Below are 72,089 nucleotides of genomic sequence, written 5' to 3'. Positions count from 1 at the left end.
TGTTGGTGACCTTAAAAACAATAGCAAGGACCCAGTGATGTGGAATCCCCTTCGAAGAAAGATCCCTGAATGATATGCATCTGCTGAGCCCCCTGAAGACATGGCCCTGCTGGCTGGGCCTCTGCAGTGATTTGTTAACATTAACAGCAGATCAGAAATCACAGTGGTATAAAACGATGGACTGAGAAAAACCCAGTAGATGATAAAAGGCTGAGGTAGGGTAAAACCAGTTTTATTTATTTTACTGTGTTTGGCAGGTAAAGGAAGTCTTTGTTTTTAAATTGAGCTATAATCTTTCAGCTATTCCTGCTAATAAAAGTTCTAGCCTCTTACCTCATGCCTTTGTCCTACTCCATAAAATGGATCATGCGCAAGGCAGTATCTTTAGCAATGCACATGGATCTCGTTTGAGACAAGAATGGCAGCAGGTTCATGTAACTACTGTACACTTCTGAAAAGACCCAAATCCTTGACATTGCAATGCATGAATTAGTTTACTGTTGTCATCAAGAACAAAAGAAATACAAATCTGTGTTTGCATGAAATCCCACAAACGCTACAGTTGTTTGTTGTTTCTGTGTTTTTCCAAGGGTTGTAGATTTTGCATTAAATTAAATATCAGTATTTTTCAATGTACTTTAAAAAAAAGCAAGACATAACAGCCAATGACAAGGAAAGCAGCAATGAGTCCCGGCATTAGGGCTACTGACACTACACTCATGTTTTTGCTGTGCGATGCTCTACACCTCTCAGAAACACTCAGCTCTGCACAAGGACAGCAAAGCAAAGAATTAAAATTCAGGCACTAGAGGCAGACTCCTTTCATGCTGAATAAGTGAAGGACAACAGGCAAGGAAAAATACATAAAACAAAGCAGTGGATAATTCTGTCAGGATTCACACCAAGTATTGGTGTGTGTTGTCAGATTTAACTAATATTTTCCAGTTTAGAAGTCATAGTGACTGAAAATATTTGGTAAATGTTCTAGTGCAGACTGGTGAGTACTAATGGCTGCACTGGGATTGTACAGAGCATTGGTCTAAGCAGAAGGGGCCTAGGCTCCCCACATTGGTCACACAAATGCATTTGGGGAGCTTGTTACATAATGGGTCTGCCCTGCCTATATGTACTTAAGATTAACATAAGATTATATTAAGATTTTGCCTTTGCAAAACAAATGATTTGCTTAAGAAATTTCTGAAAAGAGAGAGGGAGGAGAAATGGTCTCTCTGCCATAAATGCATAGAAGAAGGACATTTCAGTTGTACTAAGTCTGTACAATTAAAGCAGAGCACATAAACCATTAGGTACATTATTCTTCAAGGAAAGCAGTGTCAGCTGAAAAGTGGTGTTACATGAGGGCTAAATCACAGCTCCCCATCCCACTCTCCCCAAGGATACCAGAGAGCAGGGAGAACCCCAAGGTTGGGGGAGCAGAGGGAAGGGAAAAGGGCATAAGGGGCAGGATAGTGAGGGCTGGCAATGGGCAGCAGAGGCAGAAGCAGCTGCTTGCCCCCAGCACCCAGCAGCCTCCCTCTGAACCTCTACTGGGCCTCAGCTGACCAGAGGCAGTAGGGTTTTTTCCTTGAAAAACACATCTCTATTGCTTTACAAATTCATTATAACAAGGGACTCATGTTCAGACTGAAGGACACACTTATTATCATCCTGTGGTTTTCAATTAATAAGTTCACAGCTAACAGTTTTTAAGTACAGTGAATCATGCAAATTTCCATATCACAGCAGCTAATTTATTTGTTTATTGGGGAATAGCAGGCGCCACATGAATCTGTTTTTGAAATGAATTCCAAGTGAGGCAAACGATTTTGGTCAGAGCTGCAGAAGGGGGGCAGGAGGAGTAATGTAAGCCTTTACATGGCACTGGGTGTCCGGCACGGGGTGTGAGTGTGAGATGAGCAGCAGCACACAGCTCATATCCAGGGGATCAGTCCTGAAGCCCTCACTAACCAGTGAATTTCTGGCCATAACCAACACGAGTGTATCTCCAGGTCAGAATGATAGAATCCAGGTGCTTTCTGTATACCATTGCTGATGACTTCATTCTGTCTTCCATGTACAGTTCCAGCTTTTGTTCCTCAGGCAGTTTTCAATGCTGGTTTCAAACACAAGGATCATTAAGTTACAAGCTGGATTTATTTACTGTTCGCAGCTAGATCTGAGAGTAGTTGTCTGTTATACCAGATTTTAATTTCAAGCCTGTCTGATGTGTATATAAAATGTGTTCTTACCTGTTCTTGCAACTTCACACAATTATGCTTTGGATTCAGTTCTGCCTTTAAAAGCCCAAAGAGAGCTCAGAAGAAGACTCAGGCAAGAAATACGTTGCAGAGTCACATGCCAGAAGTTCTCAGGGCATGGGAATGTTGTGCCTTCAGGTGTTGCTCCTGCAGAGCCCAAGCATGGGCATGACACCTGCAAATAGCTCTGCAGAAGGTGCATTAATTAGTGGCTATTGCCAGAGGTTTGCTGGATTCCAGTGTTGCAAAGGTTCTTTTCTGCATGGATGGCTTTCACTCATTGTTCATACAAACAATATTCTGCAGCCCATGTGGATACTCTCAGAATGAATCTGCCTTTGAATTTTTGGCCTGCTTTTTGTGGGGAGGAAACCTGGTGGTTATTATAGTGAGCTCTTCCAAGGAAGCAATGCTTTAGGCACGGGATCCAAATTAATCTAACAAAATTTTAGTCATGTAAGCTATACCATTGGGGAGGGGAACTTCAGAAGTCATCTGGTTTTGTTGTAGAGGCAGTCCAGGACTAGGCTTCAGATGGTGACAATGTGGTGAGCTGTCATAATCAATGAAGTGGTTCTGTATCAATAGTGCCCTTCCCACAGGTGGCAGGTCATGGGATCACCATTCTGAGCCCTCTTCCTAGTCCTCTTTCTTTCTTTGATTTTTTTAATCAAGCTGAGATATGGACTAAACAGGTCTACAACCTGTGCACTTCGACTGCTGTATAAAACAGAACTAATCTCTTTCATTGTGGTCAGTTGCACAGATTATATCCCTTAAGTGCTTACATGATGAGGCTATAAATTAAACTATAATTTAAATGTAAAAGCGATGAGGGCCGAGCCAGGCTATCTAAGGGAGAGGCTGACTTATGTACGTGGTGTTTGAAAGGAGATGAAAGAGTCACTGATATGGAGAATTCCATTCCAGATAATGGCAGCGGAAGAGGAAATGGGTTCTACAACATGAGAGATGAAAGTGGAAGAGGGAAACACTTCTGTAGCTGTGAGAAGGAATTTGACTGCTTGTGACTGAAAAAGTAAAGATGCTGAGAGGAAATAACATCATTAAAAGGGATAAAAAATGCTGAACAGTTCTGAACAGATAAAGAGACCATTGGTCAGGACTGCAACAACTTCAACAGGGTATGATAGCACTCAAAAATTTCCTGATGCAGGATGGATATTCACATCAATTGCTGAGATTTAATTAAAAATATTTTAAACTGAAGAACTTCTCTCTCCTATACATGTATTTTTGCATGTCTTTCGTTTTGCTTGGTCATCCAGAATGGAGAAAATGCATAGTTCCTGCAGTTCAAGGAACCTGACTTGAATTTGATGGTTCCTTTTATAACACATAAAGCTTATAGGGCTAATAAAGAACATTTTTGACCTTTCACATTAAGATCACTCTGACTGCTTCCCACATATTCAGCCCATCTGTCTTCCTCTGGATCTGTACTTCTTCTCAGCAGGATAAAAAGCAGGACTGAAATAGGCAACAAAAAATGCAACTACTTAAACTGCATAAGACAAAAAAAAAAGCTTAAATAGTGTCCTTACTACTATGTCTTCCTATATGTCCTTACTAAGTGGTTTGTATTTTTCTGTTTGTTGGAAAAAAACTCAGATGTCCTGTGTTTTCACTCAGTGGAGATGAAGGCCGAGCAGCGTAGCAAGTAGAATCTAGAATATCCCAAATTCTAAAATCAAAATATTTATTTTCCACATTGAGAGCAACTACTAATTCACAACTACGGAGTTGCTGTAGCACCATTTGTGCTAGGAACATCAGTTTCTTTAAAACAGAAAGGAGCTCTTAACCACTTCTCAGCTCAGACCATGTTTCTTCAACACAATTTCACATGCTTTTAATAGGAAATAAACAGGTAGCAGGAGAAAAAAAAGCTTTTTTCTTGTGAATTAAGTAAGCTTAATGCAGTACACTGAGTGTGAATTGTGGTCATGAATTTGCTTTAATGTGTAAATAGTTCTGTTTGTAATCAAAGCCTTCAGAAACTCAGTTTCTGGATGAAAAACTGTCATACAAGTTTCAACCCTTAGGCTGACCTATTGAAGTCAGAGGAGATATCTTCTTCGACACGTTGGACTTGGAATCTTCAATTCACAACTATCATAAACTATACATTGAAGAGCTGCTTAATTAACAACAGTTCACAGGTGAGAAAATGAACAAGAAGATTAAGAGAGAAGAGGAACGAAGCAATCAGAAAGGAGGAAGAAGAAAAAAAGAAAGGCTGGAAATTATCTAAAAAATAAACAAAAATAAAGGGCATTCTTAAAACGTGGGTGTAGAAAATGACAGACAATAGAGACAGGGAATAATGACAGGGAGAGATTGTAGAAAAAAGAAAAAAAAAAGAAAAAGCCTTAAAATAAAAGTGAGTGCTAGGAACACTGAAAAAAAAAAACACCAAGGTGTAATCATAGAATCATAGAATCACCAAGATAGGAAAAGACCTCCAAGATCATCCAGTCCAACTGTTCACCTACCACCAATATTTTCGCACAAATCCATGTCCCTTAGTATGACATCTAGGTGTTTCTTGAAGACCTCCAGGGTCAGAGACTCCCCCACCTCTCTGGGCAGCCTGTTCTAGCACCTGAACACTCTTTTGGAGTAAACCTGACCCTTCCCTGGAGCAACTTGAGACCATTCCCTCAAGTCTTATTGCTAGTTACATGGGAGAAGAGACTGACCCCCACTTTGCCACAACCTCCTTTCAGGCAGTTGTAGAGAGCAATAAACTCTCCCCTAAGTCTCCTCCACACTGAACAATCTCTCTCCTTGTACTGCCATCATCTACCCTTGTAAAGAGTTGCTCCTGTTTGTAGGCTCCCTTTAGGTACCTGAAAGCTGCAATGAGGTCACCCCACAGCCTTCTCTTCTTCAGGCTGAACAAATCCAGCTCTCTCAGCCTGTCTTTTTAGGGCAGGTGCTCCAACCCTCTGATCTTCTTTGTATACATTTTGAGTATATTTGTTAAAAAGTTTTTTGTTCCCTTTTGCTACAGTGGTCAGGTTGAGCTCATGCTGGGCTATCTCATTTTCCCCCTGCAAATCCTAGCAGATCCCTCATGCCCTCCTCAAGTTGCTTGTCTCTTCTTTTTCTCCTGGAGTTTCAGAAATTTCTTGTTCACCAGTCTTCTTCTCCTCCGGCTCATCTTACTCCACAAGGGAACAGCATGCTCCTCACCTTTAAGACTATCTTCTTGAGGAGTGTACTGCCTCCCTGGACCCTGTTAGTCTTCAGAACTGAATCCTAAGGGACCCTTCCTAAGAGTGTCTTGAATAGTTGAAAGTCTGCCCTCTGGAAGTCCAAGGCAGCAGTTTTGCTGACTTGCCTCCTGACTTCATCAAGAAAAGAGAAGTATGCTATTTTGTGGTCACTCTGCCCCAGACAGCTTCTGTTCACATCTCCCACCAGTCCTCTGCTTGTGAACAGCAGGTCTAGTGAGGCACCTCTGCTGTTAGGCCATGTTACGAGGAAATTATCTTTCACACACTCTAGAAATCTAGAAACCTCCTGGACTGCTTCTTCTATGCTGTATTATATTTCCAGCATATTAGGGAAGTTGAAGTCCCCCATGAGAGCAAGGGCCATCGATCATGCAACTTCTGCCAGCTGCTTGTAGAACACCTCGTCTGTCTTTTCATCTTTGTTTGGCAGTCTGTAGCAGAGTCCCACCAGGACGTCAGCCCTGTTGGCCCTCGCCCTGATCCTTACCCACAGCGACACAAACTTATCATTCCCAGCCCTGAGCTTAGCAATATCAGAACACTCTAAAGTAGGGAGCCACACCATTGCCTGCCCTTCCTTGCCTACCCCTTCTGAAGAGCCATCAATTTCAGCACTCCAGTTGTGGGAGCAATCCCTCTACATTTCAGTAATGGCAAATAAGTCATAGTTTGCCTACAACACGATAGCTTCCAGCCCCTTCTTTTTGTTGCCCATACTGCATGTGCTGGTATAGATGCTCTTCAGCTGAATCGTTTGCCTCACACCCAACCCCATAATTGTTCCCCCAGGATTATCTCTAGTGAGCCTTGTTTTAACCCCTTTCCCCTAGCACTAAGAGGAGAAGAGGAGGAAGACTGGCACGAGGCCTCGGTGACACTGTGATCAGAGAGGCTGGAAAGAAGACTCAATGCAATAGAGGGATGACAGACAAAGGCATGACAGGGCAGAAAAGATTAAATGAGAACCAAATATAACTATAAAAAAGGCTCTGAGATATAGGCAGTGAGAACATCTTAATGGGGAGATGTTTTGTGTGTGTGTGCCTACATGCTGGTATTCCTTCTCTTCTCCACCTAAAAATACCCCCACCAGCCCAGAACAGCTCAGTCTCAAAAACAAAGGCCAGAAATGTCCAATGTCACTCCGTACTTCAATTCTTATTTATTTTCTTCTGTCTTCCTTTACTCCATTTTCAAACCAGCTCCTCTGTGGGGGCTGCCCCTCCTTCAAATCCATTTTTAAAATACTCTCTCGCTGTGATGGCTGCAAAAGATGTGACAATTGGCAGGCTACTGCTGTGCTGAAACTAGTGTTTGTTGTGCTGACCAGTTTTCTAGCTGTTTCCTTGTAATTCCTAGATAGCTTTCTGTACCAATTTATTATCTTTTCTCTCAGAGTGGAGGCACTTTAGGATGTAGCTGTCTCTCTGTACGTGTAGCAGCTGCTGAAGGCGAATATTAGCAAAGATTCTCCCATGATTTTTGTATGTTACTTTTGAAAATTTCTGCGTGTCCGTAAGGGATTCAGAATTGGCCTTCTTCTTGATTGAAAGGAGGTATTTAGCTGCAGCACTGCTCGCACACACCATGGCTCACATAAAAGCTTCCACAGCTGAAGAGAGGGCACAGCAGCACCTCCACAGACTGCTGCTGGTGCAGTGGGTGGCAGGCTGTGCTGCACTGGCTGTCATGCCCACACTGCAAGCTCCCCTCCTGTTCTCCCATGACTTCCTGTGGCAAGTGAGTGTCCTTGTTTGGGCTCGGGTTGGCCTCGTTGCCCACAGCAAGACACCGTAGAACATGGAGAAAAGAAGCAAAAAGTGCTCAGGTTTGTTGTGTGCTTGGGGAAATGGGAATCCTGCTTCCTTTGTGACATTGTGAAGGGTGCAGGAGGACTCCCTCGGGCACTGACCTGCACTGGAGAGGGGTGGATTTAACACTGTGATGCCCCTTCAGACCTGAGCGGCTGTCGTCTGTCACACAGCTCCAATCTTCTCTGCCCTGACCACCGCCTCATTCCTGGAGCCTAAGGCAGCAGAGATATCATGACTAATGCATCTGTCATCTCATGTCATCTGATGGGGAAGGTGGCTGGCTGTTGGTCCCACTGGGGAATAAGTCCACAGAGGAACCTGTGAGCCACAGCCTGTTGCTGCTCAGCCCATCCTTCCCACGGCTCTGTGAACCACGTGCAGTGCAGTGCAAAACAGCACAGTAACACAAAAACACTTCTGCTTCTTCTCAGACAGGTGGTACAAGAGCACCTAAATATGCACGCAGCAGTAAGGGGATATTTCAAAGATGTACCTTAACTACTGATTGTGCATTTTGTGTAGATTTTTTTTCAAAAGAGAGCTGCTACCAGACTCACTCAGATCACTTGGTACAAGATGGGGAACATGGGAGAAGAATGAAATGCAATTATTTACAGTGTAACTGAGCAGTTTTTGCACACAGGGTGATGGAAGCAACAGAAGTGAGGAACAGTTGCTAACTTGACAGAAGAGCAGCTTCATACAACTTCCTGGCTTTTCCATAGGTTTTGGAGCAAAGTGGGGAGCTGCTGTGAGTGCTGTGCTTCAATGAGCCAATTCTCCTAAGGCATGCACAGGTCGAAATAGGTTTAGGTTGTGAAGTTTGGATAAAATGCAGACAATTCCAAGTTTCTCTAAATCATTTTGTGGATATGTTACTGGGAGGTTACAGGAATGAAGTTCTGCAAGAGAGTCTGAATTTCCCAAAGGTCTGTGCTATACTTTCATGCCAAGAAATTCACATCATAGAGTTTTTAAACAAATGATCATTAACGATGATCTTAATGATCACTGACACTGTTCTTGTAGAGGAGCCAGGGAAACATCACCCAGTGCAATCCTTGCTGCAGAAGGGTCAAACACTTTCTTGGCTGAGGCAGCTTGCTGACCTAGCTGAGAGAGAGAAATGCTATAGGTCAGCGAGTGAGATTGCCCTTCCTTTAGAAGAACTGCCCAGACAGCCCAGGAAGATTACAGTAAGTGTGTAGAGACCAAGCTAGGAATTAGAGACTGGGGAGTGCTGATTTCATTTCTTTTATGCGCAGGCTTTGGGCTGAAATCCAGGGAGTTACATTAGCATAAACTTCTCCAGTAATCCAGAGGATACATTGCTAAGCCCTACCTAGCCAGAGGGCCTGATCCCCACCATACCCAGAACTGCTGACACTTGGACATGAGATAGAAGAAAGGATAGATTGGCATGATTGAATAACTGGAGGTATGACTAAATGATTACGCAGGGCAAAAGGGGACCAAGGAAAGAAGCCATTATTAATAATCTTTAGATTTTTCTTATTATTCTAACAATTAGGCTTTCTCTTTTTCCCCAGTTCTGAAATAAAAGCAGGTGGTGAAGGCAATGCTGAATACAATCAGCACATTCAGCTGAGCGCAACACACAGAAATGGTGTTACATTTCCATCAGTGCACAGGTTTTACCAAATAAATTAAATCTGGGTAGGAGAAGAGGCAAGTGTCTAAAGTCACAGATGAAGATGTGTAAGGTTGAGGCCTGGAAGTGTCCATAAGAAACTGGTTGGGAAACCTGTAAGTAATTCTTTAAAGTTCTGCAAGATGAAGAAGACAGAGTGCAAAGCACCAAGTAAAAGTCTGGTTGGAAATCTTTCTGGTGAAAACCACATTCAGGCAGATTGATTTCAAATGTGGCCTTGAAAATCACTCTCAAACCAAGGGATGCAGCCATAGCCATAGTGCATTACTTTTAATGTGTGGAGACAAGGATCATGTCCCCTCTGCACTGACCTGTGCTCCTATGCAATTACCTCTCCAGCAGATTGTATAAGCCTCCTCACAAGTGGAAGATATTTCCATAGACCTCATTGTTTTGGACAGTTTTAGAAATGATGGTCTATTTCTAATGTAAGAGAGCCCTAACAGTGGCATCCCTGCTAATGGACTGTAATTACAGGATTGATCCCACATCCCTGCCAATATGAACCCTTCTGTGCTTTCTAAGGCAACAACAGCGTAAATCAATGTTCTGCCACAAGTTTCTGTGGGATCAGGGTGAATAGATCTTCATATACATATAGAGTAAGGTTTTCTAAATGAAGACAATGCACACCTGATTAGCATAGCATCATTAACTTATCTCCATGGATATGTGAAGGATTGTCCTTGTACTGTACTTCATTTAACAGCTGGCAAGAAACTGCACATTTTCAAATAGGTCTTTACACTTGAGAGTGGCCTTATCTGTGTTACAGGCAGCAGGAGCTGCAGAAAACATAGAACAGGTGTTGAATAAGACTCTCCCCTTGGGAGAGAATGATCCCTTTCTTCCGTGAAGACATGGCACAGGCATGTTATTGGATATGAGCAGCAAAGCTATAACAGCATGGACACTGACTTCACAGTCTCTCATGAATAAAATGTCTGCAAAGTCATGTTTATAAAGAGCAACACTTGTCTGTGGAGCAGTTAAGATGCTTTTTGATATGTTCATCAAAGAATAGCTACTTTATACTTTTATATCGGAAAGGAAGACATCTATTATGTCACATTACCAAAACTAATGAAGGATAACAGATCTGATTAACCTTATGTATTCTGGCAGGAATCATCACACCTATCACTCGGTCCTGATCTGAGCAAAGTTTCAGTTGTGCCAGTGTGAACACAGTCTATCCATACATCCTAGTGATGTGGATTCTGATCCTGAAAGACAGACTTGTCCTCTTGATTTGACTTAGACCTGTCTCATCACTACAGACTTGTCTGGTAATCCTGACTCTTAGCTGAAACCAGCTTCTGTCCCTGGACCTGCTTTGCCCACACTGCTGGGATGCTATGGGGCTGGACTGGCCAGAGTCTTGTTCTGTTTGCTCTGCTGCCATGCTCACCAGCTCACCTGCCTTACCTTACCAAACAGTCTGCTCCCTGACATCTAGAACTTCATTCTCAATGGTCATTTGCCTGTAGACAACAAAGACACCTAGATCCACTAATTCTCATTTCACTGACAGAAGTGTCCTTGACATGGTGGAGATGATAGACACAATGGGGTCCGTGCAGCAAGCTTATGCACAATGCAAATATGTTTCTCTTACAGTCAAACCCGCTGCTCTGTAACTTAGTTGGATCCAGTAGCACCCAATGTTTTTGTCAGATTCAAGTGTTCCAAATGTTCTAGAGGATGATCTCTAAATGATTGACAAAACATTATTTTCTTCTTATGAATCAAGAATTTGTGTATGCTGTCACATAAATCAAAGTGACGAGTTAGTGCAGTGGTTCAGTTAAACTCTGAGGAAAATGATCACTTGATTTATCTAAACCAACCACTGCAAGCAGAAGATGTAGCTTCTTATTAACAATAATAGTAAACTCACTGAGGTTTCCTCTTTTGGGTGTCCTGTGTGGTCCACAGTAACAGTACCACAGTAACAAAACTTTGCCTGAGGAGACAGAAAATCAATGCCTCACTGTTGTGAAGCATATTTAGAAACTCAAATGTTGGATAAGGACTTCATGAGACTTTGCACAACATCTTGTCCACTGGGTCCTGACAAGAGGAAGAACAAACAGATCAAAAATGGGCCAGATGAAGAAAATGTGAGTCTGGAACTGAACCTTGGTGTCAGTGTCCAGCTGGCCTCATTATTAGCCAGATGGCAGATTCAATATCAAGCCCTTGGAAGGGTCAGCCCAGAATATTACAAGAACTGCCAACTGGATATGGGGAAAGAAGTAAACAGATGAAAGACAGATCTATGATGTCCATCTGCCCGGCAGATGGACAGCCAGAGAACAGGTTCTTACAGTCCCATGTAAGTATTCTGTGGAAATGCTAAGTCATGGCCTGAAACAGTGATTGAGCACCTGGTGGGAAGGCAGGGACAATCCAGGGGAGCTCAGGTGCATGCAATGCCCCTGTGTGACCGGAAGGAGTGCAGCAAGGATCCGCCCCTTCACAGACTTTATTTAAGGGTTGGCAGTGGCAGTGAAGGCATCTCTTGCTGGAGATCCTTGCCTATGTGAGGCTTTCCAAGGATAAGATGCTCTTTTCATTATTTCCCGCTACTGTGACTGCTGCGTTTGGGCTTGTTCTCATTTGCTGCAGCCAAAGTCTTTGCTACCCTGCTATTATTGCAGTACTTTCCATCCTGTTATAGCTTTACAAGGTATGTTCCAGGTCTAGAGCTTAGTGTTATTTTTCATAGAGTACAGATTATACAGAAGATATGTACACATCTTTGCACAACACAAAATACCTTGTCTAGTAGATGTGTTCAATGTAATCATTTTCTAGATCTGCTGGATGAAATCTCTCATCTTCTAGCACTTGTTTCCATACTGTTTTTTGAGTGCCTGATTTCCTCTGTGAGGGCACATGAAATCTGGCAACAGAAGAACTATGATGTGGAAGATGGGCACCGTTTGTTACAAAGCATTTGGTACAATGTCATTGATGTTAATGTCAGTCCAGACCACCCTGGAAAGCTCTGAAGTGGCATCCCCAGGATATGCCTTTGAACTAATTTTTTTTCCCCGTGCTGGGCATAGGGAAAGCATGATACTCGTCCCTGAATTTAACCTATCAAAGCTCTTTTTTACTTACCAAAATAACCTGTGGTCTGTTGCTATACAAAATGCAGCAGCAGTATTTCAAAGAATAATTATTACAATCTCACATAAATAATGTGGGTTTACAGATAATTGTGGAAATTTGAAATACTATCTAGAGAGATCTCATTACAATATTCCTTGGATATTCTGTTCTAAGCAGTGGTTCCTTCAAACACATGTCTAGAAGAAAAGCAGCTATAATACCAGCAATACTTAGTAAGTCCATAACATCATTGGAAACTAGCCATTCAAAGTTGCCTAATCTTAGTGTCCAAGTGAGAATTAATGAACAGCTGTTACATGCTTCGTTATGTTGAACTTACTGTACCTTTTGCATATCTATTCTAATCTGTCTGCTTGTGGAGTGTCAGCGCATTTTGGGCACAAAAGCTTAGACCACTGAGCCTTGATTCTTTTGATGGCAGCTTTACAAACTAGTTTGTTTAATCAAGGACAACACTTAGAGGAGCACGAGGAAAAAAATATTCAATGTTGTATTCAAGCCTCAGGTTTCAACGAAGGTACATCAAGACTTTGTACAGCTACTTCTGTACAAAGTAGCTTGGGAATTGTAACAATAGCTTCCTTGTCATGATTTTATTTCATGACGAAGTACTGCTTTGGATGACGGAGGACGTTTGCACCATGTATTTCCTTCAGAATCAGATTGTGAGGAACAGGGAACCAAGAAATTAGTTTCTAATACACACTTCATATCTGACTAACTTTATAACTAAAGCCCTCATGTGGCTGCAGCTGTAGACAATTGTTCATTAACCTTCCTCTCTATCTCACAGGTAGTGTAAACTGCAAGTTGGACACAAGCTCTGGGTTATGCTGACCCCTGAGCCGTGCTTACTACTTGTCTGGGATACTGTTGGATTGCCTGGTCCAAGAAATGCTACATGCTGTGTTAGCAGTTTTACAGTATGGACAGTGGTGTAGCAGAGCCGCACCTTACTCAGATTACCGACATAGATGTCAGTGTGGCATTCCAAGAGGTAGGGGGCTGGGGATAAAGGGAGGCAAAACAGTTTCTAATCCCACTTCTAGTAAATGTGCTGTCAAAACCTACATAGAAGAGTGGTTTATATATTTCATAGTATTAGAAATCTTTAACTCTGTAAGAGATTATGGTCATCCTAGATTTGGCACCAAGGAATAGAAGGAATGATCTTGGTAGAGATCTAGAATAGGAATAGTAACTGGAAATTTAAGTAGGAAAGTAACAGAGCCCATGACAAACTTCTTACTTTGCTCTGTTTTTCCTGGGCTCCAGGAGGGGAAAAGCTAATGAATGTACACTCTGTATGAAAGATTCTTGGTACTCACTTAAAAGCCCTTTATCATCTGCACTATACATTGCTGCACCTGTACTGCACAAAGCATTTTACATGCACATTGCCAGAATACATTTGCAAGGGACTAAGAAAACTTGGGGTGAACATGGTTTGTGAAGGAAACAATGATGAACTGAAGATTTTTAATCAGTAAATATATAGTTTTTATAAAGCTTATGCAGGCATCGCAGATATTTTGTCTCAGCTTTCTACATTTTCTCCTTCGCTATGACTTCTTGACATTTCTGAGAATTTGGGGGCTTTTAAGAAGTCAGTGAAAGTCATTAGAATGAAAGTGCTCCAAAGTTGGCATGTCACATAATATGCAGCAGTTTCCTGGTGAGGACAAAGAAATGCGTGGGTTGATTTGTGAATATCACAGCAAGCTGAGATAGACACCAACCAAATTAGGAGATGCAGAGAACTGGAGCTGCTCCTCCTGAGCAGGGGAGCAGTTGCAGACTTGGACAAAGGAATGTTTCTATGCCAATCACAAAGGATTCCCCCACTGCTTGAGTCAGCAAGAGCAATGCTAACTTGTCTCGTCCAGAAGAAATTACCATCATTCTTGACTCAGTGCAATTCTTCAGGAGGCAGTATTTATTCAGGCAGCATCTTGCTGTCAGTAGGCAGAGCAGTAACACAGCAGCGCCCATGTAATTGAAGCCACAGTGTGCCACTGCTCATAATGAAAGCAGCTCCTTATTAGGTTACCAAATCTGTGGCAGTGAGACCCATATGAGATGCTGTAGCCATTAACTTTCTTTGTCTTGATCATTTTCATCATGTTTGAGAGCTTGGTTGCAAGTTAGCAGCCTGTGGCAGCCAGAAGAAAGTTTCGCCATGATGCAACTGCCAGAAAATGTGTGACAAAATTGTACTCAGTAGGCAAAGTCCTGTTTGTAGTGTGTTTGGAAATGGTCTTATCCATGTTTGTTTATACACATAGTGATTAAAGAATCGTTTTCATTTCCTTTTGTACCTTCCTGTTATCATACAGATAATTTTCAGTGGCCTTAATCAACATTTGCAGGAGTAAACAATGTAATGTTAGTAACAATCCTGTAAAATAAACATTTCCAAAGTCCTACCACATGACCACAAGGAAGGTAAATGTCAGACTGTCCCACATTTACAGAGAAATAGACGAGACTGTAAAGTGACTGGTCTATGATTATAACAGTGTGTGTCAGACTGGGGATTCCCAGATGTACTGTATTTAAAAACCGGAGTGTTCTGCATCTCAGGTTTTGTGCCTCTGCATAAAAAAATCTCCTATGTAAATTAGCTAAAAGCTTTCAACATGAAATAAAACAAACCACAAAATAACGATCCCTAAAAAACAAATCATCCAACTTTCCAACGTAAGGGGAGATTTACTCCTTAACTGAAGGAACTGAAGGACAACTGTTTCTGTAACGGCAATAGATGACTAGAGACGATACACAAGTTACTGCTCATTACCTGTTCCACAAGGAAAAAGCAAAGATGATGAATAGGCTTGTTAAAAGATATGATGCTCCAAGCAACCATGAAGCACTTGCTGAAACAGTCGGGATTTTAGTGCCAAACATCTTGATCTTATCACTATCACATTACATGACTAAATAATACGGAAGTGAATGCGATGTGTTCTCTCTAGTGACAATGTTATCCCATAAATGGAGAAGTGTGAAAGAAGGAATGTGCTATATAAGCATAAAACATAGGCCCTAATTTCCACTAAAATCAATGAGCCTGGCCTGCTCTTTGCACTTGCATAGCACGTCACATTTCCTGCGTTATTGCCTCACCAATTAGAAAGATTAAAAAGCAAAGATAGGGCAAGAAGCTGCAACATCCAACAAACAGCACAGAGTCCAGCACATGAGGAAAATCATGTATATTTCTCATTAAATGATAAATTATAGCAAAAAAAATGCCTAAAATAGGTGACCAGTCCAACATCTCCTACTCTTCGAGTTTGCTTACTGCTCAAGTGCATGGAACTTCTGTCCAAACCTCTGTGTTTAGATACTCTAGATAGAAGTTTAGTCTGACTGGGTGTCTTATCTGAAGAAGATGGGGAAGTTGTCTATTTTTGACCTTCTGCATTGCTATGATTTAGCTTTCTAAATTACATTCTGCTTTTGCTTGAATTGCTGAACAAATGGCATTTTTTCCTTCTGTGTGTATGTGTTTTGTTTTGAATGCCACTATGACTCAGCTTGCCTGTAATCACTAAACAATGGAAACATGACAGTTTCTGGCAAAGCACATGAGACATTTTATCAGTATAACAGACACACAGAATGGTATGATTGCAACAGGGAAAATAAGTCTGGTCAAATTAAAATACGGACAGACAAGAAAAATTAGCATCAAATTTATATTTCAGGCACCACGCAATAAAGTTTCATTACATGTGTGTACAAAAACAGCGACAGCAGTAGTAGGAGTCACCTCGAGTCACAGGAGCAGGATTCAAAGCAGAGAGTGCTCTTTTCTTCCACAAAGCCAGATACACTTCTGGAGCCTGGGGGAAAGGTGTCCTGGCTGTTGCAGCATCCAAGCAGCACCATGGTGGCATTTGCTGTAAGCAGAGGGGGAAGGCATAGGCCAGGTCTTCATCCAGTTCTCAGCAGCTGTTAATTGTGCAGCACACTCATATGTCCACACAGTCATGTGAATGTCCATCCCAGCCTCTCTCTGTTCGGGCTGTCCTGCTCTACCTAAGCCCAGGCAGGTTTGGTGGTTGGCAGCTTTCTTGTTCATCTTCTTGCGTTGGATGCATGCAATACAGGCAGGGCTGGGCATGTGCTGTGCAGATCAACAGAAGGATTCTGATCTGTCACTACGTGGTCTTACAGGTTGGTTGGTAGCTCTGTGAGGAAAAGATCACAGTCATGGTGCTACTGTATAGTTCATGGCCAACAGATAGTTCACAGTCTGGGGTCTGGGCTTATGGACCAAACGGAGAGGCAGAAAAAGTTCTATGTTCATTTGAACTTCTTTTTGAAGAACTTCCCATGTGTTTTCCCCAACTTCTAGAGATGCTTGGGATAGATGAGATGAAGATGAGATAAAGACTACAAACCAAATGTTTTTCATGTGAATGCTTCTGAAAAAAATATGGTTTAAATTTGTATGAAAATGAAAATGATCTCTATACATCCTGATTCTTGTCAGAATTAAAACGTAGGCAGTTGGGAGTTTTTAGATGTTATTTTGGCCTCATAACCCATAAGGGTGGTCAGAAAGCCCCCTCTCAAAAGAAAGAAAAATCACCAAAATATTACAGATAACCAAATAGAGGAGGCTTCATTGAGAAAACAGCATCTGATTCAAAGCCCTGTTAAAACAAAATTCTCCTTGGCCTCCATGAACTTTGAATAAACTCAAAAGCAGATTATGGATTCATTACTTCAGATACTTTATTTTGTGCATAAATCCAGCCTACAATATCAATAAAGGAAGGAGACCAAATCATTATCTGAAAAATGGCTGCCTGATCCACTGGGGAGAAATTCCACACATTCCCCCTGTACGTTCCTACTTTGATTCTTGGGAGACAAAATATTTGGTTTCATTTTCTTTCAGTAGATAATACGCCAACGTTAGCTGATATGAGGCTGTCACCCGCTCACTCTTTATAAGTAAATTACTACAAGCTCATTGTTTAATCTTGCTGATTGGCAAGTCTAAGAAATATATATCTGTAAAGGGACCTGAGCTGTTAATCAGTGCACCAGCATCAAATTAAAATACATTCTCTGCCGTGCAGATGATAGGCTGACTAAAGCAAATAAGACAGAAGTCCAAGAAGCTGCCGTGCCTTTTTCTGTGAAGTGAGCAAACTCTTTCATGTCAAGCATTTCTGTGGAACACAATCTAAGCAGAACACCCGGGGAAACCACACAAGAAAGGCAGATGTTTGGACCAATTTCTACTTGCTGCTATTTGATTGACAGGTTGGTTAGCTTTGTGTAGCTGCTGAGGAGACCTGTATGGGAAGTGGGACTTTTCCCAAGAATTGTGAAGCCACCTGTGACTTTAACCCTTCCTTCCTCCTACAAGTTAAACAGTACCATGGAGATTCCTGTACTAGGAATGCTGGTATGTCTGGTCCCTCTGCTTGAGTTCAGGGAAATGGTTTTAAATGGGTTAGAGAGCTCATGCAGTAAATCACATGCAAGATATTGTTCAATTATTTCATACAAATAGTTACAAATTAATTACCCATGTTCCTCCTTGAGTTCTGTAGCTGGTCAGTCACTTGCCAATTTGGGTTGCTATTGCTGGCACAGGAACCTGTAATGTATCGACCAGTATGTAGGAGTTGGAATATTTTGAATAAATTAGGTCTAAAGAGAATAAAACTTCGTGGATTGCTTTCTAGCTCAGACATTCCTAAAAGACTTATTCAGGGAAGTGGTAATTCGAGAATAACTGGATAGGAAATTGCCCAATCAATGTAGTTTGGTGTTTACATATAATTTCACAATGTGTTATTATGCTAACTGCTTGGTTAGAATATATTTATGAGGGCTGATCCAAAAGTAATATCTCCTATTTTATTATGTTGGCCAACAACATCAGAGGTGCATGTTGGTGGTATGGCAGTAAAGACTGAACCTTCCCACCAGTATTCCATTAAATTTTGTTGGCATGTGACAGACGGCAGCAGAGGAGCTGTCTGACAAAATGGCATATGACATGGAATTTCATATGAGACAAAATGGCATATGACATGGAATTTCGTATGAAACAAAGGTGTGGATTTGAATTTCTTCATGAGGAAAAAATTGTGCCCACTGACATTCATTGATGCTTGCCAAATGTTGATGAAAACTAAATAGTTTTCATCAACATAGTGGATGTGAGCCCAGTGAGGTAGTATGGTGTGTTTCAGCAGTGGTGGTAGCAACAGTGACATGCAGGTAAAAATGCATAGCTAATGGTGGTGACTATGTTGAAAAATAGTGTTTTGTACCTCAGAATCTTCTCTATCAACTACTGCTATTGTGTTCTTCGTAGCTGTTGTAGTTCCCAGAAAAACAAAATAGATGGCATTACTTTTGGAGCTATCTACCTATACTGTCACACTTTTCAAGCACTCAGGAAATGTGAACGCAACAAAGGCAATAAAATTATTGTAAAATACAAATAATACTGATTTCTGCTTCACTTTGCTTACCCATTTCTACTTTCCTTAACAGAGAAATTAAAAGGTAAAGCCCAGTGGAGACAGCATGTCACGGATGAGGATGCATTTTCTGAACCCATGGGAGTTCAGCACCTCTGTGCTAATGTTTTGGGTTTTTTTGACTGAAGTGCTTCCAAATCTGATGCAAAATCATCCATCTCTAACTTGCTTCCCACACCATCATACAGTGTGGAATTGAGCCAGTGATGACTCTGGTAGATCTACTTTTTCTTTAGTTTCCCATAAGCTGGTGCAATAGTGCTTGCTCCTCACAAAGGCAGGGTTTTCATTCTAAAAAAGCAAGCAAAAATTTCACGTTGCTCCTTGCTTATCACAGTTAGTCCTGTCCTTATAAATAACATTAATAGTTCAATAGCTTTTGTACTTTTGCCACACTACCACTTAGTCAGTTTCCATCAATCATATGCTAAAATAAATCTCTGATTGAATCAAATTAAGTGCACTGTGAACAGTTTACATCACTTCCCAAGCCTGGTCCCTGAACAAGGACTCTTCAATGCCTATTGAATATTTACTTCATGCTACCCACAGCACAATGCAGTCTATTGCACTTATACAGAATCCCCATCCTTAATGAGACTTTTAGCATGTAGAAGGGAAAGATTTATAAATAACTACACTATCAGAACGCACCCTCGAGCGCTTCCTTTTACATTGTTTACTAACAGCTTTTCTATGTTATTTTTTATTATTTATCTTGAGATTAAAACCAGACTTTATTGTGTCACGTTCAATATTCTACAGGAAAATATATATAGCATATCTTGTCTCTCCAACTGCCATTCACAAATTGCCTTCAAGATGCAAAGTAAAGTGACATGCAGTCCAGAAAGTCATTATATGCTATGATAGATACAATTGTGTCTGTCCCTATTGGATTCTTATATAAGTTCTGCCCTTAAGGTTACTTCCACAAAGAGGAACATTCGAGAAGCCAGTCCCCATCCTGGAAATGGCTGCATGGACACAATTCTCAACAGGTTGTTCCTGGTTTTTGTCCCAGAATTCAAAGTTACAGCTGCAGAACAACCAACCAGAATATTGTGACGATTAGAAAAAGACTGAGATTTCGGAACATATTCAGAACTAATGAACGTGAATGAGGCATGAGTGAGCTTATCTAAAGGCGTTGCACTACTTTCCTCCTATTGTTTTTGATTCTGAGCAGGAACTGGTGTTAAAGAAAAACTAGGCTTCTGTTCATCATTCTAAAATAAACTCAAAGCCAATTTAGAAAATAAGTCTTATATCCTGCAAACTCCGTTCCTTCCCTGTTAAGCAACCTACAGAATAAAGACAACCCTTGTGGAAGAGTTGCTGCCATTCTTCATGAATTTGATTGTTTTTATTTTTGAAGCAATTAACTAAACAAACAAAAAGCACTTAGATTTAGAATTAACAACTGTATTTGAGTCTATCTTACATAATTTTAAATAGTTTTAAAAAATTACTTATTTCATTCTTGTAGCAGCATATACCTATAGGTTTGTGTGCACATTTGTATACACCAACTTATTTAAGGGTGAATAAATACCTGTGAATCTTCATTTGCATGTCCATTGCTGTGATGTGTGTGATTGGTGCCTCTTTACTGCACAGTGTATCTTGCTATTTCATAGGCATGTCTCCACATTCACATTGCTGCTTTTTCACTTTTACTTTCAGAAAACATCTAAGTGGTGAATGGCTTAGGATGGTGGCACAAACTCACACTTTTTAACTGAGTTGTAATGTCAGTAGCTTTAGCTTTTATTTAACTTTGTGATTAAAATTTTTATTGATCTCCTTGCAGTGAATGATATATCAATGTCTTTAGTTTCAAAGAAGCATTCAGTAGCACAGAAATGCAGGACTCAACAAAGAATCAGATGCTTTATTTTAAATTTATGAAACCTCTATAGTGAATCCCCTGAGCCTGCTGCCAGCAATACCTTTCAGTTGTGCAACTCAGTCCCTTTGGTGCTTCCCACTTCACAGACTTGTGGTTTTTAACTAGAAAGAGTGTTGTTTAGGAGTCTGTACAAACTAATATTGTTGTATAGAAAGCTTTTGAGTCTTCAAGTGGATTCAATTTAAGTTACTATAAATCTTGTGTGCAGATCCTGCCATTGGCAAGTCATAGCATGCTGCCTGAGAGAGGAGGGGAGAGGTCCTTCTGTGGGAGCCTTCGAGGACAAATGTGCTTCGCACTTCTAAGAATTATAGCCTCCGTGATCTCAATGTGGATGATGAAACCAAAGCCCCAGCCCCTAGTGGACAGGACTTCAGACAAAGCCACTCATGTAACCTCTACATATGTTTTCCCTCCAGAGCTCAGCTGTCATATGGTAGCACTTTCTGAAAACAAACAGGCTGGAAGCCTTGTATGGAGAAATCATTACTCTCTCTTCTGAGGGCATGTGCACAACTCCTGCTATGTTCTGAGGAGACCAGGTCACGTAGGATGAGTGAATTAACAACATAGGATAGATACCCTAAGGTTGGATACTCTTTCACAAAAAATACAGCCCATCTCCCCTACAGTACTTGAGAACAGTTTTGAATAAGCAAAGAAGACAAAGAATAAATGACTGGCTCACGAACAAACTCCAGGCACAAATGGAGCAGAATTTGCCTGAATGAACATACAAGTTCATTGATGTGGTTCCTCTAGACAGGAAGGAGTTTGCCTAATAGCCTCTTTGACAGATCCCTGTCCGATCAGTTTCTGTTTCCACTTCAGAGAAACGTTCCACATCTAAATGGTTTGTAAAGGGTTAATCAATTATTAATGATGTCTGAATACATTATAGACACAAGGGGCTTTGCCAAAGCTGAATGTAAGCATGCCGGCATAGGTTACTATGCTTAGTGATGAACTTTGGATAAAAGCAACCTGTTGACCCATTGGACTGCTTATGCCTTTATTAAGCATGTACAAATGTGTTAGCAAACCTTTGAATGCATTTTGTAAGTAAATCCTCAGTAGAATGTGTAATTCTTTTCCCTTTCATTTTATCAATCCATGGCTTGTAATCACTAAAATTACATCATAGCTTCAGACAAGGTTGCAGAAGCATATGTGCTTAAACACCAAGCAAGATAGTGACTGTTAGGAAGGCCTAAGCAAGCATGCTGTGGCCTGTGCTGGGAGAGGAAATGGGGTGAGATGGCTTCTCCTCAGTAAAAACAACATGCTAAAAGAATTCAATAAACACAGATTAGCTTCATTTTGCTACAAGGGTGGTCATTCCTCTTGACCCTAAGAGCCACGTGCCTGATTTTTTGTGTGGCCGAGAGACATGAGACACATACCTCAGGGACTTTGAAGGAGGGGGACCTCCAGGAGCGTTTTGGAAGCAGGAAACACAAGCTGCTCCCCAGAGCCCCACCATCACAGCTGAAGACAGGGTGGTCTATAATGGTCGCTATGCTGAGTTCCCAGTGACCCCCCTTCAATGGCATTTTCAGCCATCTCTGCTGCCAGGGGTTTGGCTCACTCGGCATAGGAAAAGACTCAGGCTGTTTCCCTGCACAGTCTGTTTGCCTCATTTTTCCCAAAATTAACCCCAGGACAGGAGTTGCATTTCAACTTCTTCCCAGCCTCAGGCCACTGTTAAAATAGCAAAAAGAAAAAATAACCTGAAGAAAAGGAAAAGTGTGTTTATTTTAATAAATGTAGCTGTTATCTCAAGCTGGTTTTGTCAGTTTGTCCCATCTGTCTATCTATTCCCTATTGTGTGTAGATTAGGTTACCTCTTGGGCAAGAATCCTGTTTTCACAATGAGATTATCCCAATTCCTAAGCAAACAGATAAAACATATCCGTACATCCTTGCATCTAACTGAAACTAAGAGGGTACCACATTCACCTGACTGACCACTGCTCTAGACCTCTAATCCTGACAAAAACCATTAAACTCACTGGGAATTTTGTCTCAGAAGTCATGAGGTACCATTCCTGCTATGGCTTCTAAAACAAATTTGTTCCACTCTCAGTTCATGTTCAAACCATTACTAACTATCGACTAGTTAGTAATATTATTATTAAGGTCTTAAAACAGCATGTTTTAGTGCACAGATGCATAGTCTCTTTTTAAGCATGGGCAGAATATTTCCATCCTGCCAGGCTTAGCTTCAGATGTCTTAACCCCACAAAAACCTCATCACTCTTCACTGGAACACCACAAAAACCCCTAACAAGCAGACAGGGAAACATTTGTTCCTCCTTTTCCCTTTCCTGAACATCTGATCATTCAAGAGCCACCATAAATATTTTCTGGCTGACTATGCCTTGCTCATGAACCACTTTTTGAGGGTTTTTCTCCTTCCTTGTTTTTTTTCTTCTTTTTTACAAGCATCTTTGCAATTTGTCAGCAAGCAACTTGGGCCAATCTCAGAAATAGCTTAGTTAACAGCTTATGAAATGAAATGATGTAAGGGACCACTCTAAATATGGTCAATTTAAACAGGCTGCCAAGTTTGCAACCTCTGGGGTCTAGGATTGGGTTGAGGGGAGGAACCAAGCGGTGTGGGCTTGCAAAGATTGCTGTCAGGTGGGCTGCAGATGTTCAGCTTCAGTCCACTTGCATGGCATCCACCTAGAGAGATGCTAATGCAGTCCCAGGCATGTAGAAAATTAGCATGTGTATACATATTCACCGTGCAACTCTACTTTCTAAAGCATTAAGGTTTATAGGTATAGTAAAATGGTTTCATAGGAAGCTGCAGAGCTGTTTGCATCAGCCTTGAGTTTGAATTCGTTTAGTCAGCTATCTCAAAAAAAAACAAAAACACAGCATCCCTTACTATAGATGGAAGCTGGGTTTCACGGCACATGCAGCTGCGGTCACTGTCTTGCAGCTGTTAAATGAAGAAATACCATGTGAACACTTGGTCTGGTTTCAAAAGACCTAAAAACACTGGCCAAGAAAAATGGTACATCACGGTGCTGCTTGGCCATTTGCCAAGACAAAGAAACTTGTAGATTTCTAGGGACAAGAGGCCATGTGAAAGGAATTTTCCTCCTTTCAAAGGCATATCAAAATATACTGGAAGGTTTATTTATTTATTTATTTTGTGTGCTCTTGGCAAAGCTTTGATTGATCACTAATGCAGTATCAGCACTAAACTCATATCACTTAGAGAACAACCGAGAAAACAAGGCGAAGGGGGATATTTTATAACTGTAGGTCCAAGGTGCAACAAAGGAGTGTAAGGCAGAATTATTTTACATGGAGAAAAACAAATGAGTGAATAAGAGTCCCAGAAAGGCAATTAAAGCTGAAATTTTATAGGGAGAAAAGGATTATTCTGTGGCAAAGTCTCGAAAAAAGAGCTGTAGGAGTAAAGGGATATTTTGACACAGATAATGGTATGAGTATGTGTGTGGGGCAAAAAAATGCTCTGAGGAGAAGCAGAGGTTCACAGGTTGCCCCTACAGAACTCATCTCAGCTCCCTAAATGATGTGGATGAACTGCTCTGCTAATGGGCAATATCAATTTGGAAATGACAGTGCTCCACACAGGGCTTACCTCCCTGCCCAAGCTAATTCATATTCCCATGGAGCTGCAGCTGTATCCTCCTTTCACTATCTGCAAGGGAAGGGATAGTTCCAGTGTATCTCTTTTGCATCAGGAGCAACCACAGCTGTATTTTCAAACCGTCTTCAGAGTCAGTGAAAAAAAGTCATTTGAAATGCAGCACAGAAATAACAGGCTATCTTACTGCTTTTATTTGTCTATTTCCCCAAAAGGATGGAGATAAATGCTTAACAAGCTGGGCAGGGGGACATAGAACACCCAAAATGAGATCAGGTCCTGTGGGGAGAACAATTTTTGCTTTATTGTAAAGCATCTTCTACAGTTAGCTGTGCAAAATGTCTGGCTTGGGCCAGCTTCTGGGCTTGTTTATGTACTGGAGACAGAGTGCCAAACTCTCCTGACAGGAAATGAATGAGACTGTGAAAAGGATAGTTCCACAATGCAAGAAAAACTCATAAGTTTCAGTAACCTTGTTATTTTATTGGTTTGCTTGTTTCATGTTGATGCTATATTAAAGGTCAAAGGTACATTAGATGTTAGGGGAAATAAATATGCTGGTGAACAGATAAACACCATGGAAGCCCCAGTAATTAACAAGGTCCATATGTATAGTTTGTTCTCTTGAGAACAAACTTCTCTTCCTTCAATCTGAAAAGATGAATCAATTTTTTGCTAAGTCTATGTTCAAGGGTTTTGAGCCAAACCTTGCCGCCCTTCCTTAAGGGAAACTCCCACTGAGCTCAGGGGGAGTTTCTTCTAAATAACACTTTGGTATTTGGCCTATAATTTTGGCCCTGTTTCTTTACCTTGCCCTTGAAAGACCCTTTCAGCTTAAGTCTTGGAAAGCTCAGTGCTGGAGACACCATATACTGACCATGCTTCAGTGAGCAGAGGCCATGCTCCCAGGTCCTTTTGTCTTGTTCTTGGAAATGTTTCTACTTCCAATCCATTTTCTTGCTTGCATTCTTCTCAGTGTACAAAATTAATGGAGGAACTTAAATTTCCTGGCTGCATTAGTGTGAAATAGCATCTGAGGACTGAAAGAGTGATTGTGTTATGGACTTATTTAAAAGCTCTCAGAAGCTGAGGGAAAGACTCCTGTGACATCCCCAGCTTTAGGATTAGAGTTCACTTACAACTGAGAACCCAAGAAAGATATTTGTACTGTTTGCAGTACACTGGCCAGATAGCCTTTGCCAAGAATGTCCTGCAGATTTTTGGTAGAATTAAGAGGTTAAAAATCAAAGCCATTGGAACACATAGTTAACTGCATTGCATCTTGTATGAAATATGCTTAGGAATCACTCACAGGAGATTACTATGGAGGTAAAACGTGGTTTGGAATTGAAGCCAAATGATGATTAAAGGAAGTTGAATGTTTCATACAGTGACCCCTCCCACAAACATATCCTGCATTTGCATTACCTTTGCGCTCCTGCAGTCCTCTATAGCTGCATGATTATCACACAGAGCCCACTCCAAATGCTAAAGAATTAAGACTAGTCAATAGTCTCATTTCCTCTCCAGGATTCCTCTGAGCACTAAAGAGCAGAGCTGGGATTCCAGCCTTCAACTGCTGGCCCTCCAGAGCCCTCCTAGCCATTGGCTCTGGACTTGTGTTGGAAAGGTTGTTCAACATCTGAGCTTATAAAAATAATTTGAAGAGCCAAAATCAGTATGGCACCTAACATTTCTAGGAAAGAAATTTAAGTATTGTAATATCCTGTCTTTAGGGACAATTAATGTTTTCTTATAAAACCCTTTAGAGGTGTCGTGTTCTATAAGGAATTTCAGAAAGGGAAGCCCATGGGTTTTGGATGACGTTCTTTAGTTACCAAAGCAACAAATTACAACCCACTCCAGAGGCACCATCAGAGCCTGTGCTGAAGCCAAGTGCTAATTCCTTCTCCTCCTCCCTGTGAGCAGTTGCATCAGACAGACCACTGGGACAGCTGTCCACAGGGGCAGGTAGGGGGGATGAGCCACAATCCTCCTGTTCAGTGGCTAGGGACTTTCTCTGATGGGCTGCTAGACTGGGATCTTTCACTAGTAATAACATCTGTTTCCTAAAAAAAATCCAAAGGTAATAAATTGCAGAGAATACAAGGTATTTTAAGCGTTGTGGTGTGATGATCAGAAGATGTTATCATTCCCTTTCACATGTTTGCAGACAGTTAACTATAATTCTGGATAAGTTGCAGGCAGCTTTTGTTTTCCTTGAATACTGAAACATTATCTTCTAGTTAATGGATGGGCTGGGGGTGAACACACATGGGAAAGAAGAAGCTTTTCACCTTTCTGGCTGCCCTTACTGCCTTGTCTAGGATCTAGCCTCAGGGCGGACCTTCTCCAGACACTATGATATAACAGATACCATAGCTTAACTGAAAAGGAGCTCAGACCATTTTTTCTTAACATGGAAACATCAGAAATCTATAATTTCAGAGTGATTTGTTCTAGTTTCTGGATTATTCTGTATTTCATGGTTTCATCTGGTACCTGAAATGAAAACGTAGTGAGAAGCAATTCTGGTGGTGTAGCTGAGATGGCAACGAGCAGGGTTAAATCACAATAAAAACACTGAGAACATTCTATGCTGACATCTAGTCTTGATTAGGTCTTCATTAATTCTTTGAAAACTTCCACTTTGCATCTCAGAAAATAATTCCTGCATTTTGTTCTTTAAATGGAAAAGCCATTGGATAAACTGAATCTTAGGGGGAAAAAAAATACATTTGTAACGCAACATCAAACAATTGTTCTATTGGCACACCTTCATAATGGTTTCTTTATGCAAACTTTATAGCCTTCACACAGTTTCCTGATTCTGTTGTTTCCAGTACATTTATTTCAATGAAAGCAGTTCTAAACCTTTTAAACAATTCTGAAGATTGTCCTTATTCTCGTGGTTTAGGATGTGCAGTTATATGGAGAGCTTGCATGAACTGCTGGTGGATAGCATAAACAGAGCATTCACTTCTATGTTTGCAAGCCTTGCGTAAATACATACTGTTTATGACATACTTCCATACTTCTTTTTATTTCCTACAGAGATCTTTTTTTATGGTGTTGGGTGAAGAACAGAACAAGAGGACAGTGTAAATTGCTTTGAGTAAATAAAAACTGACCAGATCCTTTAGCTGCACTGTGAACTGAATAAAATCTAATCCTTCCTAGATGTTTACATTCAAGTGTTCACTTTCTGGTTTAATCCTCTGAAGGTTAATCTCTCAGTATACCAATCCAGTCACAACCCAGCAGTACTGCATCCTATTCGGGAGGCTCTGTTATGGCACAGTTTCTAGCCTGGTTTCTACTCCATGTGTTCTGAATTTGCAGGTATTTCTCTGGAACTTCAAACCTCAAGATATGAACAGGGGCAATCTGAGCTTTGGGCAAAATTGGCTGCTGAATCTCACACTATGGCTGGAGTCCAATCTCTAGGTTTGTGACTTGTTTGTCATCAAACCAGAATAGTGATAATATCATACAAAATATCCTTCAACTTCTATCTCAGCAATTTCAGTTCCATAATATTTGTATAATAGCAAAATTTACACTGCTTTCTTGTCTTTTCTACATCTTCAAAGCATGTGAGGGATTTATTGTTATCATTATTCTTCTTTGGTATTTTATCTTTCTCCCCATCTTTGTTTGTTTTGCTGAGAATTAAAAAGTGAAGCAGATGCAATAAGTTTTGTTCCTGACTCCAGAAGTTATGAGATCTGCAATCACACTCACCTTTTTCAGAAGAAAACATTGTAATCTTTGGCCATATGTTAAGAGGATTCTGTGACTTGCTGAACTTTAACAGAAATGTCAGCTTTCCTAATCAAAGAGTGTGTCAAGGCTGCTCTTTCTAATACTGGAGATACCATCTCAAACACTTCATTTGTGGTGTCAGACTGTTGAAAAGGATTTGCTTAAATTTGCTAAGGCCATTGAGAATCATATCCTTAATGTTGTGTGGTTGGCATTGTCCTATTTGTCTTAGTAACCTTATCTCTCAGCAAAGCAGCTAGATGACAAAGATATTTCCTCTAAGGATCTTTAACCTCTTGTGTTGCATGTAGATTGTGTGCAGAGAGCTTGCAGTAAAGTAAATGAAAAGATGTGGTTTCTCATACCCTTTACACAGGCATTAGTCTAATATTGCTGAATTCTGCTCCCCTGAATGGGCTCCTCTATGAATAGCTGCAAGAAAGATTGGAAAGATATCAGATTTATAGCATTTCTCCCTAAAAAGTGAACAACCACTGGGGCTATCTCAGCTCTCTTTTCATGATATGGTTTAGCTCTGCAAGCCTGCCCCCGGCAGTAGGATGTATGCAGCAGACGCAGAACCAGTTTTGCATACCACATGATATGAGCTATATCAGAATATAAGATGAGAACTTTAAAAACAGTATGTTTAAGGGCATAGTGACGTTTTTCCCAAGTATTTTCAATTTTTATTGAAATCAGTATGTGTGAAGGCTGCTCATATCCTTAACAATTTCCTTTTGAATTGATGAGTTTGCATACTGAAAGCATTTTTACATATATCTTCCTTTTATTCCTCATGGGAAAGGTATTCACTGAACTATTTCACTTCTTTTTCTCATGGGAGAGAGAGCTGCTGCACCCACCTGTACTTCTGTTTTCATTAACTCTTTGCAAAAATCCAAGCAGAGCTCAGATCTTGCAGCTTTCATTAAGGAACGAATCCAAGTGAAATATGTGTGAATTTGGCCTGACCAAAGAACATGAGATTGGATTTTAATATTTTAATGGAAATGCAACCCTGTCTTCTGAGAGAGATTTTCCTACTCAACACTAAAACAGATTTGGTGAGCACTTTTCAGCAGAAACATTCGTATTTTCACCTGCTGCAGAATTATGTCAGTTACATTAAAATTATATTTAAGGAAATGTAAAATATTTAAATAACTTACTTTAACACTACTGTTTCTTTTAAATGTTTAGATTGTGGATTATATCAGAACATGTATAGATACAAAATAAAATTTGACTTTCTAGTAGCATGAAGAATTTTGAACAAATTATAAGAATTATGTTTTTCAATAAACCTAGCCAAAAATAAAAAGCTATTTTTTGAGATACTTAAATTATTCTGGAAAGGCTTTCCATTCTTGGCTCCACATTACCTGTAACCTCGCCAGGCTCCAAATGGAGGCAATTGCACTGTGTGGCACTAGGGTGTTTCTACAAGCAGTCACAGAGGCCAACGTAGGCACGGCTGAGCCAGCTCCTGGAGGGCTAACACTCAGGGTACTTGCTCTGCACACTGCAGCACGGCTCAAAGCCCCCTCCAGTTTTCTTACATATATCGCAGTGGCGGCAGCATGCTATGCAGGAGCCCAATGGAGCAACATGCTCTTGCTATCCAGAGGCACCTCCCCACCTCAGCCAATTCCATCACCCTGAAGTATCTCATTCTCTCTGTCTTTTCCCATGCTCAAATGTTTAAGTACGTCACTTATTTCATGAAGCATATTAACGCAGTATCACTTCATAAGCCACCAGCTATCCTTCCCAGGACAACACCATCTCCTCTCCAGCCCTCCCTGCCCATGGCTTGCAGCAATGAACCCCACCAGACATGCATTTTCTTCCTGCACCTTTTGATAGTGGCATTCTTGTCAGTACCACCACAGCGCTGCACAGAGCTACAGCCAAACCCTGTCTGCTGTTGTGTGGCACAAGAAGAACAGCTGAGCTGAACTGGGAGCTGCACAAGCACCCACAGAATCACAGAATCACAGAATCACAGAATCACAGAATCACCCGGGTTGGAAGGGACCTCAAGGATCATGTAGTTCCAACCCCCCTGCCTAGCAGGGCCACCCGTGCTGCTGCTCCTTCAGTCATCATGCGGATGTAATGAGGAATAAATTCCCATCTTCGTGAATGTTCAGTGGGACAGAATCCCTCTGTCAGTGGTGCTTTCACCCAGTCCTTATTTTGATTACTGAATCTATTTAATGTTTATCTCTGCCCTGCGGTACCGGTAAGTAAGGCTGGCAATTCCCTCAGTCAAGAGCCTCACTTTGCTGCCCTTTTCTTGGATGCAAGCTTTTCCTTTTAAAAGGATTCAGTTTAATACCCTGCAAATTATCTGGGGTGGTGCAGAGTGATTTATTTTGTAAGCCTGATGCTGTGAATTGAAATTGCTTTTCCTCATCTTGGTGTGTGCTGTTGAAGGGTACTTCCCCCTTCTCCCACGGGGCCCCAGCATCCGATGCAGCCTACAGTAGTGGGGAAACCTGCTTCTTGTGCCTGGGCAAGAGGCAAAAAAAGGACAAACAGAGCTGACACACACACACAGCTGTCTGAAGAGGCTCAGTGCTGGAAAGAAAATGAAGCATCAATTTGCTTAACTCCGCCTGAAGGAAGGAAAAGGTGTGATCTACTCTTCCCAGCTGGGATCTGTACACAGAAATACACTCAAGCTGCAGTTCCATATTCAGGGCAAGTAATTTGGGGTCCTGGTACTGCCCCTCTGCATTCTCCCAAGCCAAATGAATGCATTGCAAAGTCACATAGGGAGATATCAGTGTCGTTTGCTTCATCTATCTTGCTTTATTAAGTGAAAAAATAATAAATCTGGAGGAAAGGAATCCCCAAACTTCCTGGTTTTATGAAAGCAAAGCTGCCTCAGAGGCGTCTGAAATTAGAAAGAGGATACAAAAGAGCAGACTCATTTGTTTGATATAGTTTAGCAAAGAGTTCTGCTGCAAAATGAACAACATTTTCTTTCATGCATAAATTCTTGCCAAAATACAAAGGAAAGGAAGCTTAAAGCTATAAGAAGCACCCATCTTTCCCTCCTCCTCTGCCTATTTGCTTCTCTACCACCGTTTATCTTTATAAGAACAACCAAAACCCCAGCCACAATTATACCCCATAGCACAGATTTAATTCAAACAGACATTAAGAATCATTCAGCAAAATACATTCCCACATTATTTAGAAGCATTTAGAAGGAAATTTGGTACGCATATGAATAACGATAACAGTTTGTAATAGGTGAAATAAATTTGTCTGGATAGGAACTTCATGCTTCATGGTTTAGGTCAATCTCTAATTTCTAGGGATTAGAGTGAATCTTTCATTAGGGTGGATTATGCTACTGCTCCTTTCCCTGGAGTATCTTTCACAGTCTTCTGAAGATCAGCTCTTAGTCACTGCCAGAGGGAAGGTACTGCGTTTGATGTGTTTGATTCCATAGGCAGCTCTTACTTCTTCGTTATTTATATTCAAAGTAGGCCAGAAAAGTAAAGAATGGAAGAAGTAAAATAATAGCATTCTCACTTTAGCAATGGAAGACATAGGCTCGGACATGTGGCCTTTTTCAAGGGCATTTAAACAATTTGTGGCAAAGACAGTCCTCTTGATTGTCTTATCTACAAGAATGACACTGTCTAACATTTTGTTCTCCTTTGATGGAACAAATTTAGTTTTACTTTTGTTCCAGAATGAGAATCACAAAAAAGATGCCTTCTTTGGAGACTCCCAGAGTTCAGCAGAGTTTGATTTTCAATTAGGAAGCAGTAAATTTGGCTCACTTGTTACTGATACCACTTTCAGAATCTGAATAGCCATGTGAGCACTCACTTAAATCATGAAAGTGGTGGAATCTGAGATTCATGTCATGGGCACAAGAGATATGGAGTTCTGAGGAATGAAAATATGTTTATGGCTAATTTATTAGAGAAACTCCTCATGGAAAATATACTTGATCATGATTTCCCTGTAGTGTTGTGAAAATTAGTATCTGCCTGGGTTATATCTGCTTTGTAAATAAAAAGAGCTCAAGAGAAATGTCAGCTTTAGCCATGCTTTTGAGAACATGTACATTTTGGGGGTCTGAATAGCATAACTTGCTTTGATCTCAGGTCTTTCTCACTGTTTCCGTTCTTCAGGCAGAATTTGAACATGATTCAATACTATCTGGAACACGTGGGTCTGCTGCCACAGGGATTATATGAATTCCACAGTTCCTTTTTACTAGGATGGGCTCACTGTCTCACTGATGGAAAAAAATAACTGTATTTTATTCTCAAATAAAATTTACTTTTTTTTTAATTTAAACTGGTTGGCATGTCATTTTAAATGACCTCCCTTATCTCATCTTTCTCAGCCTGTAAAATATAGTTAACATAACTAATATGGGAAGTTCTGTGCCTAAAGCCCTTTTGTAACATGAAAGGATAATATGATCCAAGTTGTAGGTAGGTATCAAGAATTGGAAAATTTGTTCCATTGTAAGACCCAAGAATAAGGATGAGCCCAGAAGAGAGAAAGAAAGAGTGCACACTTCTCTGTCTCTCTTTTTAATCTGGAGAGATTTTAAGGTGATGCTGAATTTGACACAATATTCTTGTCAACAACAGAGTTATGTAGTATATAACTTCGAGAAAGAGGAATCAGTATTTCAAGACAGTTAATGAATTTTAGTTTAGAATACTGTTCTCAAATTTGTAGTTGAAAACAGGAAGAAAAAACAGTTTGTATTTGTTCTTCCAAAATCTTTGGTTTCCACAGCTTTCTTCACTCGTATCTGGTTTGTTCATGGAAAATGGGCTATTCAACCCATTATCACATAAAACCAGATGGAATTTAATGAAAGAAAAACCTCCAGGCAAAGGAGGTTTCCAGCCTTCTGCAATGTGAAGGAAAGGAAAATCTGTGAATGTGTGCCTTGCACAATCTGCACATTTGTCAGTAAGACAAAGTACATTTCCTATCCCTAAATATGCCTTGCACCAACCTTGAAGTTTCAGAAAGAAACTAAGTTCTTTTCATCTGCTCTTACTGTTATACAGATGGATAGGCTGAAATTCAGGAATTACTGATGGCTCTGACTGGACTGATTCTTCATTTTGTGTTTTGCCATGGTTAAGGACTCCCTGGTATTTGCCCTATGATATGGTGGATATCTACTCAAAAATAATAAAATGCCTGTAAGATGATAGATGCACAAGTGTAACTGCTTTTACCGGCATATAAACTGGCAAGAGGGTCAGAAATGTGTGTCTATTACACAAAAAGCTTACTCCTTTTCTGTGCTTTATATTTCAGAACAGAATGACTTGAAAAATTCAGGGGTATAATAAACAAATCAGATTGACTGAATGGGAGAAAAAGTGGCTTAAGAGGAGCCTGTCAGCACAACCTGCTCTCTTTTTTAACCTGGCAGCAGTTTCCTCTGTGTTCCTGCTGTTCTCCTATGCATTTCCCTTCCAGCCCTTGTTTCCCTATGGAGCTCTCTCAGCCTATCTGATTTGGAACATCTGCTGGCACTGAACTCCTGCAACTCTCAGTCTGTTTCCCCTTGGCTTCCTCCTTCCTTCCGGTTTGTCCTTATTTTAGTCTTGATGAGACTTCCCTCCTTCTTCTCTGTCACCATTTCTAGCTCTCCGTCTCTCAGGTGACACCACTGAGTCTCAAGGTGAGGAGCGCAGCATTAGCACGTCCTCCCAAGGACATCATCCCTCTGCTAGCACTGAAGGGTCAGCCCAAGGGTTGGGCAAACAAAGAAGAGCACATGAAATTGGAGGAATCACTGAGACCACAATATCTGAAGCTTGACCTGATCTGAGGCACAGCATGGGATATATATATTCCAGTCTGAGAAGTGCTGTGATCTTGTACATGCAGGGCCAATACATGGCAGCCTCAGCACAGGCCTCCAAGGTGGGACCACGTGGCTGCTCCACCAACCAGGCTTGGTGTTGGCCCAAGAGTCTTAGAGCAAAGTGGGCCTTGGCCTGAAGGAACAAAGAGAGCTTGTGAAAGTCCTAGCTTCATCTGAGGGTACTTGAGACATAGTGTCTTGCTTCATCTCATCAAAAGACCAGATGAACATAAATAGCGATGTTAATTTTATTATAATTCAGCATTAAAATGGAAGAGACTGAGACTACAGAGTTCAAGTGAGCTGTGTCTACAAGTTGGACAGGTTTGTGCCCACCTCCACTTCTATCTGGAAACAAGATTTTAACTCATTAGCTGGGAGAAATGCATAAAGCCGAAGTTTAATTTTAAGTTCTTCCAATAGCTATATATAGCTATATCCAGAGTAACCTCCAGTAACCAGTTTGTTTCTCTAGTGTAAAACAATAAGGGACAAAGTGCTCTGACAGGCACGTCATTCTTATTTCTGTGCAAATGGGAAACCTGATGGTGGAAAAAATAAACCAGAAGAATTAGAAAATAATGTATAGAAATAAGAATCTGTTTTTAGAAAAGCATATATAGTTTTTTATTAGAGAGATTTGGTGACAGGTGACAGAACGAGGGGAAATGGCCGGAAGTTGCTCCAGGGTAAGTTTAGATTGGATATCAGGAAAAACTTCTTTACAGAAAGTGTACAAGAAAGTACAAGAAAGACAGGGAGCTGTTGGAGAGGTCCCAGAGGAGAGCCAAGAAGATGATGAGGGGACTGGAGCACCTCCCCTATGAAGACAGGCTGAAGGAGCTGGGCTTGTTCAGCCTGAAGAAAAGAAGACCGTGGGGTGACCTCATTGCAGCATTCCAATACCTAACGGGAGCCTACAAACAGGACGGGAATCAACTCTTTGAAAGGGTTGATAAGGACAAGGGGAAATGGCTTTAAGTTGAGGGAGGAAAGATTTAGATTGAATTTCAGGGGGAAGTTCTTTAGTGTGAGAGTGGTGAGGTGCTGGAACAGGCTGCCTAGAGAGGTTGTGGATGCTCCGTCCCTAGAGGTATTATGGGGCCCTGGGCAGCCTGGTCCAGTATTAAATGTGGAGGCTGGTTGCCCTGCATGTGGCAGGAGGGTTGGAGATACATGATCCTTGAAGTCCCTTCCAACCCTGTGATTCTGTGATTCTGTGATTCTCTGGTAAGCACTGGAATAGGCTCCCCAGGGAGGTGGTTGAGTCGCCATCTCTGGATGTGTTTAAAAACTGTCTGGATGTGGAGCTCAGGGACATGATTTAGCGGAGGACTGTTAGAATTAGGGTAGCATGATTAGGTCGTGGTTGGACTCAGTCTTTAAGGTCTTTTCCAACTTAAGTGATTCTATGATTCTATAATTCTATTCCTGATTTATGCCAATGTAAACAAGAGGTATTCAGCCCTGCTAGACGTCTGACTTGAAAAACAGTATTCATTTTTCCAGTGCAGCTGCCTGTCTGATTTTCCTTATACTGTGTGTAATTCCTTGTTGTATCAACAGGCAGGTAAGCAACTTGTCTGCAATGCTGACAAATATACACAAATGTATTGTTAGTGTAAAACAGTTGTGCTTAATTCCTTTCCTTCCTTGATTTTTTTTTTTTCTGAGAAATCTTCTGTAGTCAGCCTTTTCCATTCCTACGTGTCTGCAGTTGATAAATTATTTCTGTTCACTTTAATCCATTTTTTATTATTCTTCTGTATCTTTTTATTTTTCTGCTTGTTGCTGAAAATAAATCTTTTCAAGAGCTCAGCAGTATATTCAGAGGGATATTTTGAGCAGAGTGGGTGCTTCTTCAAGAGATTAATGAATTAGAAAATGAGGAAATAGTGATTTGAAATTAGTTAATTGTCTCAACTTAAAAAAAAGAAACAAACATGTATTAATGAGTACTGTTAGCTACATTATCATATATTAGTTTTAACATACTCCCCACTTGATTTTTCTTGCTCTTTGTTTCCATATTGAGTGAATGACCAGTATCTTAATGCACCACAGATCTGCAGTCGTTTCCTATGGAAACAAGGCTTCAGCAGCCAACTCTTGAGCTTTCACTCCTGTAAATTTTGAGCCCGTTGACTGAGTCTGGCAAAGAGGTAGAAGTCCGAAAGGCAAGAAAGTTCCTAAAAGCTTCAATAAAATAATTTGCAACATACAGAAAGATATTCTAAATCACTTGACTGAAGTAAAAATGCATTATGCATGCACATGTGGTAAGACTTCAGAGAATCCAGGCAGTAGAGAGACCGTACAAAAATATATCTAAAATAGAAATAAGCTCCTTAAATACCAAAGTCAGTCAACTGAGAAACATAAATCATAGCAAATCAGACTTCATTAATTCTAAGGCTTACTAACATTAATTGTTTTCTTGTGCCAGCTCAACAAATTCTCAGTTTGTTTCCTTAAGTGACCTTACATCTACAGCCAGTGTAGACTCTAAGCAGGTCCTCTTGCATCTGCACTTTTTTCCTAGGTTCCCTCTAGTTTCACCTCTATGGCATTTCCAAGTATTTATTTTGCTTACAATGAATCAAACTCTATCTGGATTTTAATAGACTAGTAAGTCAACTGAATGAATTGTGTTCATGAATAGGACCTATGGCTACATCTGTATTAGTAAATTAAGCATGCTCAGGAACATTTGCTAGCACTGAGGTAAGCTGATGCAGAACAACCTGCATCCATACTACTGAATTAACTTATCATCCAGAACAGAGTGGCTGAATACAAAGTGCCTACAGAGGAGGGGCTCCTTCCCTGTGTTGTTCCTGGGAATTACTTGGCAGTGTGATAGCTGGGACTGCTTGTGTCTTTGCCAAAAATATGCCAGCCATCATCCTAACAATTTCATAGTATAAATAATCAAGCTCCAGTGCCTAGGAATGTCTCCTGGCCCTGTCTAATTAACCGTATAACATGAAACTCCAATATTCCTACCCTTGGGCAGTTTGTGCATAGCCATCTCTGCTTCCAGTGCACCAATTCACTGCTCATGTGAGTAATGCATCTGTAAGCTGAGTATGAGTTGAGCATCCCAAACATGTTCAATTAAAAAAGTAATGAACTCAGACCATCTATTTAAATGAGTTCTCCTTGTGTCCAAAACAGAGAGCTGCATCTTATATAATCATCTCATCTGAATTCTATAAGATTTCCAACAGGGAGACTGAATGAGCAGAGCAAGCCAAAAGATACATAATTAAAGCTGATGCCACGTGGTCCTGGAGCTATGAGATGCTCAGAGGGCATCCTCTTTTTCCCTAAAATGTGTAAATTTCCTCAATTCTTCAGTGTGGTAATTTTAATATACGGCCAAGAGTTGTTTGTTTCTTCAATGTACTGTATGTACATCCTTATTTCTCTTTGTCCTCAAGCAGAAGAACTTGATATTTTTTAATCTGCTTGAATGTTCAATTTGAGTTTGTTGTTCTTTAACCTAAGCCAGGTCTCCTTCCTTCCTTCCTTCCTTCCTTCCTTCCTTCCTTCCTTCCTTCCTTCCTTCCTTCCTTCCTTCCTTCCTTCCCTCCTTCCTTCCCTCCTTCCTTCCTCTCCATCCCACAGTACAAAACACACAACTAATCTTTACATTCATTTTAAAAGCCACAGTCCAGAAAAGCACCTAACTGCATGCTAATCTCAAGTGAAGAGGCTTCTCATATGCTCAAAGTTATGCAAGTACTTAAATGCTTTTGTACATCAAAGTCTGGATTTACTGATGTATATCTGAAGATCAGACACTGATCCATTACTCCAGAACACCTTAGAAACAGGTTTTATGTTTACTCCCTCTCTGTTTGCATTCCTGTGAGGCTTTGGTAATGAGGAAGACTATTTATTTTTTCACTATTAATGTACTCGGCTGGAAAGCAGGAATCCTATTTTTAGTAGTATATTATTCTGTTTCAAAAGGCAGAAGAAGAAGGAAGGATGAAAATTGTTTATGAATATATTATACCTTGGATTAAGATATAAGGCTACTTTCTCAAGGCTTGTTTTGTGGCAGATGTTACAGTCACCTGCTAAAGATGAAAGGAATTAGAATGGAGGCTTTGTGCCACCATAGTGCCTATGCTTGGATCAGGACATCCATGCTCCTAGGTACCTTTTCTTAGAGCTTTCCACCTCAGTTGCAAAAGCCACACACTCCTCAAAGAAAAGGAGTAAAGCCTCAGATCAGGAAAATGGTGTTTTATTATTATTATTATTATTATTATTATTAATTTGTTTCATAGCTTCTTCTTGTTTAATTAATTCACATTCTAAAAGTTTACATGCTTTAAATATTAAGACTATTAAGCCTTAGTTAATTACAAAGAAAACTTAACAAGAAAGCAATCAATTATTTCACAATTGCTCAAGTCCATATCTATCCCCTGTTCAGAGCAGCAGCTTAATGAACCAGCTGATCTGTGGAAGAAGTGAAAGCAGGACAGGCTGCTTCCTTAGAACCTTGCGTCTTACCTGGATATGGTGGGAAGTCTTCAGTAAATAAACTGTGGAATCAAAATTTTCCTTGAATCTTGGAGCCAGAGCAAACCTTTGTCATTCTTCTTTGTAAAACCTGATTTTGCTGTTGGAAATCCAGCAGGGAATTAAAGGGGGTGTACCCCTCCGGATCACTGATTGCAGAAGAACATTGCCTCTCTTCTCCAGCTACTCAGAAGTAGTTGGGGAAGATGAAGATCCCAGCCAATCAGGATGTCTTTTCTGAATGGATGCTGGTGGAGCAATATCTTAAAATGGGACAAATATTGTTAATCTGCAAGTGATCTATTAATCTGACTCTCTCTCCAGTGACCTCTTATGAATACTAAGGCTCATGCCAGTCTACTGAGAAAATGGCAATATGATTTAATGAAGTGGAAAAATAAAAACAGTCCTTTTTCAGGATGCCTTCGTCCTAGTTCTTTGTTCTGAACAAACTGCAGTTCTTTCTGTCCTCTAGATCTTCTCTCATGTTTAGCTTGTAACTTCTTCATATCAAGAGTCTCCAGTCAAAGAGGCTGGCATGCATAAGGCTGTCGCAGTGCCCATCCTTCTCTGTGGATCCTGTGGTTTGCATAGATGCCGTATTCAGAACATTATGGTTCTGCCTATGCGAGATCCAGACAAAGTCAGAGGGGAGACATGGGTTTCTGCCCTGTGAACAGGTGCAGGTGCTGTAGGTCTCTTGTTAAGGTCCCATCAGTTCAGAGCTAGATTGGAGGACAGCACAGATGCTCTTGATTCTTGGAGGGGACCTTGCTTGCCCATGGCAAGCAAACGGGTAAAATACAGTTTGAAGTGCTTGCTGAAATCATTTCTTAAAGCCTCTAAGATCTTTATCAAAAACTGGGGAAAATGTCTTTAGAACAAGCTTCAGATTTTTGATGATACAACAGCCTATGAGGCAAAATGCATAATGAAATGGAGGCCAAGATAGCCTCAAGGAATAAAGCTCAAGGAGAATCAATTAGCACTTTGCAGTCATCAAAAACAAATGTACAACCATAGCTGTTCATCACAGTTGAATCTATTCTCACACAAGCAAATACAAGGATGGTTGAAATAAATGGATGTTGAAAGTAAATAGCTGCATTACCCTAAGTACTTCACAATCATCCTTAATTATGAAGAACAACCATTATTACTATCATTATTACTGTTAGACCTGTAAGACATAACACTGGTTTCAGAAGTCTTTGAATTAGACCTTGAAGCGTCCCATACTAATATCACACCAGCCTATAATTTCCATCTGCACTTTCCAATGCTTCTTTTCTTGTGTTTTACAAGTAAAAATGCAGCTATTTCAGCAGAAGGATTTTCAGCTCTCATTTTCAAACGCTGCTTTTGCTCAATTGCTAATAGAATTTCACTGTCTTAGTTTGTTGCTGTTGTTGTTGGCTGTTTTTTTGTCATTTCCATAGTGTTGGCAACACTACTGGTCTGTATATAAGACCAGGACTCTCTCCCTGGCATCATTATGTTAATGCATTTTGAACACAGCACCTGGGAGAATCTCATGTTTTCATTTTTTTTCTAAAAGGCATGTGTTATGCCATTGTATTGTATGCACTGTCTCTGCCACAATGTTAAACCAAGGGAGACGAGAAAACTTAATCCAACTGCAGAGCAGTAATTCAAAACTAAATAGAGCAGCCACTTTCAGTAGAGATAACAACAAACCAAAATTCTGGTGCAAACTAAATTCCTGACATTTTATTTTTCTTTCTATGATTTTTTTTCATGTCTGATTTGAATAAATTGGGTCAGTCTGTCTCTTTCTGTCTGCAGAATCTGTTGTTTTTTTTTTTATTGTTATTGTTACCACAGACTTAACCAAGCAGTATTTAATGACTTTCTGTTCTGGACTAGGGACACCTTAATTACATGTCCTAGGTCCAATTTTCTTTGCATATAACTGCCCACACTGAGTCTTCCTTTGAATGACCCAAGATACAAGTCAGCTGCTCTCCAAAAAGAATTACAGAACTAAAAACTCAGATTCTAATCTATTATGAAAAATGTGTGATTACTGTGCAAGTTGCTGGCTTCCTGAGAACATAGTCCAGCTCTTTCATAGTGGGGCTCAATGTCAGAGTATTTTACAGTGAATGTAAGCACTTTAATAAAAAAGGGATTGATTTTGCAACTGGCACAAAATTTTAATGATTGAAAATAAGGTATTGATTTTTATTTTTATTTTGAAGTTAAAGCCATCTTTCCATTCATAATGGAAGGTCCTGTCCTTCTTGAGATTTATTTCCACAGACCTTGGGCGAAGCTAGCAATCTTGCTCTTATTCAGTGAATGAACATAAGAGAAGTCATAAAGTATTAAGATGAATGCTTGTTTCATTTTATTTATTTAAGTGATGTTAATGTTAGCTTTTCATGTAGACAGAGAAGTGTGGGCAAGAAAGTATTGGAAATTACGTAGGAACAGATACACCAGAAAAGTGGAAGCCTGGACTTTTTATCCTCCTGTACCCTGAGCAGTTCTTCCTTCAGGAAGTCCTTCAGGAGTGAGACTTCAGGCTTTCATCTGCCTGCCCACAGCTGTGAATGTCGGTTTGGAAAAGTAAGACTCCAGACATAGACCTGAAACTGCTCACTCTCTGCCAGTGGTCTGGCTGTGTATCTGAAAGCACAGGAAAGAAGGAGGCAGTACACTGAAATGCAGGTGTCTTATAATAAACGTAGGCTTGAACACTCTAAGGTAAATTTTCCATTGCTATGACAAACTTGAGGTGTTTTAGGGTTTGGTCTGGGCTAGTGGGTTCACATGTGCAGGACCTGAGGCTTCTGGGGCAGTTTCCTAGCTGCAATGGTGAGTGTGAGTTTGGATCCACAGAAATCCACAAGGAGGTGATGTCCTTAAGCCTCCCTTCACTGTTTTTGCTGATGTACAGCATTGTTGTTGTATTTTAAGTCAGTATTTGTTATTATTATTGAATTTCTTATTGCTTATTTTACTAATTTATAACACCTACTGCCTAGCAACAAGTCGTTTCAATTTAAACAATATATATAAATTTTAAAAATCCCCATAAATTAACATCTCATCTCCAACAAGTGCCTGTGTAAAGCCATCGCTAACTTGTCACTAGCTGATGATTAAAGCTAGAGGCAGAATAATAATCTACTTAAGGCCATGCAGCAGTGAAAACTAAATGAACAACATGTAGTGGAGGAGCTTTGCTCCTCCTTGCAAGGGGTATCACATTGAGTCTAGGAAACAGGAAGTCAGCTATGGGAAGAGGAATGTGTCTTTCTGGCTCAGAAACAGTGGCTTCAACTTTGTCCAGCTTATCTATGTTACGAGGCTACCTTTCTCAGTCTGCACACCGATAAAACAAAATAAAGTTTCTCTGCACATGGCACCTGACGCCCAAAGCTAAAAGCACCTAGACTTAAACCTTCCTGAGCAGAGAGTTACAGATTTTCTTACTGATGTAAAGTAGCTTCACCGAGGAAGGGAAAGCATAAAAGCCAGTCACTGGACTGCAACTTTGGTGAAAACTCAGGGTGCCTTGAGGTTGATTCAGTTCTAATCGTGTTCGATTAGCCATCGACATGCCAGCAATCCACAAATTTCCTATTCATGTTTGGTTTGGTTTGGTGGGTTTGTTTTGTTTTGTTTTGTTTTGTTTTTGGCTCATCTCTTAAGGCTTGATTCCATGTTCACAAATGCCAATAAAAAGCTTTCTCTTTACTTCAGTGTGATTTGACTCTTGCTGACCTGGTGTGAATCAGGACTGTTCAACCTACTTGGTTAGATAGGATCACCCCTAGCTAATCCCACCAGGAGTATTGCATCCAGTTCTGCAGCAATGTAAGAAGGACATGGAGCAGTTCCTGAGGAAGGCTACGAAGATTATCAGAGGGCTGGAGTACCTCCCCTAAGAGAACAGGCTGTGAGAGAGCTGGGGCTTATCAGTCTGGAGAAGGGAAGGGACTTTTTATAAGGGCAGATAGCTACAGGATGAGGGGAAATGGTTTTAAACTGGAAGAGGATAGATTTAAACTAGATATCAGGAAGAAATTCTTTACTGTGAGGGTGGTGAGACACTGGAACAGGTTGCCCAGTGAGGTTGTGAATGCCTCCTCCCTAGAAGTATTCAAGGCTAGGCTGGATGGAGCTGTGAGCAATCTGGTTTAGAGGGAGGTGTACCTACCTTAGCAGGGGGATTGGAACTAGATGATCTTAAGGTCCCCTTCCAACCCAAACCATGGTGATGGTTATGATTCTATGACTCTGTAATCATTTACCTAGGTCATGGCCTGTCCCAAACTTCCCTATTCCCCTGGGAAAATGTTGCTTTCCCATCATGTGATGGTGACTTCGAAAGATCACAGCTGGGGTTAGACAGACAGGAGGGCTGAGGAGAACATGCCCCTGTCTGGCTTCCCACTTTTTCAGGGATCCAGCTGACTCCTACCTGTATGCTTTTACTTTACAATGAGTGCAAAGTCAGTCACATAAACATGAGCATAAAAAGCTGTGCAAGTAACAGCGAGCCCACAGGAGGACCGAATAGCTTCTGCTCCATAAAATAAGGTATGTTCCCTCCTGTCCGGAAGATCTGGGTACCACATGATCACAATCGTAGCATCATGTACCAGACCATGCAGACAGGATGCTGGGTTAGTCTGCGGTCAGGAAAAGGAGATGTGTAGGTTTTGCTGCTCCTGGTGTAACTGACTTTCCATTCTTTCACAATGTAAAATTCTTCCTGGGCTGCAGCCTGAGCCTTTCAGGAGGCAAAACCACTTGCTGAATGTCATGAAGAAAGCAAGTTGCTATGCTAGAATGCTGGCAGGAGTACAAACCCAGAAGAAAGTTCAGAACAGTATGAAAACGTAACACAAGGAAATCATGCAAGCAGCACTTTTTGTCCACTACAAATATTCAGTGTGCATTTGGGTAACTTCTTCTGTTTTACAACAAAATGTTTTTGTTTTTATTTTTTTTTTTATTTTTAAAAAGAGAAGGAAAGTGAAAGAGCATTTCTTTAAAGAGAGACCACCTGGTATGAACATAGCCATGGTTGTTAGCTTTGGCAGCAGTTGAGAGGGGGCAGTCATTCAGAAGCGTAGCCTTGTTGGCAGTCCCTGCTCAGTGCCTATTGCTCTGGTGTTCAAAATCACTGACCAAGGACGTGCAGCAGGAAAATGAAGGGTTTGAGTGGGTTTGGAAGGCAGCGACCTGTTGTTCTGATGTCTCTGCTGTGACTCTTTCTGACAAAGATACACTGAGTCTGCTTAGCCCTGCAAAGTGCACATTCCAGATATCTGCAACAAATTAGGAGTATTAGCCCCGCTAAATTAATCTGAGCAGTGTTAACGTGCACAGACTGCTTCTGAGGTTTGGCTGGGAAGCTCAGAGCAAGCTCCTCAGTTTTATGCAGCTCAGACATACTTTTGCAGGGCTGCGTGGGACTTCGTCACTGTCACACACTGAGCACTTCTGTCTCCCAGTGCTAACACTTGCTGTCTTGTGCCAACACTAGCTAGTCCCTCTATAAAAACACTCAGATGCACATTTTGTAGCTTCTGTAAGCCATGTTCTTGGCTTAGACTCCAGAGGCTGTAGCCTTCCCAGTCTCTCCTGACATGTCATCCTCCTGTTGATTTTTGTTTTCCTGCTTCCCTGTAATGCCTCCTCTCTGCTCTTTCATGCCAGGCGGTTGATACAGCATCAGTTCCTTCCTCTTTATGCTGTTTACTCCCCAAATCAGGGAACTTGTGGGTTCTCAATTCATACTTTCTTCCTGACTCCCTCATTCTTTTCTCATACTATTCTGACTGCATGTGCCTCAGCTATGTGCCTCATGGACTTTCTTCCCCTGTATCTGAGTTTCAGTTTGACACATTCTCCCTCTCATTTCCCTGCTCCCTTACATAGCTTCCTTCATATTTTGAGGTCAAATGACACACAGATCAGGCTTTCACGTTCAGGCAAGTGTAGCAGCTCTAAAAAAATGGAACACTAATTTGAACTTAAATTGCTGAGAGATTTAGGGTTTTTTTCTTATGATTTGTTTGAAATGAGCTTTCTCTTTTGAGAAGGTGTGTGCCCAGAGAGATAGCAGTCAGTCCCAGTCTGTCAAGGTGGACAGCTTCACAAGTAATCAACAGTGGCTACCCCAGGGTTGAAGAAGGATATCCGTGGATGTGCAGCTATAGACTTGTGCACACTAAGTAAATATGCTCTGCTTTCAGTGGCTCACATCCTTTTGCCATGGTTGACAGACAGATCCTTGCTGCTGTCTTCTCTTCCTTCCTTTTCCTATTGAATAACATAGAGACAAGTCTCCAAGTTGTCGTGGTACTTCAATGGTAAGCACTAAAGATAACCAGCATGTGTAATGGACAGTTAAATGGCAGGTTCCCTTTTCTTAAAAGTAGTATTTGAATTTAATGAGTTGAAACTCTGAAGTATAAGGAACAAAAGGCTTCAGACACTACTCTCTGAACTTAAATGAATTTAATTTACAGTCTGAACAATTACATTTACATGTTCAAGCAAATGTTTGCCTTTATTTTAAAGTCTTCATTTCTTCTTATCTTCCAGGCATCAGTGAGGCAAAAGTTCATTCATTAAGTTTGCGGTGTTAGGACATCTGATTTTACTTGTCTTGGAAAATGAATTTGTGAAATGTGATCCCTGAACATATCATAGAAGGATGTAAGCTCTTCTAGTGGGAAAAAAAAAATGGTTATCAGCTTTTAAAATGTATGTGCTTAAGCCCTAAAGGAATGTTGTATAGTATTAGCATGGTAACCTGCAAGTTCACCAGAAAAAAAAATAAAAAAGAGCATATAGTAATTAAGCTGTGGTCTCTGTTTGAAAGAGGCAGACTTTTGTTGGTTTTCTGTTTTTGTTTGTTTGTTCTGTTTTGTTTTGTTTTTAAATTTCAGGATAATTTCTATGCTTATTGCACTTGCTGCTCTTAAGTCTGTTCATTTTGCTCTATCACTATGGGGCTCCATTGAGAGAGTTTGTAAATAACATTGACATAAGACATGGGACAGTTTGTTATTCCATGGCATCTCTTAGTATGCAGGTGCTGCAGTTAGCCAAGAACATCACGCTTTACAGACCTGAGCACCTTGGGCAGAAATTCTCCTTTACATGCCAGAAGTCATGAAACCAAAGGCAGAAATCAGCATGAGGAGACCAGGCACCTCAGACTGCAGCATTAATCTTCAGAACACATTAAGGTAAATAAAGGCTCCTTCTGTTCTGTTTTGGACTTGGAAAGAAAATTCAGCAGCAGTTGGGGCCTTTCTCTGAAGTGACAAGAAGCCAACTATTCATCAGAATATGAAGTGCTAGAAAGCCATAGATAGCAACATCCTGCAGTAGCAGGTGCAGGGGCTGCTCAGCCCATGTCAGGGGAGATGGAAGAGGTGAGAAAACCATTAGTCTGTAAGCAACAGAAGGGCTCCCAGGGCAGGCTGTAGAGAAGGGCACTCTGAACAGGTCTTCCACTGTCCTCCCACCTCTCCTGTATCAACATTTTCAGAGACAAACTGCTTCTTGAGAAAACCAATTAGAGAGAACGTGGCGCAACCGTAATGACTCTGTGCAGTTATAGAGTGTGCAGCAGCAGCCAGAAGACAGGTTTTACTCTCAGGTATTCCTATTCGGTCCTGCTTTGGCAAGCAGAAGAAAATGTTCAGTAAAGACAGTATTCTGACTTGGACTTCTCTCAGTGAAGCAGTAAATGCATTTCAAATTTGTAGAAGCCACAAGTAGGAATCATTGCACTGTAAAACCAGTCATTCCACACTGCATTTAGTGTTTGTCTCCAGTATCCTACGGGCAAGGTGAAAGCAAGGCGTCTGAACCTGAACCTCTAGGCACTTCTATACCACAGCTTATACAGAAGCACGCCTAGTGCCTTTGGGCCAGCCTGGCTGAGGGCAGCAGGTACAAGTGACTGCAGCAGCAGCACCATTGTACACCTCCAGGAGGGGCCTCTGGTCAGCAGTTGCACTTGAGCTTGTTTGAAATCTAGCCCAGTTATGTCTGCAGGACCTCAGAAATGTGTAAGTGCTGCCTGAGGGTAAGGTGAGGCCCTGGCACTGCTGCCCAGAGAAACTGTGGCTGCCCCATCCCTGGAGGTGCTCAAGGCTGGCTTAGATGGGACCCAGGGCAGCCTGAGCTTGTGGGGGGCAGCCCTGACATGGCAGAGGGCCAGAACTGGGTGATTTTATGACCCTTCCAGCCCAAGACATTCTGTGACTTTATGATCGGTCCACACTGTCTTCCTTTGTTAAAACTGCAAAACTCAGATTTGTGATGGGTGAAAGCACTGTGATTCCGTGCCCAGAGGATTCTCCTGGCTGTATCAATGACTGATTAGGCCTGCAAATGTCTGTACGCTCTGTTGTCTTCTTTTATCATTATACCTATGTGAAAACTGACTGGGATTTGCTAACATGCTCCTGCATGGTTTCACATGTCCCGTATTATAAATGCTACCTTTTATTACACTAACCACCAGCATCAACATATACAAAAGTGCTCATTTTAATTTGACAGCTCTTTGCAAATAGGTGTGCATGGGAAAAGGCCTAATCACTGTGTGGAGTCAGCTGCAAAACTGGCCTTTATGGGCACTGTTTGGCTTCCAGACATTTGCGCAGATGTTATCCTGCAAGTGCCGAAGGTCTGGTGGCCTGGGAGTCCTGCTGTCCCCTCTTACAGCCATGGTGTTGGTGGAATTTGCTCTGGGCATTGTAAATCCCTCCTGGGGGTTATACAGATCTTACCTGTATGTGTTGTCTCCTCTCTCCCCTCCTGTTTCAGACCCAGGAGTTCATTTGCAAGACTTTCAAGTTTCCCAGCCCTGTCGGAAGGATTGGGAAACACATGGGCCCAGCACATTCAGCCCTAACCAGGCACCCCGAGGTGCTGATGTGAGCTGCTGGCGTGCAATAGGGAAGGGTAGAGCCTTCATGCCTGCTTTTCTCACACCCACACATCCACTCATGTGCACAAGTACGAAGTTCTGATCCCATGCCGGCGGCTACCCTGCTTCCTCTCAATTCTCACCACCCACAAAGTAATCAGGCTTTAAAACTTGGCATTGAGAAAAACAGAAGTAGATTTTCCTGCTGGTAGACCCATCCCTTATAGCATGAAACTTTAACGAGCTCTTGCATTGAGATGCCCTAATTTGAACAAGGAAAAGTTTGCAGAGAACTGAAACCTGACTTTTCACTTGGAGATAAGGCTATATACTTCTCTGCCTACAAGCCCACGGGTATTTAAAAAAAAACCACAAAACAAAACAGAATGTCTTTACATATTTAAATGAATTAAAATGAATCTTCCCTAGTTGAGGCATTCAATTCCATTTCTTAAGCGAGTTTCTAAAGGGTGAGTTCCACTACAAAAGAAACATATTAAAGAATAATGAAGACTGTCAAAAACCATGTGCTTAAAAGCTAGTAAATAACAAAGTAAGGCTTTTAGTCATCTTGACTGGACAAGGTGAGGTCAGAAAGAAACAACAACACATCCGGCACCATGGCAATGGGCTTTTCATGCTTCCTGTCTTAGCAATTCCTGTGTTAGAGAAGTATTGCTTTTCTTCTAGCTCATACATTCTCTTCAGTTAATCACTGTCTTTGCCACGACCCTCTGTTATAGAAATTCTCTTTTATACAATATTTTACTTGCAGTGCTATGATTCTTTCTTCTGTCTATTTTTTTTTTTTTTTTTTTTTTTTTGTAAGTCTGAATCTATGGTTCACTCATTTGGAAGCACAGAAAACAGGATGAAAGAATAACATGTTCTAAGCAACTGGTGAAATATTTTCTCAAAAAAATGTATTTTGGATGGATCCTGGTGCTGTCATTATTTTCTGATTAATTTATACTAAATCAGTTAATAAGTCATGTAAAACATTTCTCCTTGTTTTTTTCTAAGATTCCACAATTTTCCCCTCACTAAAGTCTACACCATAATTGTACACAGTGCCCTGAGCAAAATTTAAATCACTGACACTGATTTGTGTTAGTAGAAGATGTTCCAATGGGGATAGCGGCTGAAAAAAAAAAACATATCAAAAATATACTCAACTATAAAAACCAATTGGTTGACATCTAGTTTCTTCTGTGTGGGAATGAAGTAGTTATTAATTATTTTACTTTTTTGTTATTGTTTGTTCCTTAGCATGTTCTCTTTTCTTCTTTATAAGTTGGCAAATCATAAATGGTGATCAGGTGCTGTTTCAACTTAAATGTTGTTTGATAGCCGTAGGGTTAACAGAAATCTCACTAAAAAACATCTATAAACTTATGGTGACAAGAGCAGAGGCTTGCAGTACTGTGCTCAGTCATGTCAGAATACATCTGAAATTGAACTTAGAAGACAGTGGTATCTCAACAGACAACAGTGCGTATGTTACACATCTTTTAAGGAAAGTAAATGGTTTTCCAGTGTGATTTTGGTGTGTAAACAAGAGGTAATTAATGAAGACATCAGTGTAATTTTATAAAACACGAGTTTCCCCCTCCAAAATCTTAGCATGGAAAATCAAGGTATATTTTATTATTTTTAAAGACAATCACATTCAAAAACAAAAAGGCTCAAGTTGCAGAACTGGGAATTGATAAACAGGGTACCCTTGAAGGAGGATAAAGAAAGGTTGTTAGTAAGATGCAATCCATATTCTTGTCCCTGGGTATAACATAGTGATATAGTTTTGGAGGCTGTAACATCCATTTCCACTTCTCTCTTTTTTATGGTTCTTTTACAGCAGTCAAGCAAATAATGAAATATTCATCTTAATATTCCCTAGTCTGAAACTGTAAACAATGTATCATGCACAGTGGATAGGTATTGTAAAACTAAAATGTTTTGTTTCAGTCTCATTCTGACATGGCTGAAGATTTTTTTCCATAAGCTTAATGTATAAGAAGATAAGCATATTTAACATAGACTGTCTGTAATTCCTGTGCCAGTAGTGAGCTACATAACAGCTTTGAAAATATACATGATTCATTATATATGAAGAGTTATATAACCCCAAAAAGACATCATGTAAATCATTTGAACTAAAGGGACCAATGTGATTTGGGCCCTTATTAATCAGCCTGGTGCTCATTTCCAAAACATGGCGTATGTTTTAAAATAGACACATGAATTTATTAAATGTTATATAAAACTGATATACTGTTGAATACTTAAGATGACAGAAGTGTTTAACATCTCCTTCCAGTTGTCTTACTCTAGAAGCCTGAGAAGCATCCTGCCATTAAAAAAAATGTTTAGAAAAAGGAAAAAAAATGTGAAAAAAGGAAAAAGTGAGGAAGAGAAGATGGGAATGACAAAGGAAGGAAGAACGGAAGGAAAGAAGGAAGGAACAGAAGAACACATATGGACAAAACTAATGTCTTATATGCTGAGAGTACTTAGCTCATGCTGTCATTTTCAAACAAGAATTCTTAAATTTTATTGTACATATCTATGTCTTCCTGCAAAGCTCCAAAACTAATTGCTAGGCATCACAGGTGACATTTACAAAGCATCTGCAATGATCTGCAGCATCTACTTAGTCTGCAGCATTCAAAATTCAAACTCCTTATGAAGTAGGACACTGAATTGAAGGCCCCATGATTGCAGTTCAATCTCTCTTCGCTGATACTTTGCTTGCCATAATTGTATTTGTCTCAAACTTTTACACTGAAAACTACATATTTTGAACATAAATTTGTTCAAATTTTGTTTGTTTCCCTAAAAGATAATTACTTTTTCTAGTAGCAGTTGTGCACTTGAGCACTGGATATAATCAAGGTTTGGAAATCTAAGTTTAATTGGTTTTTTTTGAGATTTTGATTTTTTTCATTTGGAATCAGAACAATAGAAGATGTTCTACAAAACAACATTTCAAAACCATTGTTTGTATTCTGAAAAACATACAAATTTACTTTCTTTATTTCAGTATTCTCTGGTTATATTTACTCAGTTTATGAGGTCATAGCATGGCATATCATAATTTCTGTTATTTTAAAGATGAATGAGATCTGTACTCACATTGATTATGTTTGCACATCTTTCTAGATTAGAATCTCCTGTGTATGCTATAGTGAAATGGCTTACAAAAAATCCAGTATCGTTTAGACATGAAGGCAAATAGTTTACACATCAGGAGTATATTTTCAATATCATTTTGTTACATACTTTAATATTAATAAAAGTACTGTTCACCTAATTCATACCTTGAGATATGTATGTAGTGCAATGAAGCATTAAGTATCAAATAATTCCATTACAACACACGTGGTTGACACCCTGTTCTTGAAAAACATTGTGCATTTCAATTAGAAAAATTAACGGCTGTCTGTAGTTATTTTTAAAATTATGTGAAGTGATGCCTTTTGATATGTTTACACATGATGTACCATAATTCTACGTTGCGGCTGTTAACATTTCAAGCCAATTTATAAACAAATAAAAATGAAGCCAAAGCCAAGTGGAACCACTGCTGACCTGACACTGAAGTTTGCGCATTGACAAAAGTGATGGTAGCTATCAGATTAGTGCTTGGTTATTCATTCTGCTTGCATGTATGCATATGTGGCTTTAGGATCTTGGGCTTTTGAATGTACAATAGAAATTAGGTTATGACACACATGTATTCAAACTTGTGATCAGCATTGAAAAATCAACAAAAGGGAAATAGAGCAGCTTTACCTTGCAGATAAGCAAAAGCCATCAGGTAAAGAAGAGCCTTCTTGAAATCTCAGGCTAAACTGAAATGAAACATTATGTAATGAATGAAACATTCTTAAATTTCGAGTTGTTTTAGCACTCAGTCTTGCTGGCCAAGTGCAGAAAGTAAGCATCCTAGCAGGCTGTGAAGAGGGCTGTTCCTGCTGCATTAATGCTGGAAAAAATAAATATTTTCATGCAAAATCTTTATCAGTTTTGTTAACAAATAGGCAAGCATCCCAACTCAATTTAAAATTTGAGCCTAGTGTGTCTGCACAGATAATAAAAACCTCAGTAGCGAAAAGCCACATTGTGTACAGCTTGGCAAAAAGAAGACACTTTCCAGGCCACGATATCTCTAAATATTCATTTGCTATTTCTTTCTTCTCTTACTGCAGTGCTGTAGATCATTTCTCCTGTTCTGTCTCACATTGTTCTTGGTTAGTGGCACTTGCCTGAAATTAGTTTCTAATTGGGATAAATGAACTGAATGTATTCATGGGGCCTGGGCAGTTGTTTTTGGCTTCCAGCAAAAAGCAGTGAACAAGCAGAATCTGGTGGCTGCTGACAGCTGTTTCACATAGAATCATGTTATCAGGGCAAACACATGTAAACGATATGAATAAATAACATGCAAATGTTTATAAATTGAGTGAATTTAACTTTATCAGATTATCCCCAAGCTAGTTTTAGACTGAATTTAGCAACACTAAATCCTTTAGCAAGTATCACCGTGTAATGCTTCCCATTAGCAGAGAAAGTGTAACACTTTATTTTTTAGTCAGCTTTTCATGTGATACCTATGGAGCATGAATTTATAGCACATGACAAAGCAAGGGCAGCATGTAGTGTGTGCCAACAGTCCCAGGTGTGTACCGTGGTATCAGTTCACCATCCCATCCTGCCAACAAAGTCACCAAGCCTAGTACATCCAGAGTTACGGCCTTATTTTCTAGCCAAAAAACACTTCTGGTTTTGGCTTGCAGATGTTGGCATCTACAGAGAAACATCTAATGTAAACTATAAAGCATAGTGGAAGTTGGACAATTGTAGCTTACTTGGATATTAAGAATAGATTCAGAAACTGGAGACAGAATTCTTCACTCTCTTTACATTTATTTTTGTATTAGAGATTCACTACAATAAAAAGATTCACGAAGAATAAGTGGCCTTATTCTCTTGTGTCCAAAACTGCAAAAAGCAATCAAACACACTTAGAAAACACTCAATATCTAAACTAATATTCCCATGGCATCTACCTCCATTGAAGTATTGTGAACTCTTAACCCGTGTTATAGCTAGTACCCGCTGTTACCACTCTCCAACACCTTCCTGTAGAATTGCCTAACACCACTCCAGTGGTTTTCCAAACTATATTATATTGGTTTTAGACCAGGCATTTACACTGTGACATCTTCTAAACTGGCAACCTATAGTGTTGTTTCACAATTATAGTCTTGTTTAACTATACAGTTTATTTAACAATTTCCACTTGGGGTCTACTTTTGTCTTTATTTTATATATGCCAAATTGCTAGTTGTCCTTTAATATGCTAAACTGCCATTTTATTGCTTCTGCTAAATACGCTTTTATCCATAATCCTGTAGTGGTTAAGTTCATCTGTATGGTTAATACCACTGATTCAATTATACTCTAAATGAATATTGCATATTGAATTCTAGTCTTCTTTTTTGTAGTTTAATATACATGGAAATAAACCACATATGATTTTTATATAAAGCAAGAACTAAAATATTAGAAATGTATAAATATTTTTACCTCCAGATATCCTTGGAGATATGCTAAAGAAATAATGCTTGCAGTCAAACAGAGGTAGAGTGAGATCTAAAGATTATTCCAAAAAAAGTCTGTGTTTAATTTCAAAGCAACAAATCATTCTGTAAGTCCTTATTTCATGGTCACTTAATATTCTTAATAATATTTTTTTATTTTGATAGTTGTTAGTACAGTAGCTGTTTCCATTGCATATTGCCCAAGGAAATGGCATGAAGCTGAGTCAGGGGATGTTCAGGTTGAGTGTTTGGAAAATGTTCTTTGTCAAGGTGTCTGGTACTGGAACAAGCTCCTTAGGGCAGTAGTCATGGCACTGAGCTGCTGGAGTGTAAGAAGTGTTTGGACAATGCTCTCAGAAGTATGGTTTGATTTTTGGGTGGTCCTTTGTGGAGCCAGGATTTGGACTCAGTAATCCCTGGGTCCCTTCCAACACAAGATACTCTATAATTCTGTAATTTAAAAATTGTTTCATTTCCAGCTAATATTTCCTGACTTTTCATCACTTCTTGTTGGGAATTAATGTGCTAAGTTTAAGAATTTGTATAAGATAGCTTCTTCCTTTTAGATTAAGCCATCTCTTAACTTTCTACTTGATCAACAGAATATACTAAGCACCTTCTTTTTCTTGAATCCTCTCTGGTTTTGGAACCAATACAACACAATACCTGTTCACATAATATCTTGGCTGTGAACTAGAGGTTAGTTTGTTCTTTGCATCTATAAAAATTAGAAGGAATGAAGATATTAACATGCTGTGCTTTTTACAACCTTCTTTCTTCCTCTTTTCTTTTCTTGCTTTATTTCTTTCTGCTTTTACAAAATTCTGATTACACCTGCTTTGAGAATAATGGTGTCATTGGTTGTTCCTTCTGAGACAGCTTTTTCTTACCAGAAGTATAGTTTGATGCCTAAATGACCTTGGGAGCTAATCGCTTCTTCCCCACTGGGCCATAGATTTGGAACAAAGTAATTCTAGGAAAAAGATCTGGCAGACGGAATTATTTTCTTTCTTTCTCTGGCATATTGTCAAAGTACATTTACCTGTGACAAAAGCACCAAATGAAATTCTAAAAAAAATAAAGACTGCCAGAGTAAAGTTTCTTTCTTTCCATAAGGCCTCCTAAGGTTTATGCACGGTTACTTGTTCATTTATGTGCTTATACTTTAAAACATATCTGTGGCCTTCACTTCTGAGTAAAAGATAGTATTGAAAATAAATTACCCCTCTCAGAATAATCTGTGTTTGACAACATTTTCTCAAGGCGTCTTGGTGGATACTAAGGAAGTCAGAGCTTGAGAGAAGACCTGAGCACCTTCTAACACATGTTCTTTGATAATTATCAGATAAACATTGCTTTCTTGGAGAACCTACTTTTTGGCCATACGGAGGCATAGATATGATTTTCTGCAGTGTATCAGTGTATCAGTGAGGAGAAGGCACAGAGCACATATGAGGGAGTTCTTCATCCAAATCCTGCAGGCACACCAGAAGCCCTCAGTCTGCAGTGCAAGCTTCAGTGGATCCTGTCTTCTGTTTCTACATTCATTGGTAAAAACAGTCCTTATCAGCAGTCTGGAAAAACAGTCGTCCCTGAAAATTATATGTGCTATATTACCCACACTGAGGTCAGAATGCCATTACAGAGACTGAAGCACTTGCATATGCCCCAAAGCAGAGGTTTCACTTTAGCTAAAAAGCACCACATAACAGAGGTAGCAGATGTTTAATAGCTGCACCATTGACAATGTGTTTAACTGTTATTAATATTTATAATTCAGTAATGATAACCATGGCTCCAAAGTGCACTAAATGCACTATACTTATTGCTTTAAGTTAAACCTTTGTCTCAGTTAATTGGCTATGTATCCCACTCCTATGCAGCCCATATGGCAAGGACAGGAAATAATAATATTGTTATGCTGGAAAAAATGAGTGACTGCTCTCAAGTGACTGTATGGTCTCCAGACAATTATTGAACTGGTTTAAGCAATGGTCATACTAAAGAGCCATCGTTCAGCCCTAAGGAGAGGAATAATTAAACTACTTCATTTAGTGAGATTCCTAGAAATGGCAGAAGCCATTGCCCAAGGCAGCTGGTCATAGGGCAAGGCTTGATAAGGAGCTAGTACCCATGACCTAAGAGTTTGACTAGTTAGAACTGCAGGGATGTAAGACTGAAGTGGCAAGCTATGGATAGATATTGCAGCAGAGAAAGTGAATATCAAATTAACAGAGAGTAGTAGTCATGACCATGGCCAAGAAAATTGAGAAAATATTGCCTTATGACGAAGCAGGGTAGAAGATCTAGGGATTTCTTCACGGGAGAGCAACTATTCACAGCTAGTGAGCTCTGTGAGTCAAGATATTGAATACATTGATAATTTGGATGGAAACCAGGAAGAATTGTTAGATAAATAACTGTCACTTCTTCACTGTAATTTTCTTCCTTCAAAATAAATACTTATATAATAAAAAATCAGTTGATTATTACATCTCACCATGCAAGAGCATATTTATGAATATGTGACAGCTTCATGTCTGAAATCATAAAGAAGAAATGAATAGCTATCCAGAAATATTTAATATTTTTATTAAAAGCAATCAAGACATTAAAAACAAAACATATGAAGTTAAAAATAAAACCAGAAATTGGAAAAAAAAAAAAAAAGATGTTATTTGAAAATCTTCCTTGAAGCTCCTGCAGTCCAGGAATATTTTCTTCTATCTTACCATATCCCAGTTTAAATCATACTCCCTGTCACTGAACATTTCCTCTTATCCATTTTTGGTAAATACAAAGAATATTTGCCCTTTTACTGTCTGAAAAGTATCATGTGCTAGATTCATACATCCATACCAAAATGCTTAGAAAATCAGTGGAAAATAGTAACGAAACACATTCACCACGTTCAGACAAATGCATACTTGACAGGATGATCAACATTTCTTGGCTCTCAGAAGTTATGATCTTTTAGTGTTATGTTAAAGAAATGGAAAGTATATTTGCTGATATTTCTGACTTACATTTCTCGTAGTTTCAGGATTTTCTGGAGGCTGCCACGTATACAGGGAAATGTTTGAGCCCTAACAGTTACATGAATTATGTATCCCTTGTATGAAATTTCAGATTATCCAATATTTGTTATACTCTATTTGCTATTCATCATTTGCTATTCATTATACTTGTATTTATAAGTTTCAGTTACCCAATCAGGGAGCACAGACAATGCTATGTGATTTGGTTGACCAGTCAAACACTTCAAATAGTGAATAGATGACACTAACAATCTGAGAACAAAAAAACAGGTTGAAATCAGTTCACATAGAAACTGTTCAGTGAATACTTACAAAGAACAAATGTGTTTGTAGAAATCAGGATTATTTCCAGAATGATTCACGAACAGCAAAACGGCTAAATTAGCAACAAACACTATTTGCAAAGGATAATTCAATCAGTCATAGATGAAAGAGAATTCGGCAGGATCTGTGATTCTCTTCTCAGGAAATGTCAAGTAGCATTTTCCTTCTCTGCCCTGCCATCAAAGCCGACTGTAAAGATGCTCTTTTCTAGCAAATTTCAGTTTGTATGAGATGCTGAACAATACTTGAAATCTTTACAGCATCTTGTTGCCCACCCTTTTTAGAGTCCCCAAGTATTTTTAGTCACATTGATCAGCAATAAACTGAGGCATGACTGCATTTGATTAAACCTGAAAATCCATGCCTGCTTAAGTACCTAAATAATCAATTTTGATAGTTAACTTTAGAAAGCTGATTTTAACTACTTTTGGGAAGCCCCAGAAAGATTGTGTTGGGACTGGATCCAATCCCCTATTAATGTTCTTAGATTACCTGTGAAAGACACAGAGACCACATAAATTTGTGACCGTTCCTTTTCTGTTCAGGCGGTGACACTAGCGCTGTAATTCTTGTTCAGTGGGATGAATGATATCTGAGCTGTATTGAACATATACTGGATAATGTATGGAGCTGGCAAATCCTTTTTTAATAGTATTCAAGTACAGAATCAGATTGACATTCCTTACCTTCAGCTATGTAAAATGCCATGGACTATTCCATTTAGTCATCTAGATTCTTTCAGTAGAAAGAGAACAAATCCATAGCCTGGAACAGGAGAGATGACTGACAGTGGAAGGAACACTGTGAATCACACGCATGGCCCCATCCTGGCTCCCTTCCTGCTTCATGCTCCTTGGAAAGCAGGAAAGAAGGAGGATGTGATACTACTTATCTCCCACTTGACCACTGCTTTTAGGCATCTTCTCTCACCTGTTTTCTTACATATACTGAATGGTTCTTATTTTCGTTACCAGCTTCCTCAGCCATGCACAGTGGGGAAGAGTCATAATGAGCTGATGGATCAAGTATTCTCTCAACTTGTTCAAATACAATGTAAAGAATGTATTTCCATTCCCTCATAAACAACTGTACCATCACTTTCATGTGTGTCATCAGTCTGAAAAATTTGCATTAATCACCCCACTTCTTAAATGGTGCGAGCTGTTTCTTCTGCTACTCACTGTTTAGATAGATATAAGAAAAGTCAGCTGTATACTTCCAAATGTTCTCTTTTGCTATGTTTGTTAAGTAACAAAGCCACAAAAATAGAAGGCAACAGAATGAAGTACATCAGGACAGTGCTGAAAAATTGTTCATTTTAGTTTACACCACTTGTCACAATTAAATCTCAACGTGAAATTCACTTGTACATTTGCTTCTTCCATCCTGGAAATGTGGGTAAATTAAATGTCAGTGACTTGCTCACTCACTTTATTGTTTGTTTTCTTCTTCTTTTCTTTTTTTTTTTAACCTGCAGTCATGCAGCTTTTTTTTTTTTTCTCTCTTTCTCTCTTTTTCTAAAAAAAAAAAAAAAAAGAAAACAAAAAACAGGAACATGTTGCCATTTTACAAGCCATAAAGGATTTTTTCCCCAGATTAATTAAGAAAGGCTTATCAGGCTTGTACTACAAAAACACAGATGGGATAACTCTAAGTAGAATCATTCATTTACATCAGAGCTTGAAATGAGTGGGGCTACTCAAGTGAGTCAAGTTACATAAGTATAGCACAACTTGGACAGTAAAATGAACTATTACAGCTAATCAAATGTTAATACTTGAAGTCTGAGGATGACCTTGGGTTACTGAATATGGCAAGATGCTTTTACCTACCTTGAGTTGAAAAGCATCACAAAGGAAAGCCTGGAGAAACTATTTAAAATAGAAGCATCATAATGTTTCTGAGTCACAGAGCTTTACAGAATGGAAAGAGGTCATAGTGTGGTCAACCCCTTGAGGAAATCTGAGTAATATAAAATTTTCTGCCCTCTGACTTGACTGCATGGGTGGCTGAGCTATTTTACCACTCAGGAAGTCTTGAACAGCAAAAATGCTGATCAGAGAACAAAAGTTGCAGTACTGTTTTCCTTCCCCATTCAGTTTCTTCCATGTTTATTTTGATATTGAGGTTTTTAAACTGCATGGAATGACTTGGATATTAATTTTTCCTGAAGTATCCTGGAAAAAAAAAATCCTATCGGTCTCGTAAAACAGGCAAGGTTTTTCCTTTAAGAAATGAATGTGATGGAAGCAGAAGGTAAATTAAAGTTTAGAAAAATGAAAGAAAACAGGATTACTCAGCCATATGTAGAAAGATGAGTGCTCACACATGTACATTCTTTGTGAATGTAAAAATAATACCTAAATATATGCAAATACATCAACTCATGCAGACATTTGTGTAGTCATACAAGGATATGAGCATAGGCGTACAGTTTGCATTCTTTATTCATCATACAAAATTATATATAGACTGGAACATATCACATCATATTCATATTCATTGATCTAATTAGAAAATTTTTGGTCTAGCATCATTGTGTTTTAATGATTTCCACCATTTATTTGTGCCAGAATACATGTCTCTGAGAGTAATTCACTGAGTGAATGAAGGAGGTATATTTCCTGAAAGCAAAAGAAAACATTTGCTTTCAGTTACAATGTTTTTTCATCTTCGTGCATTCCCAAACTTACCCACAAAATTTCTTGAAGTATGAAATTCCTTTTAGGGATGTTAAGAATGAAGTAAAGATCTTAGAAGTGCTAAACCCACGAAGAACTCCTCAACAAAACACACCTCCAAATACACGAATGATTTTCTGGCTCCTATTTACACATCCGTATGTGGTAAAGGCAGAGTACTGAAAAACTTGCAGAACTGGTTGCTGGATTAAGCTTCTTCCCTTCTATCGCTGTACAGGTTGTATCTTGCCATTAAGATAATATTTCATGGATAAGGGCTATCTCTTGACTCTGTATCTGTAAAACAACCAGCACAGAGACTAATGCAAAACTGCACAAAAGGGAAAATTCCATCTCACAAGGCCATGGTTAGAAGAATGCAAAAATGGTCAACAGTCCATCTAGCTAACTATCTTGCATCTGCCAGTATCCACAAGTGAAAATCCAAGGAAGAACAAGCACATAATGCTTTACACATTCACACTCAAACTATTTTCATCTCAAAGATTTCCACACATTGATAAGGTTTATCTCCAGATTTAGTCTCCAGAGGATGACTTTTGCAAGAATTTGTCCAAAATCCCATTGATACCATGCCAATTTTATGCACAAGAACATCAAGCAAGTTGTCCTACCGGTCCATCACTGGCCACGTGGAAAACCACACTGTGAAGTTTGTTATGAACCTGGCTCTTATCTGTCAACATGGTGGATGCATTTCTTGTTTATGATGAAGAAAGTGAGCTGCCAGTCTTCGCATCAGCCATAATTATGTAAAGCTCTACCAGATACTCCCTACATTTCTTCTTTTGACTTCAGAGCTCTGGCCTATAGCAACTGCTGTTCGTGAAGAAATCATTAAGAAAAATAAAAAATCATTCTTTCTGCCCTTCTCTGGACCTTCTCAAATTCTAATACACCTCAGAGACCATTTTATAAGTGGAGATGGGACTGCTTTTCCTTATGTGCATCACTTTACATACACCTACATTGCATTTCATCTATCATTTTATTGCCCAGTCATTCAGTCTTTGTAATACTTTACAGTCTGCCCTTGGCCTGTGAGTCTAAATAACTTGTATCATCAGCATATTTTCTTACCTTACCGCCTACACTCTTTTTTCAGGTCATTTTTGACACTTGTTTCTGAGGCAGTGCTGATTTAACCAGCTTGTACCAGCTGCATACTCTCAGCACGGCTGGAGTAGCTGTCTATGACCTGGACTGAGGTGACACACTGAACTGGATCAGGCAAGTGACCTGCAGTTTTTTTGCTGGGCTATTTTTAAACAGGGAGGCAGGAATAGTATAAGCTGATACTGTCAAATGTAGAAGGTTATTATTCCACTGCCCCAGTGGTAAGGTGAATGAGCAAGCTTAACCTTGAAATTATCAACTTACACTGATCACAAAACTCATGTGTTTGGACCATGGTGGCCACTGTATGTAGTGCCTCTAACTGACAAATAAGACAAAGCATAGGGTAAAAAAGCACAGGTAGATGATTTCTACCTCCTGTGTGTGGGTTTTGTGTGGGCTTATGAAGCCTTTTTGTGTGTTGACTGTGATAAAATAGAATGTCTTACAAAAGAGGACAAAGCAGGAGGAAGTAAAAAGGAAAGGAGTAAAGATAAGAAGAGGGCTGAGCAAGGAAGAGAGTGCAGTGAACATACATCAATCTACAAAATCTTACAAAGTTGCTCTATCTTCTCTTCTCTCTTCACCAGTGTGTGCCTTGAGAGCATATTCCATTGGACTGAAATGTTCTGGAAGCAGTATTACCTAGCTCAAAATTCAAGTACTTCCTACTTGGAAAAATTTTCATGTATGTGTCAGAAGAGATTCCATTTAAAGAAAAAGCAGAGCCCCAAATGTTCTGCAAGAACACTATCCCTGGAAACTTCTGTGAAGGAAGATGGAAGAAATGTAAATCAAAATGAGTATGCTTCAGAGTAAGCTTCTCAGCTTCAGGCATTTGACATCTGTACCTCAGCTCATCACTCCAAACTACCTTTAGCCATCAAAGGCAGGTACTTTTAGGAAGCCATTCACACAACTTCTTTGGCATGTTCTTATCGGAATGAATTATTCCCTTGATTTTGATGACAATATTGATTATATCAACACTGACTGTAAAAAAAAAAATGCTTCTGAAGTAGATACCATCTTTGTAGAACCCCACCTTATGTTTTTCCACCTTGCTTGTGACTAGAAAAAATTACATAATTTATAAGTCGGTAGCCCATGCATTGATTCTAAAAGGCTCAGTTCTCTTGGTTAAAACTTTCAGCAACTTTGTGCGCAGAAGAATTCAGAAATCATCTTATTCATCTTAGGACATCCAAGATAGACATGGACAATAACTGCAATTTTTCTTCCTTTATCACATTTGCCACAAGATATTTCCTAGAAAATCTGCTCAGCATTTCCAGAATGAGCTATTTACATTCTCCAATCTTGAAAAAATAAAAATCTACTTCAAAACATCTACAACTTTCTCAGTTGCAGCTGTTTACTCACATGGTTTTAAAACAGTGACTAGGACAGTTTAGTATAAAAAAAAAATATGGGGGATATTTTTTTTCATTTTCTTCCCTTATTCAAAATCAATAACTGAAAGCTTTGGAAAGTAAAGAAATACTGAAAAGAAAGGACTAGAATGGAAAATATTATACACGATTAATTATAGTTATCACTGTTGCCATGATTGTGATTTACAGCACATATAACTCCTTGCAGTTAAAGAAAAAAAAAAGAGAGAGACATAAAACATGAAATTAGTTGGAGAGCAATACTTTCTCTGTATATTTTTGTGAGTACCATACATCTACGAATTCCCTGACTGCTACCAGTTTCCTGCAATGCCATAATCATATTGGGGACAGCTTTACATCCCAATAAACTGCACAACACAAGGTTAGCTTTCCTTCCTTAAGGCAAACAAATGAAGTCAAATAGGATGCTGAAAGAGCAAAGGACAATCTTAAAACAGCGGGACATCTGGCTACCCTATCTAAGATGGAATGGAGCAGCTGCTCAACTGCCACAGGAATGCTCCACAAAGGCGCACAGGAACTGCCGTTCCAGATCAAACTAATGGTACCACTACCAGATGCTTTGGAGGAAGATGTAAAACTCCCATAATAGGCAATTATACAACAACATGTTGGTGAGGAAAGTTTTTTCCTTTAAGTCTCAGACATTAAGTGCATGATTTATATTCTGAAGAATGTGCATTGATTTATGTCCTGGAGAAACCACAGCTATCCTTATAATTCATACTATGGGTAATCCTTTCTTTTGAAATATCTACATTCTTTTTTCGGTTACATGTTATGGTAGTCATGTATTATTAAGGATCAAATATGAAGAAATGCTGCAATCAGATGAAATGCAGAGAAAAACATATAGGGACAATGCAGTGATGTAAATTTGATTACAGCCAAGAGGTTATGGACAATCTCAAAAGATGTATGCATTTTCCCTTTTAACTACATGACTGCATTAGGTATGGCAAAAATATAGCAAATAAAACACAAGTTGGAGGCATCCCGGTGTGACAGTATGCAGACGGAAGGAAATGGGGGTGAGCACTGCCAGCTGGCTGGATGAGGCCCCTGTCCTTCCTTGTGTCAGAGCTGCTAACCACCATAAAGAACAGGAACCAACAATAAACCATTTTCTAAACCATTTTCCTTAGTCATTAAAATATAGCCTGAAGAAGAGGAGGGCTTAAGTCCTATCCTTCTCATAGACTTTGATGGCGTTCTCTCATCACACAGCACATAGGCTGGTATTATCCTTGGGCAGCCTGTAGTTCAGATTTTGACTAGGCCACTGAACTGCTTCTGAGAGCTGTTAAATCATAGACTAAGCTAGTAGATTTGTGTCATTGAGATGGCTTCTCTAAAGAGGGCATTAAATCCCCATTGGTCAGGGCTGCTACAGTAGACTGAGCAATTTTTTTTTTCTCTCTCAGAGCATGAGCATGTACTCTAAACTATTTATGTTAAGAAAATGCATGCCAGGATCTGAATGCTTGCTAGGGGTATGACATGACAGGCACACATGCTACAGCTGTGTGCATCCTGCTGCTGCCAGAAACTGTATTTCATTTTGAACTACTTAAAGGAATAGTTTAAGTTTTATGGCAATCCACACAGTGCATCAGCATATAAACACATTCTCATCTGAGAGAAGGTTTTTGATCCATTCTGCCACTTTTGAGCCAAAACAAAACAAAACAAAACAAAACAAAACAAAAAAAAAAAAAAAAAAGGTAATGAAACAAATGGAAAACAGGAAACAGCAGACAATTCTTCAGTCACCCAAACATTTCTTGGATTATAAAACTGTGAGGAACCACAGTGCTAATCTAATCCAATCTTTCTGATATCCTGTTGTGCGTTACAGATTGTCAGGGACAGAATTTGCACCATAATCCTTGTTAAATTTTTCCAGAGGTTAATATTCTTCCTTATAAAACTACTGCCTGTAAATCTTAGTTTTTCTAGCTTCAGTGTCCATCTACTTCATTTTGTTATGTCTTTGTCTGTTGGATGGGAGAACCCATAACTACCAAACGTATACTCTCCATGGAGATAATCACAAACTGTGTATATGTCATCTCTTAACCTTTCTTTTGGTAAACTAAACAGATTGAACTCACTGAGTTTACAAGTCTTGTTTTCTTGTTAAATCACTCCTGTATTTCTTCCTCAAACTGCCAGTCTCCCAGTAGGTCTTTGTAAGACGGTAAGCCTCTAAACTGAACTCATTAATCTAGTCACAGGCATGGAGATACAAAATATAAAGACTCAATAGCCTAACTCCTCCTCACTCTTCAAGGATCACAAAAAACATATTTGTTCAATTACAAGTCTGTTTACGTTTTGTGACCTACTGGTTAGCTAGCTCTAATAAACTCAGTGTGTTCTGTGTTGACTATTAGTCAACACAGTTTCTTAAAGAAAATTTGCTGGACACTCAGATGAATTCCTGACACAAATCTGTGTATATTGTACCAATGCTATTTACCTTTATTAACCCAGCTTGTAATCCCAACAGAGAAAGATATCTGGTTGATTTGACAAGAACTATTTTCATAAACTCATGTAGATTGACATTTAATATATTATGCTCTTTTGGAAGTTGCTGTATCCCAATTGATAACATTTCATGAGGAATTATTCCATCAAGTGCTGAAAGACTGTATTCTGTCCCTCTGGAAATTCTGCAGGTCATTTTGTATTAAGTGGATTCTAACTTATATTAAACCTATCCCTGACTTTTGTCATATAATATAACACAGCCATCACTGTAAAGAGGCTGCCTTATACAAGTGAAATGACTGAGGTAAGAGTGTAAATACTTCACTACGAATTAAACTAAGCAAGTAGTCATATTTAAGCCTTAGGCTTCCAGAAAATCAATCTTCCCGTGTCAGAAAAACTCACTGATCTACAGCCTACATGAGTGTGCTTATTTAAGAAATACATTAAATTTATTATGATAACATAGGTCAGTATATAAAAGGATGCATCAAATCCAAGCCACTTAGATTTCTCCAAAGCCCATATACCAGAGATAATACCATACTAGAAGACAAAGAAAATTCCCATTATTTATTATAAAATAGCTTACCGTCATAAAGGCAACAGAAATAATAAACAGTATTCCAGAAGTGAAGTGCAATGGTATAATAAAATTAAATGTAATCAAAATTCCCAAAGTTCTTATAGAATAGGTCTAGAAATCAGATAAGGTGGTAAGCCAGCTCACTCTGTTATGTCAGAGCAAGTCACTCCAGTTGTCATAAAAAGGACACCTTGCACATGTACCTCCAGTGACTGTAGAGTGAAGCTAAATGAATCACTCAGCTTAGACACCTCATTTTTTATGGCTAAATGAAGATAAAATTCACTCTGCTCTTGCAACCATAGATATACACAAATTTCAGGTTTGAGGGACAGATAGTGAAGGACTTGTGTTAATTTGTGCATCAGAGTACCTCAGGCAACCAATCCTATTTAATAGTCCTTCTGATTATGGTCCAGTGCTTTACAGTTAGATTAAAGAAACTTACTTCTTTTTGCTTATTTCTTCTGCAGAAATTCAAAATCAACCCTTTGGAAATCACTTTGTAAGTCCAGCATTATATACAAAATTTGGTCCCTACTTTCTGTATCACATGACTCCCCTGTCCTTTTCCCAAGCTGCACCAGCATAATCTGAAAAAAAAAAACCACCATTCTTTTCAGAGTTTAACTGCACTGATAGGTTGTGTTCCATATACCTGACCCAATGTACTTTACTAAGCTCCAATTCAGATCTCAACACTGTTGACCCCAAACTGACCTGAAGGCAAAAGATAAGGTCCAAGACTACTTGGCCAGAAGCAATCAAAATTTCTTTGTATTAAAGATAACAACTTATTAACTGAATTTTCTGTATCCTTGTCTTATCTGACTGATCATCAGAAGCATATCTGCTCTGACTGCTGGGCAGTGGCTGGTAAATCGATTCCTTTCCTTAGCACAGGTTTGTGACAAGTAACTGCAAAGAGTGACTCTACTCTAGATGAGATGTCTGGAATTTCCAACCTCCAGATATCCTGAGCTCTGAGATTACATGTTCCTGGGTTGTTGCTGTTTTGTTTTTTGTTTGTTTTTTTTTTTTTTGCTGTTTTTTTTTGTTGTTGTTGTTGTTGGGTGTGGGGGTTTTTTTGGGGGGGGGAGGGGTTGTTGATTGGTTGGTTGTTGCGGTTGTTTTCTGTAGGAGAGAGGGATAAAAAGAAGAGGAATATTTTTAATCTAACAGAAATAAACATTTCCACTGAATAATAAAAAGAAAGAAAAGGCTAGGATTATCTGATAAAAAAGCTCTAAGTTTCCTTCAGCACTTTCATGTTTCTGAGTGTCATTACCAAGGCTTATAATTATACACATTAGATTCTTGAACCCTGCTTAATGATGTAAGCTAGTCTGAAAGCCAAGCCAAAATTGTCATGTAGCATAGACTCTATTGCAAATCACAGATAGTCTGAATCAAATAGTTTCTAGAATTATCTTTGTAAATTCTCCAGGAGCTTAGCTGACCCCCATCAACCTTCCAGTATGTTATAGCTAAAAAATGAAAAATACAGGGCTTGAAATGAGAAGTACAGAAAACTGATTCAGCTGTCATTTTCTGATACTGATAAAAAAAGATATAGTAAATAGGAAGCACTTCATCTTCTTTCTTCCACCTCCTGCTTAATTTTTTAAGGACAGAAAGTAATGTTTTCCCATATACAGAAAAAAAACCCAACTCATTTTCCATCTAAACCAAATATTTTTCTTAAACTAACTTTTATTTTCCCAAATATTTGACAGGAGCAGACTGTACAGTTCTGAAGAAGTTTAGTCAGCTGTGCAGATTGACTTTTGAAGTGTAAAATAAACCTTTACTTAACAGATGTCAAGAATATGACTTTGTGAGATAATGACAGGTTTTGTAATAGGTTGGTGGTGGTTCTTTCTAAGTGGAATGAATGAAGTTTTGGTGCCAACTCTTTAAATAAAATGACAACATGATTATTAACAATTGACTGGAATCAGAAAAGAAAAAGCAACAACAAAACTGACTGTACCTCTTTTTTGTGTGCTTGCAAGGCACAAATAGCTCACTGAATTTCACCGAAGCACAACTGTCTTTAATGGGTGCATTCGTCTTCCACTTGGGAGCTGCAGTGGAGCTGAAAGGAGATAACCCATGAAGATGGCATAAGAAGTCTTGAAATATCTAGCAAATCTTACCTCTCTCCCTTAGGCCCATTTTTCTCTGCAAGACATGGTATCCCGATTCCACACCAATGTGGTAACAATTTCTAGAGCTGACTCATCCCTCAACTAGTCAAAACCAATTCTTTGCCCCAACAGTTCAAACAACTGGGAGGGAAAGTGAGATCCATTGTAAGATTCATGGCTTCTCATATCTTCTCAGGAAACAGTGTTGGTATTGCTGTCAGCGCACTGAACTGCACAAGAAAGGCTTTAAATGTTTAATGTTTCACACAGAGCCAACTCTTTTTGCTGGGCAAAACACCAGCAGGGAAGGCTCGGAAAAACTGAGGCACCTGAAGTGAGTGGCACTAATTTTCACTGCTGGCTGAACCCATTGGTATTTGGTATGGATTCCATCAAACTTTCTCATCCTACAAAAATAGCCCTGTGGGCTTTCATAGTAAGTCTGGCTGGTCGTGATTGTTCTATATTCTCAGCCAGACTATATCATCCTGAGCTGGAAGCTGAACTGTGGGCTCACTGTGGGACTTGGAAAAAAGAGGAGGGACAATGTTATCACTGGGTGCCCCACACTCAACTTGCTTGATGGTAATCAGGAGTTGCTCTGTGCAGACCTGAGTGCTTTCACAAGGCTGAGTCCCATTACAGGGGAGTACTAACATGGACATGTGTGCGGACTCTTTTCTTACTTGCTGGCCTTGTGCCCAAGAGCCAGACCTGCTTCTAAATATATCAAAATTTCTGAAGTCCCATGGGAACAGTTGTCATTGCCAGTGAGACCATGTGCTGCTCAACTCCCTGTCAGTGCTGTACTGCCAGCTCCCAACCCTGCCAGCTGACACACCACTGCAGTGATGGCCAGTCATCCTCTCCTGCCTGTTGGGTCATCCAGGGACCAGAGCTCATCACCTCTCCAGTTTTCTTACCACTGTCCTTCAGACTGACCCCTCCAGTACTCCTGTAACTCCAGCCTTGTCACTATTTCTGTTCTTTCCTCACTCTGTCTTTATTTGGGATCTTTTTCTTCCTGTCACCTCCTCACTGCTTTGTTGAAATGATCTATTTTCTTTCCTCTCCTCCCTTTTTTTTTTTGGAAATTTTTTTTGCTATTGCTCAGATTCCCCTTCCAACCTTCAAGTTCCCATGAATCCTCTGCAGCCAGTTTTCTGGCTCTCCTCCATACATTACTTCACCTTTTCTTTCATCCTATAATATATACTTGACAGCCCTCTCCACTCTGTTGATTTCCCTGAATATTCAGGACAAGACAGTGAGGACAAGTAAAATCATTCAAAACATGTAAAATTGTACAAAAAATTGTAAATGGGTACAAATGCCATTGCAAGTATGTTGTTTGAGTGGACAGGTTATTCAAAGCATCCCCTTCCTCCTCTGAATTGTTATATGAACTTTACAACAGAAGCTAATGAAGAAAAGCAGAAATTCTTTACTCTGCATAGGGAATCTATGCAGCAGGACTGCCATGGCTCTTCTGGACCCCTCTCCAGCTACAAAGAAAATCTATGTAAGTCCTCTGTAAATACGTACCCTCAACATTTCTGTTTAATGTGTGCTATTTACACAATAGCCCATTACAATAGCCCATCTGTCAATTCTCTTTCATGGCCACAGGTGGAAGATGAATAATTCTTTTGAATGGAGCATTGAGGGTCTTTGGAGGGAAGCTTGTTTGCCACTGTAGAACTAGGCCTCCCACAGAGTCAAGATCTGCAACCTTCTGGGGCTTCCAGCCATGGCTGGCCTTTAGCCAAACAGTGTCCAGGGAAGTCAGAATTTCATGCCTTTCCAGAACGCTAATTGACTGGGGATAAACATTAACCAAGAATTTCAGTTGTGCACTCTAGTGTTAAACATGATGAGCAGATGTCCAGCTACCTCAACCCTCAGGCTTACTCTTCTTCAAGGGTCTTTCTATAAGGCCCCGGAGGTCATGGAAGTTAAGTTCATTTTATTATGCAGAGGACTACAAAGCATCTAAATGTTTTTATTTTTGAATACCTCTCTACAATTTGGAAAATAACTATGAAAACTTGGACAGGGACAGGGCACATCCCAAGTCCTTGAGATGGTTCTTACTGGTTCAGAGATCAGAGCAATGAACTGTCACCTCAACCCCGGCTGCAAGCTGGAGCCAAGTGATTATTTAGATAACATACACACTTACAGTGATAGATACTCCACCCATTCCCTGAACTCTAAGAGACATCTTGCCCTTCCAAAAATGTCATCACAGGTTCTCAACAGATTTGGCAAGGAGTATAGGCGGTTTCAATACCACTGGCCAGAATCCAGCAGAGACTATATAAGTCATGGGCACCCACCCTATCACCAGTGTGGGAATAAAGTTTCTAAAAGGCGGTTAGAAATCAAAGAAAGAATGACAGAGATTTTTGTGACACTCTGAAACTATTTGCTGAGAGCTGTAAGATTGCTAGCGTCCTTACTTTTTTTTTTTTTCCCCAGAATGATTCAATTACTCAATTAAAAAAGAAACAATCCACGCTGGCACAAAATTCAAACTAAAAACTAAAAACTAAGAACTACCTAAAAAATTAGTATGCAGTATGCTGCCCTTAAAGCCAGGTTGCCCCTTGCATTGTCCATATGGAATGTATTTATTGTATTAGTTTTTCCATTAAATTTCCTTTCTTTTTCTCTTTCTGCTCTTCTCAACATTTGTTTATAGTTCTACAAAATCCTTGCTCTCATCTTCTTTATTTTTATTCTTGTATTGGAAATGATTCCTCCTGAGCCTTCTATCCCAACTTTATCCTAGCAGAACTTGAAACCATTAACACTGAAATTAAACTTTTGAACTCAGAGCGTTTGACTTTGTTCAAACTTAAGTAAAACCACCCGGAGTCCAGAAGTCCTCCTTATATCGAAAGAAGAAATTGAAGATAAGATATGGTAGAAGTGGTATACATAAGCCTCTGATTCTCTACAGCATCATCAGCTGATAACATGTCCATACCTTCCAGTGAAATACTGCAGCTTTAGCTGTTGCCTGAATCCACTGCAAGAAGAAAAACCCTGACAACATCATCTTAGCTCAGACCCTAGAGCCTAGAGGCAGAAGATCTACATTTACATAGCACAAGACTCTAACTAAATTAACTCTGCTGCATAGAATGGCTAATCACAAAAGGAAAAACATTGTCATGAAGCCAGATGAGAAACTGTCTGGGAAATATCTATACTATGCCGCATGGTACAGTATAGACATTCCAAATCTAAGCTACTTTTCAGTACAATCCTTCCTCTGAATACTTATTCCACAAATGTCAGTCAGAATCATATTTTTGACATGAAGTGCCCAATGACAGAAACTGTGAAGTGTTTGGGAATGTGCTGCCTTCTAACTTTAAGGCTTTCTATGCATTTAAAATGTATAGCTGTCAAAAATAGCATTTCTTCCATTACTCTTTGTTCTTTCAGTCTTTTATTTTACAACTAGGCCGCTTCCCTCCCGTCTACTTTCTGTCCCATTGATAGTTAAGATTTCTGCCTGCAGTACGTAAATGCAAAGAAATGGGTTATGTAGGCAAGAATGTAGGGTTCATTAGACACCTAGAAAATAGTAAATTGCATTTTAAAAAGTGCGAATCTGAAATACTCACTTTCAGTAACTTAACTGCTCCATTAAAGTCCTTAGTGCCCCATTAGTGGCCCGTTTTAAACTCTAGGAGTGTTGAGATCTAAGCAGTTGGAGAGAAAAGTGTTTTAATTACTACCCCAATAATATCTTACACTGGACATCACAAAAGATTTATGTCTTTTTTCATCACATTTACATCTAACTTTTCTCACATTAATGTTGTGGTTGCTTATAAAAAACTGTTCAGGCTATTTCCTATGTTTTTGAGAATGGATCATTTCTAACCATCTGTACAGTTTTCTGTGGATTCTGCCCAGTTTAGGCCTGTGAACGGTGGTACAGAACTCTGTAAGTCTTTTATTCTTGATCTACAGTGTCTGCCTGTCTTATTTGTAGCTGATGGCTAAATTTCTATCTCATACAATTGCTGAAATAGCCTTGAAATGGGAATTGCCCCTAACTGATGTAGTGACGTCTAGAAGCATTTGCAGAATCTAAATGACAAGCTGCAAACACTGTCAGTCTCCGGAGCAGCATGTCCAGTTCAGTTTGTTCCTGTTCCAAAAAGACATAGTCAAACTAGTGCAGGCCAGGAAAATTACTCCTAGTTCAATGGGGAATTGATTTTTTATTTTTTTTAAGAAAAAAAGACTGAGAGCAATACTATGTAAAAAGAAAGATAGACACTTAAGTTGTCCTTAGACAATGCAGCCAGACCACATCACTCCACATTCATGCCATAGCTAGGTCATATTCAGCCCATTTAGAGCATGGCAAGATTGATCTTGGTTTGTCTTCATGCACACAGTTGTGGCTTGTTCAGCCTATGAAGGCAGAAGATGTATATATATCAGTATTTTGATTCAGATCAAGAGTGTGCTTTTGAAGCAGATCTTCTGATCTGATTACTTCATGGTGCAGAACGGTTTATGCATGACCTGGATTCCTTTCATATTAAATTAATCTGGAATATGTAATAAAAGTTCATCTGGTGAGCTCTAGCCACTATAAGTGGGTCAATCCATGGGATTGGACTCAACTAAGCAGAGTGGGTATAAAAACCCCAAATGTGTAATGTTGGTGTGGGCTCCTCAACAACTTTCATTCTGCAAATTTGGTCATTCTATGCCATGATTCTCACTAATGTAGACAAATAATGTCTACTTACTCAGAAGCCAACGAAGAGAGCCAACACTGAGCACCACTGTCCAGCTAGATTGTTTCAAATGCTTATTTATAATCAGCCCAAATATTTTCAGTGTTCTAAGCTAACAACAGTGACAACAGCGAAGAAATTAAAAGGAACTATTACAGTGATGAAGATCTGGATCAATCTTGCAGCAAGAACAAAAAGATAACACATTCTGAACAGATTTTAGCTGCATGAAATCACATGAGCTGACTGTCTGTGTTAAACAGGGATGAAGACGACTTTGTCATCCCTTGAGTTTTCTCTCACTTCTGCCTACTTACTGTGTATCTTGCTACGTTTACTTCAATATGCATTAGTTCAAAGCAAGAAAAAGTACTTCAAACAGCAATGAAACATAATAGGAAATATTTAATAGGGAGCTTCACCTCTGCCCCCCTCTCTATAGTAGTCATTAGGAAGCCAAGATAAGGTCCCCAGCACCATGCAAGCAAAGCCTGGGTGAAAAAAACCCCAAAGAAACATTGCACCTGACAAAAGGAAGTCAGCTTTGGGAAACTCAAG

The sequence above is a fragment of the Centrocercus urophasianus genome, unplaced genomic scaffold (assembly GCF_019232065.1).
Source record: "Centrocercus urophasianus isolate 14NV4802_14NV808 unplaced genomic scaffold, USGS_Curo_1.0 seq_16, whole genome shotgun sequence".
NCBI classification, from domain to species: domain Eukaryota; kingdom Metazoa; phylum Chordata; class Aves; order Galliformes; family Phasianidae; genus Centrocercus; species Centrocercus urophasianus.
Note: the sequence above shows the minus strand (reverse complement) of the source record.